Source organism: Sebastes umbrosus, chromosome 4, assembly GCF_015220745.1.
Source record: "Sebastes umbrosus isolate fSebUmb1 chromosome 4, fSebUmb1.pri, whole genome shotgun sequence".
Lineage (NCBI taxonomy): Eukaryota > Metazoa > Chordata > Actinopteri > Perciformes > Sebastidae > Sebastes > Sebastes umbrosus.
The window spans coordinates 8,800,390-8,872,157 of record NC_051272.1 but is presented as its reverse complement, the minus strand read 5'-3'; the positions used below and the strand labels follow the sequence as shown (position 1 = coordinate 8,872,157).

The 71,768-nt window shown below is 38.8% G+C and overlaps 4 protein-coding genes across 6 annotated transcripts in view; 3 read left to right on the top strand and 1 right to left on the bottom strand.

Moving 5' to 3' along the window:
• The window catches only part of LOC119486963 (ceramide kinase-like), a 16,006-nt gene extending 3,443 nt beyond the window's left edge, over positions 1 to 12,563 (top strand). Inside the window, exons 2-13 of the mRNA XM_037767538.1 lie at positions 731 to 871; positions 1,649 to 1,771; positions 1,870 to 1,995; positions 2,086 to 2,152; positions 2,397 to 2,542; positions 3,793 to 3,867; positions 4,785 to 4,937; positions 6,202 to 6,307; positions 6,965 to 7,044; positions 8,280 to 8,485; positions 8,575 to 8,789; positions 9,633 to 12,563. Of these exons, the coding sequence (XP_037623466.1) occupies positions 731 to 871; positions 1,649 to 1,771; positions 1,870 to 1,995; positions 2,086 to 2,152; positions 2,397 to 2,542; positions 3,793 to 3,867; positions 4,785 to 4,937; positions 6,202 to 6,307; positions 6,965 to 7,044; positions 8,280 to 8,485; positions 8,575 to 8,789; positions 9,633 to 9,720 (1,526 nt within the window). The 3' untranslated portion in view covers positions 9,721 to 12,563. The remainder of the gene's footprint in view (positions 1 to 730; positions 872 to 1,648; positions 1,772 to 1,869; positions 1,996 to 2,085; positions 2,153 to 2,396; positions 2,543 to 3,792; positions 3,868 to 4,784; positions 4,938 to 6,201; positions 6,308 to 6,964; positions 7,045 to 8,279; positions 8,486 to 8,574; positions 8,790 to 9,632) is intronic.
• Positions 12,564 to 24,397: 11,834 nt separating this feature from the next.
• Positions 24,398 to 36,451, top strand: cdhr5b (cadherin-related family member 5b). The gene is made up of 14 exons (XM_037766937.1): positions 24,398 to 24,482; positions 26,932 to 27,110; positions 27,675 to 27,764; positions 27,985 to 28,071; positions 28,289 to 28,390; positions 29,290 to 29,475; positions 30,888 to 30,978; positions 31,080 to 31,177; positions 31,366 to 31,569; positions 32,400 to 32,510; positions 32,598 to 32,664; positions 34,116 to 34,502; positions 35,371 to 35,540; positions 35,906 to 36,451. Exons 1-14 carry the CDS (start codon positions 24,398 to 24,400, stop codon positions 36,449 to 36,451), a joined length of 2,403 nt encoding a protein of 800 aa, XP_037622865.1.
• Positions 36,452 to 41,109: 4,658 nt separating this feature from the next.
• LOC119486965 (GRAM domain-containing protein 4-like) lies at positions 41,110 to 61,580 on the bottom strand. Its single transcript, XM_037767539.1, has 19 exons — positions 61,313 to 61,580; positions 56,892 to 57,132; positions 55,708 to 55,813; positions 54,120 to 54,240; positions 53,941 to 54,008; positions 53,480 to 53,612; positions 53,317 to 53,342; positions 53,063 to 53,154; positions 52,683 to 52,774; positions 51,741 to 51,789; positions 51,117 to 51,188; positions 50,977 to 51,020; positions 50,770 to 50,879; positions 49,613 to 49,767; positions 47,753 to 47,900; positions 46,851 to 46,944; positions 45,499 to 45,589; positions 45,112 to 45,180; positions 41,110 to 44,615 (listed from the first exon to the last, which is right to left on the bottom strand). Exons 2-19 carry the CDS (start codon positions 57,072 to 57,074, stop codon positions 44,505 to 44,507), a joined length of 1,764 nt encoding a protein of 587 aa, XP_037623467.1. The 5' UTR covers positions 57,075 to 57,132; positions 61,313 to 61,580; the 3' UTR covers positions 41,110 to 44,504.
• A 1,967-nt stretch (positions 61,581 to 63,547) lies between these two features.
• On the top strand, positions 63,548 to 68,377 carry LOC119487454 (cytosolic 5'-nucleotidase 1A). Of its 3 annotated transcripts, none has more exons than XM_037768330.1 (7): positions 63,548 to 63,647; positions 63,735 to 63,791; positions 65,672 to 65,785; positions 66,351 to 66,486; positions 66,726 to 66,848; positions 67,363 to 67,487; positions 67,626 to 68,377. In XM_037768330.1, exons 2-7 carry the CDS (start codon positions 63,756 to 63,758, stop codon positions 67,869 to 67,871), a joined length of 780 nt encoding a protein of 259 aa, XP_037624258.1. In that variant the 5' UTR covers positions 63,548 to 63,647; positions 63,735 to 63,755; the 3' UTR covers positions 67,872 to 68,377. The 3 variants fall into 3 exon arrangements, with proteins under 3 accessions (XP_037624258.1, XP_037624260.1, XP_037624259.1); XM_037768332.1 differs by having other exon boundaries at positions 63,625 to 63,647; positions 63,717 to 63,791; XM_037768331.1 differs by lacking the exon at positions 63,548 to 63,647 and having other exon boundaries at positions 63,654 to 63,791.
• Positions 68,378 to 71,768: the final 3,391 nt, after the last annotated feature.

The window sequence follows — 71,768 nt, the reverse complement described above, 5'->3', positions numbered from 1 at the left end:
CTATGACTTGCCCCAAAACTGCATGTGATTATCATAAAGTGGGCATGTCTGTAAAGGGGAGACTCGTGGGTAACCATAGAACCCATTTTCATTCACATATCTTGAGGTCAGAGGTCAAGGGACCCCTTTGAAAATGGCCACACCAGTTTTTCCTCGCCAAAATTTAGCGTAAGTTTGGAGCGTTATTTAGCCTCTTTACCGACAAGCTAGTATGACATGGATTTCTAGTTTCATATGATGCCAGTATCTTCACTCTTTTCTCTGAAATTGAGCCTGCTACAACCTCCGAAATATCGATTTTGTTAATGTCTTAAAGAAATTAGTAGAGTTAAAACAAATTTGTATTAACACGTTATTATCGCGGTAACTTTGACAGCCCTAGTTATTACAAATGTCAGTGTGATTTCGGGGGTCATTACTTCTGAAACAGAACCTGGAAGTTCTGGTTTCACTTCACCTCTCTGTAACACCCAAGGTTACAGTTTAGACATTCAAAACCAAAAACAAGTTTGAGTCAATCTACCCTGTTCTAGTTCAGGTTTCAGTTCATTTCTTTAAATAATCATGTGGAACTTGAAACTTGTTCATGTCCTGCAGAGAGGCTCCGAAATATCCGATGTACAAATGACTAACAAACTGTGTGTCTGTGTGTGTGTGTCTGTGTGTGTGTCTTTGTCTGTGCGTGTGTGTGTGTGTGTGTGTGTGTGTGTGTGTGTGTGTGTGTGTGCAGGTGTGTGCCACAGCGTGTCGGTGTCAGAGATCATCTCTGTCAGAGAGGAAGAGGAGGAGAACAGCAGCAGACGAACAGACGATGGCAGCTGGAAAAAGATCAAAGAGAGAGAAGGAAAGGACTGCAGGCAGGCCTTCACAGGTAAACACACCTGGATACACTGTAACAAAACATCTGGAAACACGCCTGTACATGCACCTGGAAACATGTTAAACACAGCTGGAAATACAGGAAACACACCTTGAAACACAGTAAAAAACAAAACATCTGGAAACACACCTGGAAACATGGAAGCACAAGAAACAGATGTTGAAACAGATGTTGAAACAGTTAAAACACCAGGAAACAGCTGGAAATACAGTAAAAAACAAAAACATCTGGAAACACACCTGGAAATACAGTAAACACCTTGAAACATAAAAAAACAAAACAATCTGGAAACACATCTGGACACGCAGCTGGAAACATAGGTGAAAACACACTTTGAAACAGTAAAAAAAAACATCTGCATACCCTCCTACACATGCACCTGAAAACACCTTAAACACATCTGGAAATACAGTAAACAAAACATCTGGAAACACACCTGGAAATACAGTAAACACCTTTAAACCAAAAAACATCAGACATGCACCTGGATACGTGAAAACACATGTTGAAACACAGTAAAAAACATCTGGAAACATACCTGGAAACCTGGAAGCACAATAAACAGATGTTGAAGCACAGTTTAAAACACCAGGAAACATCTGAAAACACATAAAACACATCTGAAAGAACAACAAATAAAGGAAACACACCTGGAAAATACCCGAATACATAACTAGCAACACTTCTAGAAAAACACTGAGAAACTCAGTAAACATCCCTGTTCAATTGTGAAATGAGGAGTTTTGACTTGTGTCTGTTGTGTGTCAGTGTTGTATGTGGAGAGGTGTCAGCAGCACCGCTGGCGGTGTGCTGAGGTCACCTTCACCTGTCCAGAGGGCACGCTGTGTCAACACTGGGTCAGCAGCATCAGAGAGCAGCTCGCAGCTATCAGTACGACTTCACACCAACACACACTGAATAACTCACAAATGATTGTTGCCAGAAACTGTCGGTAACATCGTTGTTGTTGTTGTTGTTGTCGTCTACAGCCAGCAGACCCAAACACCTGCTGGTCTACATCAACCCATACAGCGGGAAGCGACAGGGAAAACGCATCTACGAGCAGAAGGTCGCCCCGCTGTTCGCCCAGGCAGGCGTCTCCACGCACGTCATCGGTGCGTCCATTATCAATCACTTCCTGTTCTCGGGCTTCCCGTGTCAGGGATTATACATCTAACGCATATTGTGTATGTTTGTTGTCACAGTGACGGAGTATGCCAATTATGCAAGAGACCACCTGAGGACGGGGGCGGAGCTGAAGAAGTTTGACGGGTGAGAGTTTAGTTCTTTCACATAACAAAGTTTAGATCACACAAGACCTGCGATACAGCTAAAATATCTGAACCGCCAAAATAAATCACCCCAGAGAACACATCTGTCAGGCTGCTGTTTTTATTTGCGTTTTACTGCAGACTTTTTTACACTTTGAGTGATAGTAAACATACTGTTTACGCAGAGAAATTATGAAATAAAAAGCCATTGTACCCTGTAACATCTCACTTTGATCCCGGCTCAGGGTGGTGTGTGTCGGAGGGGACGGCATGTTCAGTGAGGTCATCCATGGGCTGATCTGGAGGACGCAGATCGACGGCGGCGTAGATCAAAACTGTCCGGATGAAGCACTGCTTCCCTGCTCGCTTCGCATTGGAATCATTCCTGCAGGTCAGAAACACTGATGTGACAATGTTGTTTTTTGGTTGATTAAAATGATTGCAACGTTGAAGAGGTCCTTGAGGAAGTTGTAGAGGTCCTCGAGGAGGTTGTAGGGATCCTTGAGTGAATTAATAAAGCATGCAGCATCAGTCAAGTTACTATGGTTACCTGCAGTTTAAATGTCTGGGGTCCAGGTTCACTTTGGTCCATTTTTACAGATTTTCTATGCATTCAAATTGTCCCCACATGCATGGTATTCTTTTTTTGAGACTCAGCTACTCTAGAAGGCTGACTTTCCCATTTTTTGATTAACCAAAGTGTTAAAGCTGCCAGGAACCCAAAATACAAGAAAAACGACAACACAGGCACCTATGAAAATATACAAATCTTTAATGATAATCACTCAAAATATTGTTATAGAACAGTTCAAGGTTGTAAATAATATAGTTTGACTATTTATACACACAAACAGCAGGAAAAAATGTAAGAAATAGAACTATAATACAGTATATTTGCATCTAAAGTGTAAATGGGCTTGTTTTTTTTTGGCCTTTTTATTGAGGCTATGGATGCCTGTAAATTTAATAGATACAATTTTAATAATTCACAATTTTTAAAAGTTCTATGAACATGTTTTTTATGGTTTGTCGACATAAATGAGATACTGTGTGAAAGCCCCACATCAGCACTTTCAACTGGTTTTCTCAGCTTGTCTGTAAAAAAAAAAAAAAATGTCAGTTGCGGGCACAAATGGGTTAATAAAACATGCTTACTGTATTAACTGATGAATAGACTCCAGAGGGTTGATATAGCTTGAGCTCTGATTTATAACGGAGGTTAAACTGTTTGAGGTGAACACTGATGTGATTTTAATAGACAGCTGACAGCCAATCAGAGAGCAGGAGTCTCTGTTACCGGGTATAAACGTACTGACTTTGGCCTCGTTTCTCAGTTTGTTCTGTTTCTGTTTGTGTCCTTCTGTGTTTTCTGTTGTTCTGCTTAAGTGCTCTATAAATACACTCACACACTCCGAGTCATGAGGGAGACATTAATTCTCTCTGCAGCAGTAGAGAAGAAGCAAGCTCACCTGCTTAATTAATGGCTGCTGGTGCTCGGTGCAGCAGTGTTGTTGTTGTTGTAAAATCTTTATTCAAAGAGGCAACATTTATGAAAATAATCAGAATATTTGATGCTGTCAGAACCATCAGTCCTGCTCTTCACCTCACTGGAACATTAAACTATCTGTTTGTTTGTTTCAGGCTCAACAGACTGTATCTGCTTCGCCACTGTGGGCACCAACGACCCCGTGACCTCTGCACTGCACATCATCGTGGGTCAGTCACATGGTGTCACTACACATCAACTATAACATGAATCATTTCAGCACCACACAGGTTGTTTAACATGTTATACACATAGACTGTATGGACCATAGATATATATATATATATACATAGACATCACATTGGCAGCTTTAGCCCGTTGCTGCTATACGTCATATTATCTCAAGATTATATTGTATGTTACACAAATATCACCATTTTTTTTTATCCATATCCAGTTTATCCGACAAAATAGTCACAGCAAACGTAATGAAAATCCAGTGATACACATCATTCCATGGGCTCATGCTGCCATCTAGTGTTCTTTCAGAAAATAGGCGCTGAACTATTGTACAGGACATCGGTCAGTCCACGGTTTTGGTATATGCAAATATTAAAACAAAACAAAGAGGGTTTAAAGATACAAGGATAAAAACACATAAAAGCACAAGAACAAATATAGTGCAAACAGATGAAAAAGATATGGAAGTAATATGACATCCACAGGATTAAATAACATTAATAATAAACTTTATTTATGAAGAATTTTTCAAAACCAAGTTACAAAATGCTTTACAGGGTAGAACCAGCATTAAAATATTTCGGAACTTCAGTGAGGCAAATAAAATGAATTGGGAGAATTAAAAATAATACCAAAATAAAAATGAATAATATACCCAACAATAATATAAGTTAAAAATAATAAAACAGATAACACGTTGGAAATAGAACAGTGTGCTAGAATTAATAAAAGGCTTTTTTTTTTCTTTTTTAAAGATGCATTTTAAAGTGTGTTACACATGTTTCCCTGTTACCTGGTTTACCTGGTTGCAGGTCTAGCTTTTTTAATTGAGTTTCTTAAAAACAGAGATTTGAGTGTAACGTGATAGGCGTAATTGATTGGGTGTTTTTATATTATGTGTGTTCAGGAGACTCTCAGCCAATGGACGTGTGCTCGGTTCACCACAACAACACCTTCCTGCGATACTCCGTCTCCCTGCTGGGATACGGTTTCTACGGCGACGTGCTAACTGACAGTGAGAGGAAGAGATGGATGGGACCGGCCAGATACGACCTCTCAGGTAGAAATACAACATGTTTTTAGATTAGGGCTGTCAAAGTTAACGTGATAATAACTACATCGCAAAGGAGGCTAAATAACGCTACAAACTTAACCTCAATTTTGGCAAGGAAAAACTTGCATGGCCATTTTCAAAGGGGTCCCTTGACCTCTGACCTCAAGATATGTGAATGAAAATGGGTTCTATGGGTACCCACGAGTCTCCACTTTACAGACATGCCCACTTTATGATAATCACATGCAGTTTTGGACAAGTCATAGTCAAGTCAGCACACTGACACACTGACAGCTGTTGTTGCCTGTTGGGCTGCAGTTTGCCATGTTATGATTTGAGCGTATTTCTTATGCTAAATGCAGTACCTGTGAGGGTTTCTGGACAATATTGTCATGGTTTTGTGTTAATAATTGATTTCCAGTAATAAATATTTACATACATTTGCATAAAGCAGCATATTTGCCCACTCCCATGTTGATAAGAGTATTAAATACTTACTCTTTAAGGTACATTTTGAACAGATAAAAAATGTGTGATCAATTTTAAATATTTGAATCGATTGATAGCCCTAGTTTAGATGCTTGACTTTACTCGAGTATTTCCATTTTATGCTACTTTATACTTCTACTCAACTACAATTCAGAGAGAAACATTGTACTTTTTACTTCGCTAAATTAACTTTTACTTTATTTATTTATTATTTATTTATTTTACTTTTCAAATACTGATTTTAAAAACAAAACACCAGTTTATATAATGTGATCCATTGTTACAGATTAAACTATCAAAAGTATACGATGTAGATCAAATTAGCTCCTCTGTGATCGACCAACAACATTGAAGTATTGCTTACATAATACATCAATAATAATGATCCAATAATATAATAGTTTAATAAGGTTATAAGTTAAGAACCTTTTAAGTTTATATATTTTTGCTGTATTGATGAGTATTTTTATATTGTGGTATTACTACTTTTATTTAAGTAATGATATGAATGTTTCTTCCACCATAGTCTTACAGAATATTACAGTTACACACTCTATATGGAATAACAAGAACATACAAAAACACAACCAACAGAATACAAACACAGAGCAGGACGGACTCAGCAATACAAGTACTGCATGAAAGACAGCAGATATGAATGTAGTATTAGAGCAGGTATAACTACCATGTGTTTATGAACAGACTGTGTACTGATAATGAAGACGAGAGTAATCCTTGGTCGTCCCATTTATTTACCTTGATGACGCTCTGACTCCTGCAGGTGTGAAGATGTTCCTGACTCATCATTACTATGAAGGAACAGTGTCCTACCTGCCGGCCAAAGGCATCGTGGGAACGCCACGGGACGCCGCCAGGTGTCGATCCGGGTGAGAGAGATGCTATGTAGCGAGCTAGCTAATTCCACCATGCTTTAATGCTTCACTGGTTACAGAAAATGAGCCGAACAAAGTCGTCACTCATCTACGCGATAGCACTGTGCTTTCCTCCGCTGTGACAAGAGTGTGTGGATGAAGCATTAAGCCGTTAAACTCCGCCCGCTAAAATGGTCGCAATGGTACGCATAAAAATGGCCGCCGCTCTGACCATCCGGCTACGTTGATTTGAATGGGAATGTCCGTTCTACTCCTATTCTGTTTCTATGGTTACAACACGTCCAAACGAGGTGAGGGGATGCTGGGAAGACAGGAAGTAATCTTAAGTAATCATTATCTTTTGTTAGAGAGCATCTTTGGTTCAAGTTAGCTAATGTTTAATAGCTAAAATAGTTTGTTTCAGGTAAGCTAACAGTTTCATTTAACAACCATCACTATTTGGTTCACTTCGGGTAAGCTGATGGTTCAGTTTAGTTGCCAGACAGTTCAAGTTTAGTTTAGCAGTTAAAACAGAATTCAGCGAAGGTTAGCTAATGACTCGGTTCAGCTGATTTAACGGACAAGTTTAGTAGCTAAAACAGTTGTGTTCTGCTTACATGTTGTTTTATGCCTTTTTTTTAAAATAACATTGCTGTGTCTGTAAATTTCCAGCTGTGTGGTTTGTCAGCACAACGGGCAGCTACTTTCAGAGAAAGCTGACAGGTACGAGGCGGATGAAGGATCAGACAGCGGTGAGTCCAACAAATCCTCATTCTGAGCTTCTAAAACACAGTTAGTAAGAAAATTACTGTCTTTGGATTAAGATATCCTGGTTTCATCAAAAGTGATAAAAAAATACACCTTCCAACACGTCCAAAGTTGTTTGATATACTTGTGTCTTAGAATATATTAATACTGTATTTGGAAATCAAAGTGGTCCATGAATGGAGCCCTGGGGCACGCCACGGAATCGTCCTGAAACTATAATTACCAGCGTTAACATGAAAAGCTATATAATACCTTCTTAATGCGGACAAAACAATCAACCATCCGTCCATTTAGTAGCTGTTCTGGAGCTGTCACTCATATCCCATGAACTTCATCAGCAGACAGAGTTGTCATGGAATTGCAGATGTTCAAATATCTCTTTTTTTCTTTTACGTCTTGTCCATGTTGGCTTTAAATTGAGACACCAAGTTCACTCTTGACCTTGGAACCCACAATTGACCCAGAATAATCTCACCTCAAGGTCCATTTAATTTAGCTGTTCTGGAGGTTTCGATCACATGACCAAGATCAGGAATAAACTTTGAACCTCAACTTTTTAAAGCTGCTCAGTATATTGTGTGATTATATTAAATGTTTTTTATTACAAAGCAGGTCTAGGTGCTGTATAAATACTGTGAAAGTATCAAAACGCTCAATCCACGGAGAAATACACACAACCCGTAATCAGAAACTGCGCCTTTGAAACAAGCCGTCCGTTTGTGATGTCACAAATTACCAATCTATAGACACAGTTCACAGTTTTAAACGTAAACAATCTAAATGTGTCCCAGTTTATTTTATGGTTGCAGCATATGGCTTCGTCCGAAATCACATACTATGCACAACATACTCAATATTTGTACTATCGTTCAACATACTATTGTGTGAATAAAGTAGTAGTATGCATTTTTGTTATATTCAGGCAGACAGTATGAGGAAAATAAAGTGTTTGTTCGAACATTACAGCATGTAAACATGTTCTAGTAGAAACACAACATACAAGTATGAACCTGAAAATTAGCATGATCTGGGAGCTTTAAGGTTTAAGGGTTCTTGTTCTTGTTAACTGTGGTTGAACTCCTGAAACTCTGCAGTCAATATTGTTTAAATATCAACATTTTATATAATAATAAAAGCCAAACTACCTGAAGTGATGGTGGTTCGGCAGCAGCAGCAGCAAGAAAGATCAAATCTGTCTTTTCGGGGGGTTTTGTTTTAGAAAGTGACACCGAGTGGAGGACAATCCGAGGGAAGTTCCTGGCTATAAACGCTGCCAGTATGAGCTGTGCTTGTCCTCGCAGCCCCAAAGGCCTCTCACCTGCCGCTCACCTGGCCGACGGCACCACCGACCTCATCCTGGTCCGAAAATGTTCCCGCTTCAACTTCCTCAGACACCTCTTACGACACACCAGCAAGGACGACCAGGTAATAAAACAGCATTCTGGTTTATGGTCTCTCTACATAATCACCTGTTACACCTGCTGTCTCTCACTGTCTCGTTCTGTCTCGACCAGTTTGACCTGACCTTTGTTGAGGTCCACCGAGTGCGACGTTTCCGCTTCACACCGCGTCACTGCCAGAGCGACTCAGACCTGGACCTGCGGGAGAACGGCAAACACCAGATCTTCAGTCAGATCTGCCGAGATCACCCGGCTTGCGGCTGTGCCCCCGCCTACAGCAGCTGGAACTGCGACGGCGAGATCCTGACCCACACAGCCATCGACGTCAGGTACCTCAACCCTCTGGGAGTCTCTTACTTTGCTACTGTCAAATATTGTAACTATGGCTGTCAAAGTTAATGCGATAATAACTCGTTAACGCAAATTTGTTTTAACGCAACTAATTTCTTTAACGCATTAATGCAACTTGCGATTTTTAGGTTGTAGTGGACTCAGTTTTAAAGCTAGAATGAATACTACTATCATATGAATCTAGAAAAACCTAAGGCATCCATCGGTACCAACCATGTCATACTAGCTTGTCGGGCAGGGGACTAAATAAGGCTCAAAACTTACACAAAATGTTGGCAAGGAAAACCTGACATGGTCATTTTCAAAGGGGTTGCTTGACCTCTGACCTCAAGATATGTGAATGAAAATGGGTTCTATGGGTACCCACAAGTCTCCCCTTTACAGACATGCCCACTTTATGATAATCACATGCAGTTTTGGGGCAAGTCATAGTCAAGTCAGCACACTGACACACTGACAGCTGTTGTTGCCTGTTGGGCTTGAGGTTGCCATGTTATGATTTGATCATATTCTTTATGCTAAATGCAGTACCTGTGAGGGTTTCTGGACAATATTTGTCATTGTTTTGTGTTATTAATTGATTTCCAATACCAAATATATACATACATTTGCTTAAAGCAGCATATTTTCCCACTCCCATGTTGATAAGAGTATTGCATACTTCACAAATCTCCCTTTAAGGTACATTTTGAACGGATAAAAAATGTGCGATAAATTAGCGATTAATCACGATTAACTATTTTAATCAATTGACAGCCCTAATTTTAACCCTGGTTGAATTTCTCTTTCAAAAACACCTTCTCCTTTGTTGTTGTTCCCAGAGTGCAATGCCAGTTGATCAAGCTGTTTGCACGAGGTATCGAAGAACCGACAGTGTTTGAGGATCTCACCAACCCCTGTGCAATATAGGCCCACAACCCCCATTATTCCCTGTCAGACACTGGAGTCGTCGTTCTGTTTCCAGCCTCAGCCTACTTCACTGTCGCTGCGGCCATCATGTGACACTCGCCACATCCTTCACCAGGAGACTCGACAGGATTTACCGTTTGTGCTGTCACTCAACAAAGAGCAGGAGACAACACTTTACTTTCTTGGTCAGTCCAAAATGATGTGTGATTTAGTTTCCTTAAAACACTACCAGCTTTAATTTATTCTCTGGAAACTAGCCGCTGTCTTAAAAAAGTAATCGGGAAATGATTGACATGGAGAGTAAAGCTTCACCCTCAGATTGTGCATGTGTTCTGGGTCACACTGTTGGTGTTGAATGGTTGCCGGGTGTCTGGCACCTGATTTATTTTTAGTATTGAACTCCAGTCTTCAAACTGAGCCCTGCTCTGTTTGATCACATTTGTTCCTATAATCGTCAGATCGTGACTTGATGATCTCGTTACCTTGAGGTTACAAATGTTGCCTGTAACGGTGACACAATGTACAAACAAACAACATACTTGTTTTTGCGTTGCCCAAAACGTTGCTCTGTGTGTTACTGCCTGTAGAGCAGGCTGAAGCACTCAAATCTGTGTTTGATCTCAAGTCTGGCGTCTTTTTCTGTTAACTCAGACGTGTTGGGTCACATAGATGTTTTGCCTTGGACTCATCTCCGTCTCCGTTTTGACTTGTCTGTCTTGTGGGTGTTATGACATGGACTTGTCTTGACCCGCCTTGTGTCTGCCTCATGGGTGTTTTGATGTGGACTCGTCTTGACTCTGATTTGTCTGTTTTATGGGTGTTTTGACGTGGACTTGTGTCTGCCTCGTGGGTGTCTTGTGGATGTTTTGACTTGGACATGTTTTGACATGGACTTGTCTTGACTCTGATTTGTCTGTCTTGTGGTTGTTTTGACTTAGACTTCTCTTGACTCGGACTTGTGTCTGCCTCGTGGGTGTTTTGACATGGACTTGACTTGAACTTGTGGCTGTTTTGTCTCGGTCTTATGGGGGTTCTGTCTCTGACTTGTAAAGGGTGATATGACTCTGATTTGTCTCGGTGTCGGCCACCACCTGTGACAGACTCGACGAGTCCAGATGTTTGTTTAGCATACTGGAGTCAGCTGTTGCGGGACTTGACTCGGACATGACCCCAATGGACTCGGCTTTGACTTGATCACAAAACTGCTCAGACTTGTCAAGGACTGGACAAGTGGTTTGTTGGTTAATGTCTGTATTGCTGTTTGTGATTTTATTTTGCTGAAGTACTCAAGTCCCGTCTCAGTTTAGTTTTGTTCTTTTATCTCGGACTTGTCACGGTCTCGGTGATTGTTTCATTTCTGCCTTTTCTCGGTCTTGTAGGTGTTTTGATTCAGACTTATCTTGATCCTGTCCGTCTGTTATTCTCATCTGTTACTGCGATCTCGACGTGAGCTCGACCCCTGTTAGGACTTGAAACTGAAACTGCTTTGACTTGGACTTGTCTTGGACTTGACTCAAATAGTCTGTTGACTAACGTCTAGATTGATTTTCATTTGTTATGTTTGTTATTGTATTTTTCTTTATTAATGCTGTAGTGCTCAATCTGGTCTCAAGACGTTTCTTCTGTTATCTCCAGACTTGTCTCTGTCTTGTGGATGATTTGACTCAGACTTGTCTCGAGTGCCGCCCTGCTGCCGATAAGAACAGACTGAGAGTATTTGTATTTATTCAGCTTATAAATAGATAAGAAAATTGTTACAGAAATGTTAGCTTATTTGCACTTTTAAATAGTTTGAAATGATCCTGGATTTGGAATTATCTGTTACATGTTTTAAAGATGCCAGACACCTGCCAGTCATTCCTAGGGTCATGTAATCATTCGGGGTTGAGGGATGATTCACATTCACGAAAAGTAGAAAGTAAATCTCCTGCACTTGTAGGGAAAAATAATGCCGACAGGAGATTTATTTTCCACAACTCTCCTCTCACAGTCACCGCCTATGTTCTTCAGCCGTGTGATGGTTTCTTTTACTTTCTGCTTCTCAAACTGGTCCATTAGATTTATCTCCGGTCCTCCATGTTTCAGTCTTTTCTCAGGAAAACCTGAGCTCAATCGTAACTATGAAATTGTATTTTTCCCAGCATTTTAGAAGAAAAATGTCAAATTTTAATTTTAGTCAAGAAGATTTTGTGTCAGTAAAGCTGGTCGTGGCTGAGTAAGCTGAACCGCGCTAGCATGAATGTTTTTAATCTTCCATTTCTGCTCGATATGCAAATGAACTGAGCAAACACAACACTCAAAAGTACATCATCATCTGATAAAGTACTGCTTTAACACAAATGTTTCACTCAAACTGCGCAGGTCTTCAAAATCAGCTGAAGTTGTAGCTGTAACTCCAGTTTACTCTCAGTGTGACGTGATGTTTTAAACTCGTCTGTCGGATTTATTTTGTTTTGTAAAACCTCAAGTTAATAATCCGAACCTTCCACAAATCAAACAAGATTCACACACATCAAAAGACCCATGTTCCCCTCGGGATGAATTGTAATAACTTTGGTTTTGTCTAGGTCAACATTTTTAATTTCAATTCGTCCAATAATACCTGCAAAACTAATTAAATACCCATCAGCCTCAGCTGTAGCATGCTAACACACTCTTGGGGGCTCAACATTAGCGCGTTAGCATTGCCGTTGTTAGCACTGAGCTCAAAGCACCACTGTGTGTAAATACAGCCTCACAGATTGTGAGTTGTTGGATACGTTTATGTCATAAGTAGTCATTGACTTGTTTATGGGGTTTGTTTATTGTTTGTTTATTTATTTTGCACAAATTAAGACAAAAAAGTCTCCACATAAATAGTGTTACAATTTTACAATGTTAAAGAGAACACAAGATTAATATGCAGAAATAATATAACTACATAATAGTCATGACAAAGAATTAGAACAAGATTTTATATATATATATATATATATGTATATATATATTTAATAACAATAAATATAAGCCAAAAAGGTGTGACTCACTGCAATAAAGGGCATTGGCAGGGCTCTCCAAGTACATTTGGCCATAGTTTTTAAATGTTTATTCACAAAAACAACAAATTTTCTCCATCAAATTCAAAAAGAAAACTGTTTTTGTGTATAAATGAATCCATCTCAATGTGGAACACGTAGATTATTTCACACAAAACCTGATTAGAATGAATGTTATTGTATTTGTGGAAGGTTCATATTATTGATTTTATTCTTTATGAATTCTTTTATGAGTTTTGTTGAAGGAAGCTGCACTGTAAAGTCCAGTGTTGATATTCAACCAACTGCTCACGTAAAACAATATGTTCAGTGTCACAGGGTCTTGTTCATTTTTGGATCATTGTAGGTTTTGAATTTTAAAAAACGTTCACAGCTCTGAGCATGTCGTAGCCTGATGTAGCCGCTGCTCACTGTGTCCACAGGGTTATAAACAATACAATCTACATGTAGCAGCACCATCTGTAATGTTATTTTTCCATACCCTTTAGTAATGTTATTCATAGTGAAGTTGCATTTCTTCACTAAGCCTCAGGATGGCGATGTCACCCACAGATCACAAATTGTCAGTTCTTGGCTCCACTAGAAGCTGTAAATCATCAGGATATTGTTTGCAAACATTGCAGCTTCTAGGGGACATAAATTAAATAGAAATAATATGATTATTTTCCAAAACACTGACAGAGCTCCATTTGGATTAAATGGAAATAATTTGAACTTTGACCGGACAGGAAGTCGAGTATCAGCACTGGGCTGTCAGACGGTAGATGCTTTTTCATTGCGTGTGGTTTGTTTGTTGACAAGCAATCCTGTTTCCTCTCTGCTGACGTCGAGCTGGACTCAAACTGACGGAGGAGGGAACCAGTAGCAGCTCACGGTGCTCCAAAACACCAACCAATCAGCTTTGATTCAATCCTCTGACCAAATACCAGCCAGGGTTTTAATGATGTAGCTGTCTGTATGTCTTTGACAGTTGTAACTCAGCCTAGAGGTCCTCACAGGTTCAAAATCTTGGACCCAATCAAAAAGGTACCCATGGAAAACCTACCAGAGCCCTACGTGCATGCATTCATTTTCAAGGATGTGGTGGACACCAACACTGGCAGCAGCATCATGCTTCACTAACGTGAATAGGCTACAACAGGAGCCTTAGAGATCTGATTATCTATAATGTTAGTAGGAACCAAGTGGACCTGTGAAGACCTTTATCTCAGCCGTCTGTCTCATGTTGATTTATCTCTTAACGTTGTATTGATACAATCATAGTCTGAATGTTTTTCTGTGAAACCTCCAAACAACAACAAACCAAAAGTGTTAATCATGTGCACACAGAGGTCGACTGATGACTGAGGTGGATTTTTAATTAGGAGAGGATGAAAATATTTATTTACATTTAGCGGTCTGTAATTATACATTAAATGTATTTGTTCTTTAGTAGGCTATATAGATTTAGTGTTTTTGTGATAATAGTTGGTGCTGGAGGCTTGGTGATGTGATAAATACAGTATTTGGCCAACCAGGAAGCGAGCATCGCCTCGGTTCCCTTGACAAAAAGCCAATGGGATTTTTCCATTGGGTTTTGGATTATTGCAGAAAATAAGCTCTGTGGCAAACACACGTTTATGATACTTACATGTTTTGTTCACCAAGATAATCTTCACAAATGAACACCACTTTTATGATTTTTGAAGCGTGAATGCAATCGCCAGAAGTAAAAAGCTAACATTAGGCTATAAACGACCTACATCACGGTTACATGAGCGCTAGTAGGCCTATACACAACGAGGCTGTAAAGGCGAATGAGTTGCCGTGATGACGTTTAGTAGTCTTATTTAGCCACACTATTTAGCAACTACCTTTTATAAGACACATAAAGGCTTCAGAATTCACGAGTGGGATCTTTATTGATGTATTTTATATCATAGAACAAAACGTTAAAATCTCTTAAGCTTGTGTTAACCACAGACCATATTTCAGGCATTTAACTAAAAACCCATTGACTTCCAGACGAGGGAACTGGAAGTGCTAAAATGCAAACTCATTTCTGGGTTTTAGGACTCATTCCTGTAGCTCTCTATTGGTCAGTGGCATGAATTTGCATGTCAAAGTCCACCATATGTCGAGCTGGACTGATCACTGCAATTCCACTGTAATTAATGGATTTCTCTTCATTTTAAATCCCGATGTAGCCGGGCCTTATTTACCAGCAGCTAAGTGGGAAAACCGTTCATGTCAGCCAGTTCGAGTTAATTATGAGATTCTGGGAATCACAATACGGCACTATGAAATCTCCCACTTGGTGAAAATAACTTCACCAGTTACCAAAAACATGAGGTTTTCTTGTTCACATTCTGCCGACGTGCTTTCTACTAGTTATCAGTTAGCAAGCTAGCTATGCTAACCGGACAATAACACACAGTTAATAGACAATGCTGCATGACATACAGCGGACATGATAGCCTCCTCCAGCTCTCCATTCCCTCAGAGGTCAACACTGTCAAGAGGGTTTGGATGTGATCAACAGCGCAGATTTGCATTGTTAAGTCTTCTTACAAATTCAATTCACTCCTGTTAATCCACTGATTACGGAGAAAACATTGCAATGAACAGATTTTGTCATTACATTTTGCAGATAGGCCTACTGTATATGAATGCTTTAAGGACCTTAAAACAGCCCAGGGTGAAATATGTAAAAACCTAGATTATGACTGAACAGGTATAGAGTTAACGATGTAATCATCTCTAGTGTTGTGTCAGGTGTTTTTTGCTAACAGCATGTAGAACTTGTAGAATGAAGGATTAACCACGCAAATAATTTTTATTTTTTTTAGTAAATTATATTTCTGATTAGTTATTCCTAAAATCTCAAAATTATTTCAAATGTCCATTTTACGTTCTGGGAGTCTAATTTTTCAAACTCTTGAAATGATGACATTATGTTCGGTGAAGTTTCTCCCAATTTAAACCTCTCCAACTAACAGGGAATATTTAAAACTAGTTAGATCTAGTGAGTCAGTCGACCTCGAGCTGTAATCTGAGCTGTAACTGATCTTTACCTTCTGCTGTAGCTGTTTCAATTATCAGGAATTAAAAACATATTCAACTCTTCCGTGTGCACAATTTATTAATCATCTCCACCAGATCATGCGTTCGGTCGTGTTATAATCTTGTATACTACTGAACCCATCAGCCTGATGTTTTCTGTGCTCATTTATGACTGTATGCTCAAGGGCCGTGGTTGCGGTGATACACACTTTTTGACTGTTTTATACTTTTATTGACTGCTGACTTCTTGCTCCTCTTAACCGGCCAGTAGGACAGCATCTATTTGTTGCAAGTGATCAACAGCTGCTCCTGTAGAAACAGGCATTTCCATCAATCGGCAAGGCTAAAAACAAGCCTTAGGCTACCCAGTGTGTTGGAGGCCACAGTTTGACCTTTGTCATGGCTCAGAAACTAACATCCATAGAAGATTTCAACACAGTCTCACAGCTTTTTGTGAAATAGTCAAGAAATGTAATCTATTTGATTCGTGTACATTAGGGGTGTAAGAAAATATTGAAAAAATCTAATATCACAATATGTTTTGTGATACTGTATCGCTTCTCAGAAACACTATCGATTTATAATTAAATAGTTTACAGTTAAGTCAATACTTTATTTCATTTTCAAAAAGATATACCCTCTTAAAGTAGCGCTATGATGTTGGATTTTACAGGGACTGATAAATGCAAATGCAGATTCCACTGTTAAAAAAAAAAATTGTATGCATATGGTGGTGTGTTATTTAAACTATTACAGTTTTCCTAAAATTAGATCAGTAAATTGAAATATATTGCCTTACTTACAGTATCGCAATGTATTGAATCGTAACCCCTGTATCATGATACGTATCGTATCGCCAGATTTTTGCCAATATACAACCCTAATGAACATAGACACCCCTTCCCTTTATTTTCGTGACGCTCAGCACGACTTTCAACAAGGTGACGCATGTGTCAATTTCTGCTCCAGCCTTTAAAAAATTAACCTAATTAGCTAGGTTTAGGAAAAGATCGACTTGGTAAGGATTACGCAACAATAATTAGTTAGGTTTAGGAAAATATTGCGATTTGGGTTTAAATAACATCGGAAAGTGCCGTAACTTAAGTACGGAAGTTACGTGACAAAAACTACTTAGATAGCTTTGGGAAAAGATCGCGATTTAGGTTTAAATAACACCGGAAGTGCCGTAACTTGCAGTAAGTACAGAAGTTACGTGACAAATAAATCAACTTTGACTAGAACAACTTGACACGCAGTGCTGAGCTGCATCTCAAATTAATCTTCAGGTTTCCAGCTTTCAGATGATGTACACCACTTTTATGTGACATCTACTGTTGACCTGCTATCTCCCCCTAAAGACCCCCTGTACCCCCCTAAAATAAAGACAAAAATTGGTCTATGAAAAAGAGGGGGAGTAGAAAAAGTAAAGGAGAAGTCCAAACGTCTTAAGTAAAAGTACACATGATTGAATATTGTCCCCTGTGACTCACATATGACGTTATTAATTAGTGTCAGTCACCTCTGAACAGTTGTGCACAGAGCAATCAGAAGCATAAATCAGAGTACTAAAACGATAGAAACGTGTGTTTGTGGATCAATACTGTGTATTGATGTGAGGACGATTTCATGTGAACAAACAGCAGGCAGCTCTCACAGGTGATTAGAGCTCATTAAGGAAGTCAGATCCAATAATTTCATTTAGATTTCAGGAAGTGAACAAACTGGAAAATCGGGTTCTTAACTCGATGTGTTGACTCGGTAAATAATCAGACCAATAAAATCAGAGGGAAGTCTGTCAGTAGGTCGATACCCGAGGGGGTACAAAAGAAGGCAGCTCGGACCCAACACCCAGTCTGCAGGTCTGATCCGGTTTGGTCTGGTCTCTGAGCAGGATCTGTCCAGGTGAGTCTCTTCATAACATCCACTGGAGACATTTTAGAGTTCTTTCGCTGATATAAGATTGTTTTGATCATCTTTATTAGTTTACGAGGTCATTTCTTCCCAGAAGCTCTCAGAAACCAAACCCTACCTTTGAGAAATGTTTAAAACTTGATGAATATAATAACATGGTTTTACTTTAGTTCACATGCTTTGTTTTTGTTTTTTATTTGATGCTGCAGAAGTGTCAGGCTCAAAGGCACTTTGGAGGCTTTGGATCACTTTAATTAAACATCAGTTTAGGTCACAAACTGGTGGTAATATGTTCATATTGTTAATATCTCTGCAGGGTTTTTTATTTTTGTGTAGACATGTTTTTAAATTTTGTATATTTTTGTAAACTTTAAGGTTGAAAATCAGACAGATCATTGTTAGAAATGTATTTTTTAAATTAAGAATTACTATTTTATATATACATATATACTGTATACAGTGTATATATGTTTTAAAGTATGGGGACAGCTAAACAATGCAGCTATTGGTTACAGATCCAAAACCAGTGGCATCAATCTGCTGCTATATAACCGCCTCCATGTCTTCTGGGGAAGCTTTTCACCTCATTCAGAAATATTCTATCCATTAAAAAGGTGTACTGAAAAATACAGTTTTGTAGCAGTAATCTTAGTTTTGTAAACTTGTACATAAAAGTTTGTACCTTTTTGTTTTTTGCAAGTGTGTGCATTCACTCCCAAACTTATAAGCTTACTTCACAAGCTGCAGGGCAAAAAGTTCATGTCCTATGAGATGGATGGAAGATTCCTGTGTTAATAACTTTTGGTTTAAAATACTGTGCATTGACAACATAACACCATGTCCATTCATTTTGGTGTAAATTACATTGAACGATGTTTTTTGGCTGATGTGATGCGTCCATATTTGTTTGGTTTTGAGGCACTTCACTATTATTAAGTGCCAGTGGGACACTTGTAATTTTTAAATGTACGAGCTCACAAAACTAAGATTGCAGGTACAAATCTTTATTTTCAAGCATATCTTTTTGAATTATTTAATATTCCAAAGCTGCAGGGATTTGCTCTCATTCAGCCACAAAAGCTCCAGCACTGATGTTGAGTGATCAGGTCTGGCTCACAGTCGGCGTTCCAGTTCATCCTAAAGACGTTGCATTGGGGACTTTGTGCAGACCAGTCAAGTTCTTCCACACCAAACTGGGAAAAACATTTCTTTATGGAGCTGGCCTTTATGCACGTAGGATTGTCATGTAGAAACAGGAAAGAGTAGGCAAACACAAACTGTTGCAACAAAGATGGAAGCAAACTGTTGTCTATAATTAAATGTTATGCTGCAGGATTTCCAGGACAAATAGACCCAGAACAAAAGGACATTAAAGGATGCATTTGTCTCCTCAGGAAACCATCATCCTCATCTTCTTCATCCTCATGATGCCGTCCATCAGTGTGACTCAGGTGTTCCTGCTGTTGGCCCTCCTCCACCTCACCACATCACTTCCTGTCAGGTACCATCACCTGTAGCTATAATCCTCACAGACACTGCTGAAAAACATCAAACCATCTGCCAAAGAAATCCCTCTCTGATTCCTCTAAATATGATAACGCACTCCACTTCCACATGGTCATAAGTGATTTGTATAAAACAATAACACCCATATATAACCCGTTTCCACTTGGTTTGGGATGACACTTAATATGGCGAACGCGCAAACGGAGTGGAAGTGGGTAGGGAGACGGTGGTTTGGAATTGGGCCTTTTGTGTGAGATTTCTGCTTTATATGTTTTACAGAGATATACTCCTTTCATTCTCCATTGATATTTCACTTGTATTTGCTTTAAATGTTGTCTTCCTGTCATGTGACCTCAGGGATGAAGATGAAGTGGAGAGTTTCCTGACTCAGATCAGACACCTGAACGGACCGTGGTCTCTGTCGGGGATGAACTCTGCAGATGCTCTGCTGGAAGCCAGACTCAGGTGAGTTTACACCAAAAGAGAAAAAAAAAAAAAACTTTTAAAGTTTTTAGTGAAGAAAATGAATCTGCACTTCCCTGTGGAGCTCTTATGTACAAATGCTACAGAGTCTAGGTTTAAATTGTCACTTAAAGCAGCTATAATCAATATTTTTTATAATTACAATGTTAAAGAGGTGATTCGTAAGGATGAACTTACAGAGAATCACCACCTGAATCTGCAGCTCCCTTCAGCTTTTTACAGAGCTTCATAGTGAGTTTCAGCTCATTGTTTATCTGTCCGGTCCACAACTTTACTGTTCTGGTTCACTCTCACCGCTCTCATAGCCTTGTTTTCAGAGAAAAAGCTGTAAAAAAGAGTGGCCAAAAAATCATAGACTGCAGGTTTAACTTTATTTAAATTTAGGAGAAAACATTTCTCCACTTTGTCTTTCAGTGTTCTGAATCATATTTTGAGTCATGTTGTTGCTGCTCTTCATTTTAAACTCTATGATGTAATATTCTGTACATGGTTAGTGCATGTCTAGTAGATATCCTACTGTATATTGTCTTAATGTAAAAAATACATAAAAAGCAACAAAACACAAAAGCATGATATCAAAACCATGAAAAACATCTAAATTGTGACGGCGCATGAAAAACTGTTACTGCAATTATTGATGTGATTGTGTTTCAGGCAGCTGTTGTCTGCAGGTCAGGACCGCAGGAGGCAGCTGGGAGACATCGAGTTCTCCAACAGATACGCAGAGTTCCTGCGATCTAAAGCCAAACACAGCTCCATCTGCGCCTTCCTGCGCCGCATGCAGGGCGTCAAGAAGAGGTGTGACACTTCAGAGACATTATAACAACAGTCGAACCATGAGCCGCTCTGCTTTTATTGATGTTAGAGGATTGAAAAAACAGCAGAGTAGAAACAACTGAAAAATAATCAGTGAATGAAAAACAGAGAAAGTGTTTTCAGCAGAGTGTATGATATCATTCAGAGAGGTTTGACATTACTGTTGTTGTACTGATGATATTAATGCAGTGGAAATGTACATTATACAAGACAACAGGTAAACATGGAGGACGTTGTGGAGTTTGCATCAACAGCAAATTAAACAGGAGCCGATCAGAAAACAGGGAGGCTTCTCACTAAAATATGATGAAAAGTAATTTCAAATCAGGAGAATATAAGTTTGAAACAAAGGCCTGGTTCTCCCTGCAGGTGGGGTTAACCCTCTGAGACCCACAATAGACCTGTTTTTGTCTTTTTTAGGAGGGTACAGGTTTTTTTTAGGGGGAGATAGCAGGTCAACAGTAGATGTCACATAGGAGTGGTGTACATCATCTGAAAGCTGGGAACCTGAAGATTAATTTGAGATGCAACTCAGCTCTGCGTGTCAAATTGTTCTAGTCATGAATCAGAAATAAACATGAATAAATAAATAATTAATCAATTAAAATAAATTGAGTGTATAAGGGCTAAGAACATTATGATAGAAGTATATGATGGTCATCCTCATGCTCTATTATGTCTATTAAGTTGTTGAAGCAATTTTGGGGTTGATACCATTTGTTACACAGATTTGGTGCTAAATTTAACCATTTTTAACCACTCAAGAATTGATAAAAAATACTAATAATCCCTCCAAAATACCACATTAAGACACCAAGACTTTGAGGAACACCATAGAAAAAGCCATGCTGTGATTTGGTTTCAAAAACTTCTGACATTTAGAGATTTCTGCAAGAATTGCAAATTTCTGCGATTAGATGGCAAACACTTCTGTTCTGAAAACTGCTCAGAAACCCTGTTATTGTCAATCTACCTAGGAAATACATCAATCATCTGAATGCTCTTGGTCTCTAGTTTGTGGCTGTAAAGTTTCATGAGGCTGTGATTATCCTAGAGGTCACCACAGGTCATTTTATACAGTGACGTCAAGTTTCAAAATACGGTCTCACTATTATGAAATGGCTATTATGGGGACTAACATCATCACACATGAAAACAACTGGGCTCATTGGATCCACAAGAGTCTCAGCTTTACAGTGATACCCAATTCATATAATTCAAAGACTGTTTAGGGACCCCAGTGTGCAGAAATATTCAAACACACCACTTTAGTATAGGCGAAAATAACACATTTATACTGTATGCAAATGTTTTTTTTATGCCTAAAACTGCATGTGATTATCATAAAGTGGGCATGTCTGTAAAGGGGAGACTCGTGGGTACCCATAGAACCCATTTTCATTCACATATCTTGAGGTCAGAGGTCAAGGGACCCCTTTGAAAATGGCCATGCCAGTTTTTCCTTGCCAAAATTAAGCCCAAATTTGGAGCGTTATTTAGCCTCCTACATATCATATCTGTATCTTCATTCTGGCTCTGAAACTGCCTCTGAAAGACAGTAAAACGTGTCTCAGAGGGTTAAAGAAAGTGCCCAAATCCGACACTATTTGATAATTGACGTTATAAAGAAGTTCTGTGGTCAGTTTCTCCAAAACCGAAACAGAAGCTGATAACGCCAAATTAGTTTTCTAACCACATATTAACGTTTCCTGTTACAACAAGAAAGGTTTATTCTTACTGTATGACAAGATCAGTTGGTAAGTTGTAATAAGAGAAACATGTTAAAAAATATTGTGGAAATACAATTTTAATGTTGTGATATCGAGAACTCGAGTTTCCCCTCCAGCAGAGTTTAACAGTCAATGTGTTTTTGTCCACAGCACGGTGGGAGGAGACACGGAGAGGGTGAACCTGCTGCTGAGACAGTACATGTGTCCATCCGTCTACAACAACTGGCCGACCGACCTGTAGAAGACCAAACAAAAAAAAGCTGATGTTAGAAGGACAAACATGTTACTGATGTTCTTTATATGCATCTGTAATCATATTTAATATGGAAACACAGATATCTTTGTTATTAAAATAAGTTTTATGAAGTACTTTATGTGTTCAGTGTGTTTGGTAACTGTGTGGAGCGTTTCACATTTCAGTCATCCAGGTCTTCGTATCTAGAAGTGCTGAGTCAAGACAAACTGGACTTGCTCAAGCAAGTTCTTTGTAAGATCCCGAATTGTAACCCCCTTATTCCATAAATTCACATCTTTTTCCCCAGTACCGACATATATATATTGTACGACGGAGTATAAGGGCCACATTGAGGTAAAAAGAAATCTGAGATTTTGAGAAAAAAGTCATAACTTTATGAGAAAAAAAGTTATTTCCTCTTCCTCAAAAGAGGCAATTCCCCCATCAGGTCCGTGTGGTTTTCTTTCTTCGGAATAAACGCAGTTTCTTGCACAATCATTTTAAGATCCTGATACGTATGATAATGTGGTGCTGATGTGCCAAAAGATTAAGTATTTTGTTATTTGTGAAACCTAAACTAAAGTATAACTTCACAAGATGCTCCACGTTCCTCATTTTCACAAGGGCGGCACGTTGCTTGATTTCCCCTCTAAAATAACACGACCAATTACTACTTTATAATATTATGATTTTATTCTCATAATAATACAACTTTTTTTCTCGGAAATTTCTGACTTTATTCTCATAATATTATGACTTTATTCTCGAAATCTCAGATATTTTTTTTTCCTCAATGTGGCCCTAATACTCTGTCGTAGTATTGGTACATCCTAGGGCTGTCAAAGTTAACACGATAACAATGCGTTAATGCAAATTTGTTTTAACGCCACTAATTTCATTAACGCAAGCTATCATTTGGAGGTTGTCATGGCCATTTTCAAAGGGGTCCCTTGACCTCTGACCTCAAGATATCTGAATATTTTATCCCCGATTTGAAGAATTTTATATACCTGGGAAGATTTTTCATCACAGGATGAAGTTAGAATTAGGGCTGTCAGTTGATTAAAATATTTAATCGTGGTTAATCGCAAATTAATCAAAATTTGTATCTGTTCAAAATGTACCTTAAAGGGAGATTTGTCAAGTATTTAATACTCTTATCAACATGGGAGTGGACAAATATGCTGCTTTATGCAAATGTATGTATATATTTATTATAGGAAATCAATTAACAACACAAAACAATGACAAATATTGTCCAGAAACCCTCACAGGTACTGCATTTAGCATAAAATATATGCTCAAATCATAACATGGCATCTGCAGCCCAACACACAACAACAGCTGTCAGTGTGTCAGTGTGCTGACTTGACTATGACTTGCCCCAAACTGCATGTGATTATCATAAAGTGGGCATGTCTGTAAAGGGGAGACTCGTGGGTACCCAAAAAAAACATTTTCATTCATATATCTTGAGGTCAGAGGTCAAGGGACCCCTTTGAAAATGGCCATGATTTTCCTCGCCAAAATTTAGCGTAATTTTGGGGCGTTATTTAGCCTCCTTCACAACAAGCTAGTATGACATGGTTGGTAACAATGGATTCCTTAAGTTTTTAGTAACTATGACACATGAACCGTAGATGAAGGGAGAGTGGAGAAAAGCATCATGCTTATATGTAGATATTAGTTGATAGAAAACTGAATCAAGTAATCATTAATTCTCTGCGTGATTCTTTACCGTGATGTGCCTCATGTCAAACCAATCAAGTAAAAGTCAATTTGTCACAAAAGATTTTATGACTTCCCAGCACAAACAGACGTGTTGTATGTTTTTATTACGGGGAAAAGTCCACTGCAGCCATAAAGCCGAGCAGATAAGCCGAGGACAGAGTATCAGTTCAGACAAGACGGACGGAGACATGGACGGGATTCATCCACACTTCACTGCGAGGACGTTCTTCAGCTTTCTATTTCTGATTCTGCTTCAAACGACCACCGCAAACAGTGAGTACTGACAATAACAGCGTGCTGACATGTTACATGTGGTACAGACAGACCAGTTCTAACTGGACTCACAATGTGTGAATTTAGAGACATAATATACGTGGAGTAAACCCAGAAGGACCTCAGGTGACTGAAACAGACGGAAGTTTGACATTGAAACAGCGAGGTGGAAAGTATGCGTGTGTCGGCCAGAGAAGTGAAGGGTGGAGACATTTACAATAAGTGCTGACGTTCAATTTAGGATTTTAAAGTATGTTTATCAATTTTATCAGCCTGTTGCAAAACTTCAGCTGCACATTATATCACGTTCCAACACAGTCTCACTGCAGTTTGTGAAATAGTCACGGAATTTAATCTATTTTATTTGTACATAGAAATGAATTTCCCTTTTTTTTCATGACGCTTAGAACGACTTTCAACAACGTATTGTTTGTGCTTTTTCCTACGAATGTCCATCAACACATGACCCGTGTGTCAATTTCCACTCCAGTCTTTTCAAAATATGACTACCTAGTTAGTTTAAGGAAAAGTTCGACTTTGTTAGGCTTAGGCAACAAAAATGCTTAGTTAGGTTTAGGAAAAGATCGTGGTTGTGGGTTAAAATAACATTGAAAGTGCCAAAACTTAAGTACAGAAGTTATGTGACAAATAAATCAACTTTGACTTTGGGTTTCACACGAGACACAAACGGCGGTCTCCTGGGTGAAAGTCCTGTGTTTTTTGAGAGAAAACTTCCATTTTGGAGAAATTAACACCTGAACAGTTACAAGTCTCTGTTACAAACAAACAGGTTTTGTCAGCAGTAATTCCCATTTCAAGTGAACACAGCATTAAATCACGAATGTGCCAACTCTACTGTGAAGGGTAGAAGTAACAAAAAAATAATGAGGTGATAAAAATGGATGTGATATGAAAAATGGTGTGATAAATTATCAATTGATTTGATTTAATTTAAAGCTGATAACAGAGCCATGTTTCATCATTTTCACGATCTTATATTCATCACTCACAAAACAAAATTGACATTTATCGTTTTGGGAAAGTGGCCTCAAGGGTGGAAGTAACAAAACATAACTGAAGAAAAGGGAAGTGATGAAAATGTGTGTGAATTGAAAAATAGAGCGATAAATTCTCAATTGATTTGATAAACTTGATTTTATTTGAAACAGTGTTGATCTGATAATCAAGTGTCGACCATTCGTCATTCACCACACCCAGCTGACATTTATCGTTTACAGCACGCAATTTGTGTTACTTCCACCCTATCAAAGAAAAAAAGAAAAAATGCCACGCCCACTCAGCGAACCGCTATACTCTCGTCTTTGTGCAGACAGTCGCCTGCTCTGTCGTCAGTGAGCGTGGGTTTTGATTGACATTTTGGGAGGATGTAACAAATATTGCGTGCAGTAAACGATAAATGTCAATTGGGTGTTGTGAATGATTGTCGACAGCTGATTATCAGATTAACACTGTTTCAAACAAGGCAAAAGTGAGCATGGCTCACATAACCCCGCTCACTGCTTGACCCCCTTCTGGAAATAATGGAACGAGTTCTATGGATGAAATTAAATTAAAGTGGAAAAAATCACAGTTTTTGGCCGAAATTTTGGGCACCCTGGACTTCTAACCTCCAAAAGGCACAACTTGACCACACTGTCAACCATCAAACCAAATGTGAAGTTCCTGAGTGAAATATTTTTCGAGTTGTTCTCCGGAAACAAAATTGAAGTTGAAAAAAATCTATATTTTTGGCTTCTGAGTTCTGCTCCGGAAACGAAAGTGTGACACGCGAACGGACAGACGGACGGACACGCGGAGCGCTATATACCCCCCGACTACGTTATCGCGGGGGTATCATAAAATGTCAATCAAGTCTATCAAATCAACTGAAAATGTATCACTCTTTTTTAATTCACATTCATTTTCATCACTGCCATTATTAATTCATAAGCATTTTCAACACTTCCCTTTTCTTCAGTTATTTTTTGTTACTTCCACCCTTGAGGCCATAAATGGCAGTTTTGTGTTGTGAATGACGAATGGTGAATGTAAAATGGGTAAAATGATGAAACATGGCTCTGTTTTTATCATAATCACTTGATAATTTATGGCTCCATTTTTCAATTCACATGCATCTTCATCACCTCCATTTTTATCAATTCATTTTTGCTACTTCCACCCCTCATACTCTACAACTTAGTTGTAATGTTACTGTATAAGGTGCGACCAGTTTTTACTAAGTTATAGTGTTAGTCCTCCACTCGGTCAAACTAACACTATGTTTGAACTTAAACAAGTATTTATGATGATATTTTAGTGCATGCTGGGTCTGGACCTCTACATGTATACAACTTTTAAGTTTTTCATGTTTTCCAGCTAGCACTCCGATCCTTTGTACTGGACACACAGAGATGAAACTGATATCCATTTTCTTCTTCTCTCCCAACAGTATGTTCTGCTCCTCAAATTGTGAGTTTTCAAGAAAACAACGCGGTGGGTGATGTCGTGCAGACGATCACTGTCAAACCAGGGGTGACCCTCGATTTCAAACCTCCTCCTGCTAACCCCGACAACCCGTTTAGCCTCTTAGGGAACAACCTGATAGCTGAGAGGGTGCTGGACTATGAGGTATGTGGGTCATGACTAATGGTGTCAACCAGATCCAAACCCATGTCTCAGTTTAGATACTAGTCTGTGCAAAATACCTGACTGTTGAGCATAAAGTTTGTTTTGTTTGCAGACTGATAATACTCATACAGTCGATATCACCTGCACTGAAACAGCCACAAACCTTGAGGTAAAACTGTCTTCATCCACTAAACATGTTAAACTGACATGCATTTAAACCGTACTGATTTTAACTTTTAATGTTTCACTTTATGGTGTATTCAAACTGTTAAAATGATGATTAATAATTCACTGGATGAATGAGTGTGATGTTGTCCCACAATGAAACACTCAACATAAATCAGAGAGAACGCACTTATGCACTCAAAGTAGTAAGTGTGAGCACAGAAGTACGCGGATTGGAACACACTCTTTGTGTCTTTGATCTATTTCATTTTCTTAATATCTTAGTCACATATTAGGCCTATTAGTTGTACTAAGCATGCAATAATAATTGTAAACAATAATATAAAATCAATAACAACATAAGTAGTTTAAACAAGGTTTGTGTCTCTTTGTTTCCAGTTGGGCCTCTCCATTGTTGTGGTTGTGACCAATGTAAATGATAACCCTCCAGTCTTTGATCTGAACCTCTACCGTGTCGATGCCAATGAGGTAAGAGTCTGATAAATACCTTTAAATACACAGGAACTATTGTTCATCACTGTACTTGTTTATTTATTTTTTTGCTTTACAGACCTGATCGGGTTAATTAGGTCTATTGATGATGCAAGTGTCAGAGACTTTTCAGAATAAATCATTGTTGTGGCTGCTATACTATGTAAAACTGTGTTTCATGTTAATATTTCATCACACTGACTGATTTTTGTCCCAGATGTCTCCTGTTGACATGAGCGTGGGCCGCTTCCCTGCCACAGACTTGGACTCTCCAACACTCTACTACACACTGACGTCTGAATCTGTAAGACCTCGTATTTATTTTTATTTTATCTCTCAGTAGGTCCAACATTTAGATAAAACCTCTTATTGTTTTCTTTCCCAGAGTCAGATGAGATATTAGTTTAACCTCCAGTACAGAGATGGGACCAGGACGTGTTTAGCCTAGCCTAGCAGGGGGTAAACTGCTAGCTCAAGAGGCAGATCTAAAGAGTTTTTATTGTCCTGTTTGATTTCTGCAGGACGGCTTTAAACTGAGGTCACCTATCAACCCGGTTCTCCTCGTCAAGACGCCTCTCGACTACGAGAGAGTCAAAACTGTCCAACTGATATTATCCGTTCAGGTGAGTGCTGCTCACTGCTGGTTCTGAACACTGATTTCCTTTTTCGGACTCAATGAAATCAAAGCAATTCAAATGAGCTCCACCTTTAACAGCTGCAAAATTAAGATGTTGAAGAAATGAAATATCCCAAAAATATTAGTAAAATATTAGTAAAATATACAAAAAATATTAGCAAAATTTGCCTAAAATATTAGTAAAATATCCCCAGAATATTAGTAAAATATTTCCCCAAAATATTAGTAAAATAGCAGAAAAATATTAGCAAAGCACCAGACAAAGATTTGTAAAATATCCAAAATAATATCAGTAAAATATATTAAAAAATCTGTAAAATATCCAAAATAATATCAATAAATATATTAAAAAATCTGTAAAATATCCAAAATAATATAAGTAAAATATATTAAAATATCTGTAAAATATCCAAAATAATATTAGTAAAAAATCCCCAAAATAGTAGTAAAATATTCAAAAAACATTATTAAAGTATCCACAAAAATATTTGTAAAATATCCCAAAAATATTGATGAATTATCAGACAAACATTCATAAAATATCCAAAAATAAATTAAAAATAGCTCCATATTTACAAGTTGTAACATTAAGATGATGAACCCATTAATGCATCACTAATTATAATATAATTATATTATATATATTATTCTGCATAGTAATTACTTCTACTTTTGGTACTTTAAGTTTATTTTGATGCTAATACTTTTGTACTTTTACTTAGGTAAGATTTTGAATGCAGGACTTTACTTGTAAGAGAGTATTTCTACATGTGGTATTGTTGCTTTTACTGAAGTACAAGACGTGAGTATTTTCAGACATCTGCCGACTGTAGCTACTTTGCACTGAAATAATCAGATTATCATTTCTTGTTTTTTTTTTTAAAGGACACACCATTGACACCGGCCAATAGCAGGGTTTCATACAGTGCCACCACCACCATCGTGGTCACCATTTTAGACGTTGACAACAGGCCGCCGTGGTTCCAGCCCTGCAGCAGGCATGAGATCGGGGGGGCTGTGGTCTGCCAGAGCGCCGGCTACACCGGCAGGGTCGTCTTAAACGAACAAGAGGTGCGTCACTTTATCTGGAAAACCATGCAGCTTTTTGACTGCAGTACAAATGTGTTATTTTCGCCTTTTCTAAAATAGTGTATCTGAATATTTCTGCATACTGAGGTCCCTAAACAGTCTTGAATTACATGCGTTGTGTATCACTTTAAAGCTGATATCTTGTGGATCCAATGAGCCCAACTGTATTCATGTGTGATGATGTTAGTCCCCATAGGAGCCATTTCATTGAAGTTAGACCATTTTTTTAAACTTGACCTCACTGTATAAAATGACCTGTGTTGACCTCATCACAGCCTCATGAAACTTTGCAGCCACAAACTAGAGACCTAGAGAATTCAGAGGATGGATGGCTTTAGATTGACAATAAGGGGGTTTCTGAGCAGTTTACACAACGGAAGTGCTCGCCATCCAAACCTTGCATGGCTTTTTCTATGATGTTCCTCAAGGTCTTGGTGTCTTAATGTGGTATTTTGCAGGGATTATTGATCATGTTTATCAGTTCTCGAGTGATAAAAAATTATTACATTTATCACTAAATCTGTGTAAAAAATTACTCAAACAACTTAACACACAGTGCTGAGCTGCATCTCAAATTAATCTTCAGGTTCCCAGCTTTCAGATGATGTACACCACTTCTTTGTGACACCTACTGCTGACCTGCTACCTTCCCCTAAAGACCCCCTGTAGCCCCCTAAAAAAAAAAAAAAAAAACGGGTCTATTATGGGTCTCAGAGAGTTAAAGCTGAAGTAGGCGAGATTGGAGCAAATATGATTAAAAAAAGTTATTTTTATAAAACAGTCAATATATTATGACAGTAGTGCGTGAAACAGGTAACCTGAAAAAAAAATCATGTTCCTCTGTGTCCTCCGATGCTCCTAACGGCATCTGCAAGATTTCATAGACCAGAGGAAAACAAGCAGTCAGAGCTGATCTGAGGTCTGCCGTCCATCTGCTATCTATGAGAGCCGGCTCCCAATCACTCGCGAACTCCGACCAAACGGTCAAACTAGGCAGCGCTGATCAAATATGAATCAATATTATGTTACGTTAATGCCTATTTCTCACCTCAAATGTTTCCAGAAACATCTTGTAGTGTACTGTTTAGCTGTAAAATGAGAAAGTTCGTGACCCGGCAGCTATGTTGAGATCAGTTGGGGAAATACCAAGCACCGCCCACCAGCCGGAGCACAGCCAATAGGAACGCTCTCTCTCTCTGAAATGACCTGTGATTGGCCAAAGTAGATAGTAGATTTTTTAAAGCCTGAAAACTTAGCCATGAGGAGATGCAGAAGTCTAGTTGTCTCTCACAACACTTGAATCACAATATGCTGAAAGGTTATTATGGAGTTTTTGCCCAATGATGCCACAAATATACTGCCTATACTATATCAGAGTGTTTTCTCCTCTGCAGATCGGAGTGTTACCTCTGGAACCAGGACCACTGCACGCCATCGACGGAGACTCAGGGATAGATGAGAAAATGACGTACTCGTTCCTGAACGGTAAGTAACAGCGGTTTGTTCTTCAGCCTGGCGTCTACATTCACAGATATAAGTTGATGATGATTGGCAGCTCCAATCAGCTCAGTCTGTCTGTGTTTTAGGAAATGCTGACGGTCTGTTTGAGATCAACGCGAACACGGGGAACATCACAATGCTGAAGCCGGCCGATGTGCTCGGGACGATCAGTCTGACAGTTCTGGTAAAGACAAAACGTTCAAATGACGCTGTCTTCAAACAAAAAACTAAATTTAACCTCGACGCCTAGAATTTGTTATTTATTGAAAGATTTGCTGAGTTTGGTTGGTGGGTAGTCAGAATTGGTTGGGTGGAGTTGTACTGTTGTAATTCTAAAATCCTGGTTAAGGTCCTGCTGTTTTTCTCTCCCAGGCTGCTCAGGAGATAAACAGTTATCAGTTTGCCACCACCACCGTCACAGTCAGTGTTCAGGTGAAGAGTCTCCACCATCCACAGTTTCAGAAGTCTCAGTACGAAGGCGTCATCACCGCAGTGGGCATGATGGCGATGGACCCGAAGAACATGGATGAGCCGCTGCAGATCCTTGCCACGGATGATGACTACGCTGCCACTGGGGTAAAACACTGATTCCAACACTAATACTGTGCACTTCTAGTGAATCAAAGTGTGTTTCCACCCACCTGTTTTATATGCATTTTCAATTTGTGCATTGTTACGGCCTCTCAAACAAACAAAGGCTCTGGAGAGACTGAAGCATATGAAAGGACGCCATGAGACAGTTATGTGAAAAGAAAACCATCAATTTATTATAAATCAGGACAAAAATAACTATCATTTCACTATTTATTTCTCAAATATTTAATACTCTTATCAACATGAGAGTGGACAAATATGCTGCTTTATGCAAATGTATGTATATATTCATTATTGTAAATCAATTAACAACACAAAACTATGACAGATATTGTCCAGAAACCCTCACAGGTACTGCATTCAGCATAAAAAATATGCTCAAATCATAATCCTTCTAGACAAGCTAGTATGACATGGTTGGTACCAATCGATTCTTTAGGTTTTCTAGTTTCATATGATGCCAGTATCTTCACTCTAGTTTTAAAACTGAGTCTGCCACATTCTAAAAATCATAAGTTGCGTTTATGCGTTAAAGAAATTAGTGGCGTTAAGACAAATTTGCGTTTTGACAGCCCTAAAAAAGCACGTACCAGACTACTTTGCATTAACAGTGCAGTGTTTTTGGCAAACTCTCTTAACTTCAGCTAATTCTGCTGGCTAATGCAACTTCATTGTGAACTAAAAGTGGTGGGTTACTGTTTAACTGAATATTCCTCATATCAGTTTTGAGTGTTTGAGGACTGTGGATATCTTTTGGGAGTTTTCGGTCTACTTGATCTGCAGCACTAACCTTTTAATTTCTGTTTGAACAGGGTATAAATCCCCTCATCACTTACTACGTGAATGGGAGCAGTGATTTCTCCGTCGTTGGCAGCTATTTATTCATGACAAAGGATCTCCCAGAGGGCACATTATCTCTGCAAGTGAGTTTACAAATCTAGTAAAACCTAAAGTGACTGATTGATAGGTCATTTTCTATTAAGTAATTAACTTAAACTTCGTACTTCCAGGTGGTGGCAACAGACGAATCTAACGAAGAATCAGCTACGGCTCAGCTCTCCGTGGAGGTGGCTTCAGGTAGGAAGAAATCCTTCTCAGAGGGCTCTACTAAATGTTGAAAATTAGACAACAAAACCGCTCAGGCTCTGCTTCAGGCTCAATGCAGCGTTATGCTTCAATGTTGTGCATGACCGTCAAATACATGCATGAGTGCTAGATTCACGAGCTTGTAGCTTTGTAACATGCAAACTGCAATGTTCAAATTAGCTGCTGATCACTCCAGACCAAAAGATCCTTTCATTTTTAATACATTTTGTCCACAATTTGCCCGTTTCCACCACAGTACTTTTCCAGGAACCTTTTCATGAATTCAGCAAATTTACCGGCATTTCCACCAGAGGAACCAGGGTGTAAATTTAGTACCTGGGAAGCCTCATTCGGTCTGTCTCATCAATTGCTTGGGAAAAAGAGGTTGATTCTTCATTTCTACTGCGTTTAGTTCTGTTTTTGAATTGTGTCACGTATCCACTGTGGCACAGTCCTGTGGTTGGTCTGCTCTCATGTCACCAAAAAACACAACAGAGTTCACCTCGATGTGGTCAAAGACCTTTTCGTGCAGTCTTAGTGCAGTTTTTTTGGAACACAGTGTTTGATTGGCAGTACTCTCGTCAGTTTAGTTTAGGTTTGGAAGCTCTTTTAGGGTTCAGACTGAACAGAAAGGGAATTTCAGAGGCGCCGCAGTCGTGTAAAGAAGCAAACGTATGTGACCCGAAGCTAGTTTGCAAGCAGACGTGGAGACGCATGAGTTAAACATCTTTCAAGAACTGAAGCTTTATGATTCCACTTCCTGAACATAAACGTGCAGACAAGACAAGAAAATAGAAAAACTGGGCCTCATTTATCAACCGTTTGGATACAAAGTTTTTGTGCTGAATGCTGACGTTTCCACATAGAGGATGTCATTTATCAGTCCTGAGAATGTGCACTCCTGACCATGCATATGCAGAAACCCTGGTGGTAGAAAAGGAGCATGATAGGGCGCTATAGGATTGCTGAAGGGCCGTTGGATGAGGTGTACTTCCCTCATCCTGTGTCACTTATTTCTTTATTGTGGGCTGCAATTATTTTTTTGAGAATTGCTTTAAAGTTTAACCATATCTCTTTAATGTCTGCTACAGTTCTAACTTACGGTGAAATGGCATTTATTTCATTCAATACATGCAGCCAAGCCATATCCTTTCTTCTCTGTGACAGTCCTTCCATTTTCTACACAGTTTGATAAACAAAGCCTGAGCTTCCACCAAACAAAACACAAACACAGGAACTCTGTTGGCTAGCTAGAACACATGTTGGTACCATTGGGTTGATTGGCTGTTTGTGGCTAATAAAAAAAAAAAATCAAGTCAAGTTTGTGCAAATAGACGAAGGTGAAAATTCTCTTTGCAACCAGTCTGAAGCACCTTTTAGGTTCGTAGAAAACCTGGACACGAGGTGAAACCATTAAGCTTCAAAGTGTGCTCTCCTCCCAGGTCTCACCACCACCAGTTTGCCTCTGAGCACTACAGGCAGTATAGACACAACGCCCTTAGGGGAATCCACCACCAACGGCAAGACCACAGAAGATATTGTGTCTACCACCAACCCCACTACATCAACTGACAGCAGCCTCTCAACTACCACCCCTGGCATGACCACTGAAAGCATCATTTCCACCACTAATCCCAGTATGACCAGTGAAGGCAGCGTTTCCACTACTAAACCCAGTGTGACCAGTGAAGGCAGCATTTCCACCACTAATCCCAGTATGACCAGTGAAGGCAGCATTTCCACTACTAAACCCAGTTTGACCAGTGAAGGCAGCATTTCCACCACTAATCCCAGTTTGACCAGTGATGGCACAGCTCACCCTCACACAGGTAGTCACATTTTTCTCTCAATACCTTCAGTCGTATCAAATATTTTCCCGTTGAGGGAAATTAAGCTGCATGTAAGGTGAGAGCGATTCTCACATGGTTAACAAAAAAAGTGGCAACCAAACCAGAAGACACAAGAGTCCACTTCTGAGTTCCTGTAATGGTAGGGTTCAAAATGTGTTCAAGAGCTGCCTATTTTGACAAGAAAAGGAGTCTTGTTGTTAACATGCAAAGCGACCAACCACAGAGCTCTGCTTTGTTGTGCAATGACAGCAGTCAGGTCTGAAAAAGTGCTATCAGGTTTAAACAGAATTACCTGAAACTCATCCTCCAGCTCAATGCTAAACTAGTGATAATGAACATTACAAAAGAACAAAAGCTCCAACATACACCGATCAGCCATAACATTAGGACAGCATGGACACCCTGACCGGTCTGCGGCTACGAAGCCCCATACGCAACAAACTGCGATGCACTGTGTGTTCTGACACCTTTCTATCGGAACCAGCATTAACTTTTTCAGCAATTTGTGCTACAATAGCTCTTCTATTATGCTCTGACCCAGTCGTCTAGCCATCAAAATTTGGCCCTTGTCAAAGTCACTCACATCCTTACCTTAAAAAGACTTAAAAAGTCATAGTATAGTATGTCACAAATATATTATAGTGTAGTATGTCATAAAAATATATCCAAAAATGTCATAGTATAGCAGGCATAAAAATGTGTCATATAATTGTATGTCATAACAATGTCATAGTATAGTAGGACTCAAGTATTTAGACGGTAGTCACGTTTAAGACTGACCATCATGTTGGTGTCAGAGTTAGCTGTTTTTAGTGACACCTGTATTTACTGACTTTTTTTTCTTTAGTGATCGTACCGTCAGGTGGCTATGGGCTGGTGGACATGGCAGTGCTCGGTGCAACCCTGGGTGTCCTGCTGTTAATCTGTCTGGTGGTCATCGGGGTGCTCGCCTTTTGCATTCGGAGGGGGAACGCCGACTGGAGAAAGATCTACGAAGCCAGCATGTTCCAAAGCTCTGTAAGTTCAAAATTGGTTGTTAAAGTGCAGAGTAAGGGCAAGTACACTGAGTAGAGAAACGTTTTCCAACCATCCAGACTCATCCCTGTCTCTGATTTAAGATTACTGTATACCACTTCACTAAAGTGACAAACATGCAGACGTGTTAACACATCTAGCTTTTTAGAAACTGTCCGTCCATCCAACACTTTGGCTCAGAGACAGATATCCCTAAAACTACCGGTCAGATTTCCATTAGAGTTGTGGTGGTTTATTCATGGCTCCCAGAGAATGAGTCCTGCTTTTGGTCATCAGCCTTTCCTAGGACCATCTTTAGGACACAATTTCCATTTGTGCTCATAACTGAATGTGTTGTCCTTCCACAGCTGGCTCAAGGCAGTCAGAAGGAGGGCATTCAGTACACCAATGAGGCCTTTCAAAACGATGACGATGGAGGCAGCACTGTCTCCGGCGGTCCAGTGGGGGGAAGCGTAATGGCTGGCAGAGCGGCAGTGGACTTGCCGCTCAATAAGGTCATCGCCCAGTCTTTGGGGCCGCTGCATGCCCTCCTGCATGACGACACCAGCTTGGCGGGGTCAGACAAGGCCGACAACGAGAAGGAGGTGAAACCCATCCTGACCAAGGAGAGACGAATGGACGAGGGGTACAAGTCAGTCTGGTTTAAGGAGGACATCGACCCCGACGCAAAGGAGGAGGTGGTCATAATCCCAGACAGCAGAGAGGACGACAGCGAGGAGGAAGACGAGGAACCGTCATCCAGCGGCAGAGAGGATGACGAAGACGACAACCCGCGGATAAAAACCCAGAAGGTCGTCTTTAATGATGCAGATCTGGACAGTGGACTCGGGGTGAAAATGGAGGATCCAGCTGAGGACTCAGAGGGTGACGAAGTGTTGACCGTTGATCTGTGAAAGGCGTCAACGGGTAAGACGAGTACATAGCGGGAACCACCCCTCATAAAATCTAATGGCAATGCATCAGCAGTCTTTATAACACTCTGCCTTATCAGTCCATTACAGAGGCCCAGTGGCACAGAACCAGCACTGAACACACCTCATGGAAAGATTTTTAAAAAACGTCAAGTAGTAATGAATCTAATTCATTAGCCTCGCCCTGTGTGTGAAGTTAATTGAACCTTTTAAAGCTTTTATTCTTGATGTAAATGAGGGATGCTCATTTTTAAAAATGTTCTTAACTGATAACCGACCCTCGTTAACCGATTATTAACCGTTAACCGACAAGATTTGTGCCTCCTACCAGCTGCAGGAGCACAACAGATATTCGTTGATATCTATATTAGGCTCCGCCTCTTAAGGTGGGCTGTTAAGATGGACCGGCTTTTCTCCTTAAAGAGACGAGCCGCTCCTCTGAGCCGCTCAGCTTTTGAGTTCATTATTAACATTTCTTTTAACCGTTTTAACCGATAGCGTTAATCGGTTAAAATGCTTAATGTCGGTTAACGGTTAAACGGTTAATTATGGACATCCCTGATGTAAATGCTTCATGTGTCATAATTAATGTAATGTAACTTGATTAAAGATACTATGTTCATGTATAAAGAGAGTTTGAGGTTGTTGAGATCAGTGTAGTAGAAATACAGGAATGGACACCAACGTTTCTGTGGACCCCTAGTGGTCCTTGCTAGTATTGCAGTTGTGGTCCGTGGAAGATTTTTGAACTAAACATGTGCATTTATTACGGCTGTCAAAGTTAACGCGTTAACGCAAATTTGTTTTAACGCTAAAATTTATTTAACGCATTAACGCAAATTAATAATAATTAATGATAAATATATACATACATTTGCATAAAACAGCATATTTGTCCACTCCCATGTTGATAAGAGTATTAAATACTTGACAAATCTCCCTTTAAGGTACATTTAAGCTGATAAAAAATTAGATTAATTTGCAATTAATCACAATTAACTGTGAACAATCATCAGCGATTAAATATTTGAATCGATTGACAGCCCTAATATTTATTGATTTATGCTCACTAAAATCAGTCATGTATTTTAAACTTGCTTACTTGTGTGTTAAGGCGTGCATACATACATTTATAATTAATTATTGAAGATATAATTGAAGGAGGAATCAGCTGTCACTGTAGTTAAAGTTTTGCAACACTTCTGTTTTGCACTCGAGTTACTGGTATTTTGAGTTGATTATTTACTGGTTATGTTGGTTGTTCAGTGCTGACAGATGAATACATGTCTTTTAAAACTAGAAATGCACTGAGAGAGAGACAGCAGGTGATAAAAACAGAAACATGTCTGTTACAGTCTGTGATAATAAAACCCTCCCTGCTGATACTGAAGGTTGTAAAACATGACAGAAACAAACTGAACTTCCATTAAATGACACATCCGTGATCAGAAACATGTCAGCAGATGAACTGAAAGAATTAACCCTCATGTTGAACTTGGAGCAGAGAGCTGACATAAAATGAAATGATTGAATGAATGATGAATAAAAGTCTTTCGATGTTTGGCTCAAAACAAAATTAACATATTGTATAATAATAATAATAAAACTTTAAACTGCGGAATAAGGTGTCTTATAATTTCTTCAAACATTTATGAGTCAGCTAAAAAAACAAACAAATGTTTGTAATCGTGTATGCTTTAACTAATATTTGACATTAATTAAAGTAAATATTAATTTACTGCTTTTAGTGAATACGTGGTTAATTTAGTCTCCTTATTTAATCATCAAAAAGAGAAACTTTCCTACTGAAACCACAGAGGAAGAATTCAACCTGCAGATTATTCTCTACTGACACCAACAGGCTGAAGCAACAACCGGAGACTGTTAGTTTTTGACATTCATGTCATGCTATAGTAGGCTAAAAAGAAATGTCATAGTATAGTGTCTTATAAAACGGTAATGAAAAAGTTTAAGTATAGTATGTCATAAAAATTTAGTCATATAATATGTCACAAAAAATCTCTAAAAAATGTCATACAATAGTATGTCACAAAAAATGTCAAAAACATAGTACAGTATGCCATAAAAAGTAAAAAAAAAAAAACTTCTTAGGAAAGTTATAAAAAAGTAAAGAATGTAAAATAAATAAATCATAAAAGTCATTGTATAGTTTACCATGAACATTTATAATAAAAGGTTTATAAATGTTCAGAAGAGTCAGAAAAATGTCATAGTATAGTATGTCACAACAAATGTCATAAAAGTCCAAAATATATAAAAATGTCCCCAAAAAATATAAAAAAATAAATTAAAAAAAAGTTATAGTATAGTATACCATAAAAAAATAAAAATGTCTATAAAGTTTCCAAAGAAAGTCAAAGAAATGTTATTGTATAATATGACACAGAAAAGTCACAAAGAACTGTTATAGTGTTGTATGCCATACAGCCATACAACAAGCTGAAGCAGGCTCTGCACAGAAACAACAGGAGATTGTCAGTGTTTGACGTTTGATTGATTTACTTAAATTAAAAAAAATGTACATCACATTTTAACAACAGAAATCATTTCATTTAAAAAATTACACCTATTTGTACAATGACACCATTTTATAAAAAACATTAAATCCCAAAGACACAACAGGCCAACAGAAATAAAAAGTGCACAGCGTTGACGTAAACGAGGCGGAAACGAAACCGGAGAAACACCACAAAACAAACCGAGGAAGATTAGGAGTTGAAGCGAAAGAGAGTCAGGACGCGTGTAAAACAAAAAGTCTGAATGAGGCAACATGGCGTTAACAACTGGCATCAATATTGCAAGAATTAAAAACTACAAAAGACAAACTATTTGGCAACGAAAGAGCTTCGTGAGGCCCGATCACACCAGTTAGAAAGATTTATCAAAACTGCGTATTTGAACAAACATTGATATACGTTACTGACTCGAGGAGAAAACAAACCGCTTTCATTAATGCTGGACGTTACGTGTGAAATTTAGAAACAATCATCAACAGTAATTTTACCTTTACTCCCTTTACTCTTTGGATAGTTTGTTTTTTGGTCAAATTAGTTTTCATTGAAATGGAGTGAATTTGACGTGACATAAAAGTATTAAATGCTGGTGTAACAGCCTTCAGACTGACAGTTAATACACACCGGTGGTGATCGCCAGGAACAGACACACTACTTAAAAAGGTACATAGCTGCAATTTAAGCTGGCTAACAAACACTTTATCAGGCTGCAAAAAAGAGTTGTTCCCTCATTTAGTGTCAGACTTAAAACGCCTGACAGGTGCGGAGAAAAAAAAACAACTAACATACATGTTTATGAATGTTCGGATGTCATCTACTTATCTTGGTTCAATTAAAAACTAAAAGTTTAATATCATTTTGATCCGATTGATAGCAATTTGAGCGCAACAATTATTCATTTATGTGAACAAATTAGTTTTGTTTTTTTATTCTATGACACCAGCCGGCTCCATGCAAAGTAAAAAAGAGAAGCTAAACTGAAAAGAAAAAAATTCATTGTGTTGTTTTTACTTGTTTAGCTTTAGCCAATTAGCTAGGGTTAGAAAAAAGACTTAAAATGGCAATAGACAAGTTTTCAAACTATCCCCTTCTAGCGTTTCCAAGTGGTGTTATTGTTGACGCCACTGTTGTTGCAAAATCACCGGATCGCTTTACATTTTCCTCAGAGCCTACTACTAGTGAGAAAAGCAGGAACTATATTCAAATATATTGTATTGTAATTCATTCCCAATGCTGCTCAGAGTAAATCACAATCCACGGCTCTTCTGCCAACGAGCACGGAGTCTCTCCCAACTAACAAATGAATGCATGATGACGCCATCAATATGCAAATGAGCGTATGACGTCATCTGCCGACTTTTGGCGCTAGTGCTAGCTTCTTCATTGGAAAAACAGTTTGCAACACTGCCCGGCACTGCATTTTGTTTTCCAAAGTTACTTCGGTTGTTCCGTCATCCGCTATTTCCGCTACTGGGGCTAGTAACCGCAAAGAACTTACATTAGCCGCATTTCCATTCACATATATTTTCACATTAGAAAAGCATGGCAAGATTTGATACAATTTTCTCATGTTGGAAAATTCCTGGATTATGGAAACGCCTTTGCAAAATAAATTCTTAACATTTAACTCACATGACTGATCAGCTGTTTCCGCTATCAGTGTCTTCTCGGCTATTCCCATAACGTAACCGTCTCCAGACAGCTTTAAACTTTACTGTTTACTGGAAGATCAAAGCCATGCGTAGCCCGTAGCGCCAACTTCTGACCAAACTGCACTGTAGCCGAGTTTATTTGCGCCAAATCAATTGATGGAAAAGCGCCTAATTTGCATTTCTTTTTTGGGATATTTCAATAGTTTGCTTAAACTTTGCTTGACAATTGAATGGAAACACGACTATTGATACTCTTTTCTAACTGGGGATAGCTACCGGTGAAAAGCGATATCCTCTTCCTGTTTTGGTTGCGCAATGGTTGATGCACTTCCTTTGTGCCGTAAATCAAGCCTTAATTTTCCCGGGAGATTGTACAGTAGAGTAGGGAACCAATCTAAACGCTGATGGTGTCATTATCTTATAGCCAATACATTGTGCAATCAGCAGCATAGTGATAAGTTAAAGAAAAAAAAAAATGTTTATTGCCACTTTAAACTGGAGCTAAACAGATTCTTTTAAAAAGTCAATACTTAGCTCTTTTTATCCTCTCAGCTTATTGGCTATGAAAGAAAGTTAAACCTATAAAACAACTGAACCGATTAAAAAACATTTCACGTTATTGTGTTTTTCATTGTTTAGCTTTAGCCGATTAAATTCAATCTAGGAGAAAAAGCTAAAGTTGAAACAAATTGGACGGAAAGTCAGTATTTGACATCAGCCTTCTTTTTTTTTTTGCATATTAGCTTATTGATTGTGAAAGAAAGCTAAAGCATAAGCTGAATTAACAATGATTAGACAAAACTTCAGTATTACAGGTTGTATCTGTTGAGCTAAGACAAAAAAAAAGCTACGCTGAGGTTAAATGTTTGCGAACATTCATATAGAATACAAACAGTCTGTTACCACCACATAAAAAAACAACATACTATAATATTAATTGCCTGTATTTAGCTGCTAAGTACATACAGAGTCATATAATGAAGTTTTTACAAATCCCTGAAGACACTAATGTAAATTAATGAGGTTTAAACATGTTTATCTGCTAATACTGTAAAACAACGGATTGAAATTGTTATTAAGTCCAATCGTCTTTTTTTCTTTCAGAAGTTGGTGGAATATATTCAGAAAATTGTTTTGTATTTTTTTTTTTGTAGTAGTAAACCTCCTGGTGATATAGGTATCAGTGTAAAGGCCTTTACACACCGGTGGGGCGTGACGAATAAATGACACAAAAATGCGAAATACTCGCCTGCGAATATTATACAGTATGTTTAGGGCTTTTATTGTGAAAGGTAAGAATGGTAGGAGTGGATCTGGTATGCGTTGTTTTTGCCACGGTTGAAAGAAGTAATAAAGTTTGCCGTCTTTGTTCGGACTACGGAGCCTCTGTGCAAAAATAAAAGCGCAACTCAACCCGTTCTGCACAACGTGATTGGTTGATGCCTTTATTCACGGTGCGACAGCTCAGAAAAATCAACCTTGTTACGATTTTTTCGCCACGTAATAGTCGCGTTCAGAGTGAAAGTACTCATGACAAAAACAGTTCTAAAAAATATATTGAGGTGCAAATTAATCGCACGGAAAAAAAACACTGCCGCGTGTAAAGGCCTTTACACTGCAGTAATGAAAATAAGTAAAGGTTTTATATCACTGAACTGAATATTTGGGGGTTTTGAACTATTCATCATACAAAAGAAATAATATTGATGGCGTTGCCTTGTGACAGATTTTTCACTACTTTCTCACTTCTTTTTTTTTTTCCTTTAGATGAAATTATTAATTGAGAAAATATTAGCCTTATTAGATTGAAAATAATTGTTAGTTGCAGCTCCACTTTAAAGGGACTGTATGGAACTTTTTACACGTATAAAATCGCTTTTTATTACCATTTCTGGGTTTCGTCCATCAGCCTGTAGACTGCTTTTAATGTGAAGAATTCATTAAAGGGGCCCATTTTGATGGGAAAATCCAGCGGATGTGACGTCATGCACGCTCGCGAGTGCCTTTAGAAATGGAGTCCGCTAACGGCAACAAACGACCAGCCCCCACCACAAACTCCACGGAAGCACAAAAAAAAAACATCTTTGAGAATATCAAGTGAATGTTCAGTGGAAGTTGCAGTTTGTGCAGAAATGTGTCTTGTTTCCCTGCGGATGAATGAAGTGACGGGGGTTAACGCCGGAGAGAGTAGCATTATCGACTCCGACCCAGGAGACCAAAACTACGGTGTCTCCCCTGTGTCTTCTGACCGCGGTCTGGAGGCTGAAGCAGGAAAAGTTAACACTAGGGACAACATCGATTCCATGGAGGGCGATCGTTTGGTCAGCTAACATTACTGCCAAGCATGTGAAATATAGAGTGATATTGTGCTTTTAGCTGCTAATGTTGCTAACGATAATCAACATGATGCCTGTCAATCATGTCGTGTGTGTCGCCTCACTGTTTTGACCGATGCTCTCTCACGTCTACGTAGTGCAAGCAACAGGACGCTGACTGTCGTCGACTTAACGGCCACAGGTGTCACTGTTAACAAACAATTTATGACTCTTACAGAGAGTCCCTTTAAAGTTCACTTTTGGGGTTATTGTTGACTCATATAATTTTTGGTATTACCACTGGTTGTCGCCAAAGCCAGACATTTTCAAGTCCTTCACATAAAATCTTTATTATTAAAAAGGACGATGTCCTATTATTGTTTGATATAAATGTTCTTTCATCTGTTTTTTTATATTTTTGTTTAGTATTAACAAATTCCAAGGTCTTTAAATGTCTTGTTTTGTCCGACCAACAGTGATATATTAAACAGAGAAAGCACAGCAGAAAATCCTCACATTGGAGAAGCTCCAACCAAAGAATGATTAATAAGTGACTTAAATGATTAATATATTATCAAAACTGCTAATAGAGCAGCCATCACTGAAACATTAGTGTCTTTCCGTAAACCTTCCGGTGTAATACATAGAAGTGTAATATTCCTCCAAGGAAGTAAACTGAAATCACACAAACCTGCAGCCAGTCACATGACACAGCTGACTGATGAGCTGCAGGTGACAGGTGCGTCGGTTCAGTTGACCGGCATGAACAAACTGTGACGATCGAATTCAAAATGTAGAAATGTTTCCTTTTAGATCATGAATTTTAACGGTGTCCCTGCAGATGTTTCGCATTAAAAGCCGTCCAAGTAAAGGAGGGATTGTGCCCTTGGAAGGCTTTTAATGTGAAGCATCTGTGCAGGAAGTGTTGGGCTTCATTGACTGCAGCTTAACAGGGATAAAATATATTTTTTAAAAACAGCAAAGTAGAGGCAACTGGAAACAATCAGTGAATGGGAATGTTATTAGTCTTAAACAAAGAAAATGTTTTTTAGCAGAGTGGTGAGTATGACAAAACTGTTATTGTGTGGAAATGTACTAAATTTATCAAGTGAGAGACGTTAAAGCACAGGTAACAGCAACGTCCTCAATGTTTTCACCCGGTCTCTAATTGTTTATATGCAGGCAATTATTTGAGATGCCAGCCATTGACATATGAATTTGCGGTAAATTAGCACTCAGGATTGACGTTCATTTGTCTGTTTTGTGGGAACTTTCTGTAACACAGTTTAAGAACAGTGATTGATGTTGGTTGTCGGCTGATTCTGACATGAAATCAGGGATTTGTTGGAATCGATTCAACATCAACGTCACCAGATCATTTAGTTTGATGACCGAAGAGGTGACCCTAAATCACACGAGAGCAGCTCAAACTGAAGTCAGCAGCTGTTTGAAGACGTCACAGAGTGAATACAGTTACAGTGCGTGTGTGTGTGTGTGTGTGTGTGTGTGAGATGGCAGCCATGTTGTGAAGGTGTTACAACGTCTCCGACTCGGTGGCTGTAGCCGTGGTAACGATCTTCATGTACTGGGTGAAGATGGCGTCGAAGGCCTCGTCTCTGTGGATCATCGCGCCGAACACCATCGGCTGCAACAGTACAGAAGGTAACTTTACTCATCTATAATTTCACAGTATTTTATTTTAGAGGTACTTAATTCAATTTTATGTAACTTGTATACTTCTACTTCACTACAGTTCAGAGGCAAACATTGTACTTTTTTACTCAACTACATGTATTTTACAGATGTAGTTACTCTGCACACGCACCCAGGTGTTTTCAACCACTCTCACCTCTTTGGGTGTTTTTATATTAGGTATGCTGGGAATTACGTTATGTCACCAAACTCTATATATATGCATTTCCAGACACCTGTTTTTATGCGCATTTTCATTTTATATACTTTATATATACACACATTTAGGGTACTTATATTTTGAATGCAGCACTTTTACTTGTAACAGGGTATTTTTAGACTGTTTTATTGCTACTTCTAGTTAGTTACGTCTTGGTATTTATTTTAATTTAACCCGTTTGAACTTTAACATAATATCAAGTCATAGCACCCTCTGTCTGAGCTCTTACCTTTTGGGTGGATGGCGTCGCGATGGAGATGCCCATCCCAGATCCAGGCAGCACGGACAAAACTTTGTACTGTGAGTGACAGAGAAGAAAACACCTTTAAATAAACTTTATTGTCAAGAATCAGCATCAGCTACTGCTGCAATAAAGTTTATGATACCACATTAAAAACAACAATAAGAAACCAAAACAAGAGGACAAACATAAATCAAACTCTAATTAACCCAATGATGAATAAATGATTGACAACAGGAACAAGTCATAAGGAATTTGCAGTATAAAGCAGCCATGTCTTCCTGCAGCAGACAGAGAGGCCCAGTCACAATGCGATACATAGGTGGATCGATTTTTTTTCCCACCCCTAGTGACGACACAGGTGACGTTGATTACCTTCTGGATGTCGATGATGTCGATTAGTTTGATGACTTTGTTCCTCTTGGAGGATCCAGATCTGGAGCTGGAGCTCTCGAAACACAGATGACTGAAGAAGACAGAGGAGAAAGAGGTCAGAGCTCGAGGTTTACTAGTTTTACATTATACATCAAGTTGATAAATCATTTACTATGATAACCTTTTCCCACCGAAATCAGCGCGTATATGCAGTTTTTTTTAAACACGGGCTAAAAATATGAGATAGACTCCTTTCCCATTGTGAGTAGATGAGTAGCCTTTCTGTTTTGTTTCTGGTGCGTCATGTTCGACATCACAAACGTACCGGAAAACAAGGTTAGTAAATAGTGAAAATGTTATGGTGGTTACTTCTTTTTTATGTACTTATTCTTTTTTTTTTTTTTATTTATACTTTATTTTTTTCAAGATTGTTTTCATATATGCAATTTACAGTTCACAATTACAAAAGTTTATGAACAAACTTTTAAGTAATGATTTTTTATGTACTTATTCAGGCTCTCTTTCAAACCAGAGTTGGTGATTGTTGCAACAGTGGAAAGACTAAAAAAAGACGGTTTTGATTTAGTTTCGAGTTTGAATGAAGTGTGTTTTTCGATGATCAGTGAGGTCAAATGACTGTTGTCTGACTGGAATCTGCCAGCTTTGAAGAGAGCATGTTAATTGTATGTTTTGTACGTTAATAAATTATAATAATTGTACAAATCCCTGTTGATTTTATTTATTATATATTCACTTCGAATCATGCTGGAAAAGGGGCAAAAATTAGCACCCGGGTGTCATGTTTCCATCACTGCTGATCGGAGCTGGAGCCGATTAATACCTGTGACTACTGTGACTACTACAAGTGTGGCGAGAGTTTTCACCTCTTCAGACTGTTTCCCTTCTACATGAACCTTGGAAGTAGAAGTTGTCCCTACTACTCAAAATACTACTTCTACAGCCTCTCAGAACGTAGATTGATCTCAAAACATCAATTATTTCTCTCATCTCCCTCTAGTCTCTCTCCTTCTTCCCCTCGTCTCTGTACATTTATGAAATGGATTCATAAGGCCTCAGGTTATTCACACATTTTTCGTTCAAGTTGACATATTTTAAACTCGCGCAGACACGTCTTTGCCTCACTTCACATCCAACCGCGCTCACATCGCTGTGTTGTGTCTGAAAACCCCTTTAGAAAGAGTAAAGAAGTTTACTCATTTCAATTAAATGAGTAACACCTGTAAACTAACTCCAAACCACAACATTTAAATATACAACGCTTGGATCCCACTCAGATCTTGATCTCTGTTCCCTCTGTTGTGCAGCAACAAAAATAAAACTGAAGGACTTACTTCTCAGTGACGTAGAGGAATCCGTTGCGGATGTAGTCTGTCGGTGTCTTCTTGTCTCTGTTGATGAGGCAGCAGCGCCAGCCGTTCTCACACACTGAGACAACAACACAAAGAATCACACAACAGTTCACGGCACCTGCTGCAGATAAGGTCAGGTACCTTAGTCTGGAAATTTGGGGGTTAAGCAGCCACATCACACATGGTGGTTAGTTGACTGATTCATTCCAGTGTTTTTAGACTAAGTATATTGAATTTAGACTTTTTTTTTTTTTTTTTTTTTATATCAGAATCAGTTTTATTTATTTACACAGAAATAAAATAACAACTAGGGACAAGGACAACAAAGCTGGAGAAATAAAAGGTGAGGAATAGACAGGACTGTTATGTACACGAGTAGTGAAAGAAATAGGGGTATATATATAATTATGTAAAAACATGTAAACATGTCTATACTGTATGTACAGCATGTAGGATTTATATTTATAGTGATAGATGATATGTACATATTTAAATAAAGTCTGTGCATTAAAGACTGGAAGAATTATAATTATAACAGCAGCAGTGGATATTGTTGGTGTTAGAGGGTTATTGACAGTGTATGACTGAGGGTCATAAATGAATAAGAAAGTTCAGTATTTCCCATCAGAGTTCAATTCCCGACACTGAAGACTTTGAAAAAGCATTCAGTCCTTCATGTTTGGAGATAAAACTCATAATTGAGCATTTGATTGAATAAATACTGCGTTGGGGGACTTCATTTGAAAAGATTCCTGGCTACGGTCCTGCAAAAAATTGTGTAAAAAATATATAAAATACTTTTTTTCCAGTTTGAAGTTTGAAATCTGAAGCTGAGCTGAATAAGTTTTGATTCACCCCCTTCCCTCCTGCAGTTCCTCCCTCACCTGTCAGAGGGCGCTCACTCTCCAGCAGGTTGAAGACTTCGTGAAAAGCTCCTTTCTTGGTGCTGTAGTATCGTCCTCCGTCCTCGTCCCGGCTGAAACCAAGAGGAGCTGCAGCGGCGGCGTTGCCTCGGCCGGCCGTCATGGTTGCCTGGACAGGTGGACAGAGGTGGGGGGCGGGAGGGGGCAGGTACTGGATTAGCAAATCAGAAGCAGGCAAGGTACTGCAGAGGCATCCTGAGCATCACAGTCAGAGAATGAAGCTGCAGTCGACAAGAACAACTCACCTGTCCAGGTGTGTTCACAGCTGTTTGACAGATTGACAATTTGCAAAAACACTTGGGACATTTCACTTTGTTTCTGTGTTGTTGTTGTTCTTAAAATGTGGCTAAAATCTCGACAATATCCTGATGATTTAGTGATTCTTAGAGTTTAGCCAGTAGTGGAACTAAAAAAGTAAAGATTGTCCTGAAGGTGGTGCTAGAAGAGAAGAACCAACATAAACGTTCATGGAAAAAAATACTCAAAGTGGTGGTAAAAATCCGACCCAAAACTTCACGTAAAAACAAAGGAAATGTTGCTACAAACCTTCAAATTTGGGTAAAAATATAAACATTTAAAAGCAAGAGTGAAGATAACGGCATCATATGAAACTAGAAAACCTAAGGAATCCATTGGTGCCAACCAATGTCATACTAGCTTGTCGAGAAGGAGAATAAATGAGGCTTCAAACTTGCGCTATATTTTGATGATGAAAAATTGGCATGGCCATTTTCAAAGGGGTCCCTTGACCTCTGATCTCAAGATATGTGAATGTAAATGGGTTCTATGGGTACCCATGAGTCTCCCCTTTACAGACATGCCCACTTTATGATAATCACATGCAGTTTGGGGCAAGTCATAGTCAAGTCAGCACACTGACACACTGACAGCTGTTGTTGCCTGTTGGGCTGCAGTTTGCCATGTTATGATTTGAGCATATGTTTTATGCTAAATGCAGTACCTGTGAGGGTTTCTGGACAATATCTGTCATTGATTTGTATTGTTAATGATTTCCAATAATAAATATATACATACATTAGCATAAAGCAGCATATTTGTCCACTACCATGTTAAATCTCCCTTTAAAGGTACATTTTCAACAGATAAAAAATGTGCGATTGATTTGCGATTAAACACGATTAACGATGGACAATCATGCGATTAATCGCGATTAAATATTTTAATCGCGATCAATCTTCATGAAACAGCAGAAATGCACAAATTCGGATAAGATCCAACTTGAAAATTGAGTTCAAAAATTTTAAAAAACAAATGTAAGACCAAAGCTTCAGTGACACAAAACTCGGGTTAAGACAACAAAGATTTGGATTCAACCCAGTTCAGGTAAAAACATTAAATGTTGGGTAAAACACTAAAAATTCAAGTATGATCTGATCCGAAGTTTGTCCTGAAGGGGGCGCTAGAGGAAAGGTCAGTACAATCTAAAGGGTTCGTTCTCTGGAGAGCAGGAATGAGACGTTCACTGACAATCTGACCAGTGGGTTTTGAGACAGACCATCACCTTGATTAATAGCTGATTGGTTACGTTCAGTATTGATAAAAACTACCGACGTCTACACTGCGACTGTAAATACACACAAAACACACACAAATCAGGATCCTACCTGTTCACACTCAGACAGCTGAGAGAGAAAAAACAACAACAGAGCACTGAAACCAACACAGACCAGAGATCACCTACTGGGACCAGTGAATAACCAGTTTGTACCAGGACGTATCTGAACCGGTGGCTGACTTCAGACCAGCGCTGCAGTCTGTGAACTGTATTTTTGGGGATATTTTCAAAGAGTTTGGACTGACCCGTCTGCTCAGCCCGGTGTTGCTGCGCTCCTTCAGCTGCAGGTCGGTGGGTAAGTTGGTCCAGATGATGAAGGGGGTGTCAAAGCGCTGCCTCAGCTTGGGACAACTCTTAAAGATGAAGTCGATGATGAAGAACTTTATACCTGCGTACACACCTGAGGAGGAGGAGGACACTAATCAGAGACACTCAGCAGTACTCAGTCTGTTATTCAATTTAAAGGGTAACCCCTGTATTTTTCAAACTGCACCCTATTTTATCATGTTTTTGTGTCTAACTGACTAATAGCAGCAATTTCTGAAACTGGTCCAGTACTGAGGGAGAGCGCTGTAGACAGCAGCTGCTCACAGGCTGCAATATATTGCTATTGAGGCAAGCTGGCACCGTCATTTACGTCAACTAAAAGTGCTTGTTTTTGCCATGACAGGCTTGTTACTATAAGTGTCTGATATTATGGAAAGAGTCTCGCTCAAGGAAAAGTCTTGTTCTGAAATCTGGTGAGGTGACGTGTTGCCGGAAGACAACGGTGGAATGGTGGAATACATCCATGGAGGAAACGTGAGTGTCGGGCGGGCAGAGAACAGAAAGTGTAGCTTAGTGTTCTTGAAGACTTGAAACTAGCAATTGAGACCATAAACTCATGTTAAAATGTTTACTGAGGTAATAAATCAAGTGAGAAGTAGGCTCATTTTCTCATAGACTTCTATACAATCAGACTTCTTTTTGCAACCAGAGGAGTCACCCCCTGCTGGCAATTAGAAAGAATGCATTGGCTTCACTTCTCAGAACTGGAGGTAGCCCACTGCATACAATAGATGAATTTGGAGGGCCAAAAGGAAGTTACCGGTGTGCTGCTGAGTTTTGCTAAGAGTATTAAATACTTGACAAATCTCCCTTTAAAGGTACATTTTGAACAGTTAAAAAATGTGTGATTAATTTGCGATTAACTATGGACAATCATGCGATTAAATATTTTAATCGATTGATAGCCCTAGTTATTATATTTTTCAGGAATTGGGTAATAGTTTGAATGTGTATTCCCCGGAATCCCGTTTCCAGAGATTAAACCCCAGTGATCAGTGAAGTGACTATAATAAATGTATAATGATGACAGTATGTAAGTGTATATAATACATATATATATATATATGTGTTGTACCTATGATGAATCCCAGCAGTTTGAACGGCAGCAGGCAGGATGAGATGAAGGCCAACCACAGACCAACGTACAGCTTCTGAGTCAACTCTGGCTGAACCCACATGAACAGACTGCACACACACACAGACACAGACACAGTAATAAAGATCAGTGTATGATCCATCAGTTCACTGTAACCTGGAATTAAGTGTGTGCAGACAAACTCACTTCTTTATTTTCTCCAGGATGTTTGCCATCTTCCCAAACAGATTCTGTGAAGACGAAACAAACAAACAAGTTGTTGTGAAATCTGTCGTCAGGTGTCTCACGATGACGTAGAGCCTCTGACTTCTCTGTCAACGTCTCACCTGAGCTTTCTGAGCAACATCAAGAACCAGCGTGAACTTCTCCGACACCGTCAGATCTTCTTTAGGAGGCTCCTGTTAAAAACGGAGGAGACAGTAGAGTCATAAACACCGACACTTGTCAATCACCTGTCAATCACCTGCGAACCATTGTGCTGTGGTGGAGGAAGTATTCAGATTTCTTATTTAAAAAAGGGACTGTATGTAACTTTTTACACCTACATATAAACGTGGTTTAATAATTTTTTATTGCCAATGTGTGAACAGGTTGCAACTGAACCTAAAAAAATGACACCTTTTACGACTTTCACGTGTCTTCTGACCAAAAAGATCAATATTTGCTTCTGAAATGTGGTGAAGTATAAAGTTGCATGACATAGTACCTACAAATTCTACTCAAGTACAGTACTTGAGTAACTTTCCACCCCTGCCATCATTAACACCTGATATTAAAAGGCACGATTTGTGATTGAAATGTTAATTATTCATCAATCACGTCAAGCCTCTATTTTACAGTATGTGTAATGACATCACATGTCCATCAGGTAGAGCTGTTTAACTGTCAGATTAGTTCTTCCGTCCAGGCAGGACAACAAACAAACACAGGTATTAAGAGAGATGTCTCACCACGGGCTCCGAGACTTCAGGTACGATGCTCCACTGGATCCTCCAGCCTCTGAGAGCAGTGCATCATGGGGAACACACAGGTAAATAGGTAGATCATTTCACACGCACTACATATCTGTGTGTCAAAGACTTAAATTCAAACTGCTCAGAATCATCAGGTGGTTTTAAAATACACGGAAGGCTTCCTGTGTGTGTGTGTGTGTGTGTGTGTGTGTGTGTGTGTGTGTGTGTGTGTGTGTGTGTGTGTGTGTGTGTGTGTGTGTAAAAAGCCGTTTGTGTGTCAGGACTGAAATAAAAAACATTTATCAATAAAAGCTAGGAACCTGAAGATTAATTTGAGATGCAGCTCAGCACTGTGTGTCAAGTTCTTCTACTCATAAATCAGAAATAAACATGAATTAATTAATTAAAATCAAATGTAAAAGTGTATTTACTCAAATTTAAAAAAAATGGTCTCACACTACAACCTCTGAAAGACTGAATAGCGGCACATTTTCCCTTTAATAGCTTTACAAATAGAACTAAACTTGCAGATACATATACCGGGGTCAAAGTATCCTAACGCAACCCAGAATCAAAGGCTTATTGATGAGGCGTCCGTTGGCCTGTAGGAGTTAAGACGCATACCATGCAACCAAAACGTCCCTGGTTCGTTTCCATCGTTAATTTGTGCATTTCCTGCTATGAAAAAATGTCTGCCATTAAAAAGTTCTATTCTCAGTTGTATCAGTCCCTTTATGAAGAGGGAAAGGGCTATACCAGAAGATGCATGTCAATGTGAGGAGAGTGGGGATCTAAAGTGTGTGTGACGCACTGTTAGAGAGATGTGAAAACAACACTTATTCCATCGTAATAGTAAAGAATCTGTGCTGGACCTGGTTTTTCTGATGCTGGCCGTGTGATTGGCTGACAGAGAGGGGGAGGTGCGGGGCTTTCACTGACCTGGCGATGAGGCAATTCAAGGACAGGCGGAGGATGGCGAGAAACAGGAACATGGGGACGGCCCAGCCGTGCCACGCTGCATACATGTAGACCTGTGCAGAACACACACGAAGTGAAGTGAGTTTTTGAAGCCGTGTGTAATAATAATAAAAAACATGTGAATGGACACAAACGGATGAAGGTGACTTCATTTAAGGTGGCTTTTTTTTTCACCCCTAATTTATGATTGTATGAACAATCATAAAATGTATGTCTTATTGTTTCTTCATCACATTTGTTATCGTCATAAATTCTCGCGTTTGTGTTCGTCACAGAGCTGTTTCTGGTCTGTTCATTAACATCCATCATCAGTAACCAGCTGGTTGTCTGTGTGGACTCACAATGAAGGCGATGGCCGACGTGTAGACGGAGTACCAGCTGGATAAGGCAGTAAGGTTCCTCTTGAAGTTGGTCACAGGCTTGAATCCTCGCTCTGGAAACACAACAACGGACCAGCCGACCAATCACAGACTGGGAATTTATCATGACAGAGAAACTTCTTCTGTGTTGTTTTTCAATAAACTGTTATATAAAGCATCTAAAGTACAGAAAGTGACCAAAAGTATGTTCTGAACTTTCAGAAAGAAATACTCACTGAGCCGTCTCATGTTTTCCGTCAGCCTGTGGATCAGAAACCAGATATTTATGTTAGATTTTAATACAAATACAGCTCTAGCACAAGGAAAAAAAACATACAATACATTACAGCTTCAGCTGCTTTAAGTCATTGTGTTAATAAACACATCCATCTTCCTCACCTCTTGGCACTCAGCGGCTCGTCCGGCTCCACCGTGTGCTCCTCCGGTTGGAAGCGGAAGTCCTCGATATAAACGCCAAAACGATCATAAAGCCACTTCAGGAAACTGCCGGACAAAGTGTCCTTCTGTTTGTCTGAGGACGGGAACAGAAAAGAGTCCGTTGGAGGTAACCAACATGTCCGTTAACATTTTACCACTTTTATCAAAGTTCATACTCTGAGGTTTGTACCAGACTTAGATAAGGCGGATGAAATATTAGACACATTTCAATATAATGCAGCCCAGTACAACACCAACAACAACTACGACCTTAGTAATAAACACCTCTCAGAAAGTTTTAACCAAAACTTGAACATTATAAGCTTTATAAAAGGGAGAATGTGTGGCAGAGCTATTATACTGGATTGGATTAGATTGTGTGCCTAATAAAGAGGCCATGAAGTGTTTAAAGAAAAGCTCACCTGTACTGCTGACTGCAGGTGGAGCAGGGGGCGGGGCTCTAGGTGTCTGAGAAGGGGAGTCTTCAGGTCTGTGAGGTGACAGAAACGACCAGTCAGTGTAGGCACTAAACCACAGTAAGCTGCTCCATCTGATGTCTCAAACCATCTCCTTAAATAAAGTTTTTTTTAAATATATCCACCTGGGTTTCACAACGTCGTTGATCTTCTGCTCCAGCTCGATGCACCTGCTGCGCTCCCTCTCCAGCTCCTGTCTCAGTGAATCCACGTTGAACTCCTCTTTAAGTTTCCTCAGCTCCTCCTCTGAAACAGACGATGACAGAGACAAACCGAGTACACTTTTATCGGCCATTGAGAGTCGCTCTGATGACATCTTTTGCCCTCAACTTGGTGATGTCTACCTCTGGCATACCTGTCCTTTACTGACTGCAGAGCTCATGGATCTAAAATGAAACTTCTGCTGGATCACGAGCCTCTCCTGGTGAATATACTGATACATTTTAGTTTCCTCACTTCTTAGAGAACTTCCTGTTTTATAACGTCTAACAGTGACCGAGCAGTGTGTGTGTGTGTGTGTGTGTGTCAGATGAGGTCAGCAGGGTTATTAATAGCTGTGTGTGTTACATAAAGCTGACGGACAGATATTGACGGATTACCCAGCATGCTGCTGTGCTGTTGGACGTTTGACTCCAAACTGATGGGAGAAGCCGCAACGACCCAACAGCCAATCAACACACAACTCTTCCTGCCACAGATTTAAAGGGACACTTAACGTTTACTACTTTACTTGTTTGAACGTGAAAGACAATAGTCTGACAAAATTATCTTAAAAGTTGCTCAATACGGAATGGAGCGCTGCAGGGACGACGTATTTTTGTAGGCCAACCAGGAAGTTAGCATCGCCCTGGTTCACTCCACAAAAAGCCAATGGGATTGTTCCATTGGGTTTTGGATTATTGCAGAAAATAAACTCTGTGGCAAACACGCGATTACAATATTTACACGTTGTGTTCAGTAAGACATTAACAAGACTACTACAACTAACCACGTCTGGAAGAATCTTGTAATACGATTTCAGACACCCCTAAAGTGGACCATACCATTTCTTAACCTTGACGTTAGTTCAACGTCTGCCTGCCTGAGTTGCAGAGGCTCGCATCCTTCTATACTCACGTGCGTCGTGCAAACCAGTGGAGACGCTAATGTAGGTAGCTAGCTGCTGTCTAGATAGTTTAATAAACTTTATTTCCTTACCATCAGATTATACTCTGAATTAGATTGTGTCAAGTGTCTACTGCACTGTAATGTGTTTGATTTATTATCTTCTACAGACATTACATTAAAGAAGCAAGATCCTGTGGGATTGTAAGAATTCGATTCACTGAAGCACGTGCCTTTTGAGTGCAAGCGCTACAGACAGATTTCCATCAAAAGTTAATTATTTGTTGGATAGTTAAAATAAATATTATATTATTATTACATTTATTATATATAACGTTCATAGTAAGAATCATAGTAGCATGCTTTTTGAAGGTAAAATGTATTATTTTATACTTTTCATGAATACATTGTTGCCTTTGCCAGAGATAAAAATTCATGGCCAGAAGGCACCAAATTGCTCCATTCATCACCCACTTACTTTGTTTGTAAGACACACACACGTATGAATTGTATTTAATTTCTCTTCTTAGCTTCATATCATTTACTTTATGTTTAATGAAACCAAAGACAAACCCCCACACAGAGGGCAGTTTGTGTCAGAATACTCACGTAAGAAATGTTTCTCTAACAAGGCGATTTCTAGGTGACCTTTGACCTCGTTGAGGTCCGTTCTCGAGTCGTCTTGGAGAGCTGCAGAAAATGTTCCTGGACCAGCCTGAGAGACAAACACATGGATAGAAATCGTTTTTAAACAACCCTTTTTTGTTTGTGACCTGTTAGAATAAAGCAGCGTCATGTTTCAGATGTCTTTGAGTTGTTTAATCAAAGAGACATTTTCACTCTAAACTTCACACATTGTTCATTTAAATAACTGTTTGAGGCCCAAAGAGGTGAGATTATCCAATATTTCACAATATTGTGTTTTATTTTTTCTTCTTTCCTGTCCCATTTATCATTTCACGACCCTTCAGATTTATCTTCTGACCCTTTGGAGTGGCCCAACCCCTAGGTTGGGAACCACTGGATTAAACTAGCTAAGTGTATATAAAGTAGTTCAAAGTGTAACATGCTGCTCTAACACTGATGTTAATGTCACATAGAACAATTTATCAGTCACATATTATTGCAGAATGAGTACTTTAACTTTTGACATTTTAAGTACATTTAGCTGATGAAACTAGTGTACTTTAACTTAAGAACGATTATAAATGCAGGTGTTGTAATGGAGTATTTGTGTATTGTTCATAACAAGGGCTGTCATAGTTAACGCGATAATAACACATTAACGCAAATTCATTTTAACGCCACTAATTTCTTTAACGCAACTTGCAATTTTTCAATTGTAGCAGGCTCAGTTTTAAAACTAGAGTGAAGATCCTGGCATCACATGAATCTAAAAAAACCTAAGGAATCCATTGGTCCCAACCATTTTGAACAAATGAAAAATGTGCGAATAATCGCGATTAACTATGGACAATCATGCAATTAATCGCGTATAAATATTTTAATCGATTGACAGCCCTGTTCACAACAGAGTCCTGCAGCAACACGAGTCTTGAGACAACCAGCAGGTTGGTAAGAAACCTGCAGTTTTAACTCAATTATGAATTACAATTATTAGAACAGAAGAAAGTGAACACACTGAAAGAATCTGTTGAAATCTTAGCAGTGTTCAGGCTCGGTCAAAGCGGTCAAAACAGCATTTATGACAGAATTTTGTTGATTTTAAAGATCAGGATCAGGAAAACATGTTTCTTTTTGGTTGATATGTTTTCTCAGGTGTGTTCGTGTACCTGAGCGTCACTCTGCTGCTCTCCCTCGGCCTCCCTCTCCTCCGAATCTCTGGTGGAGAGTCGAGGTCTAATCACGACCTCCTCTGTGCATTCTGTATCGGACGTGTTGGGCGAATCGGCCAGATCCAGGAACTCGTCCCGTCTCTGGCCCCGGAACCGGATCCTGTCCAGATGCTTCCGCATGGTGGGCGCCGTGGAGCCGGTCTCTAACTGGACATGGCTGCCGGCGGCGCTGCAGACTCTAGAAGAAGAGAGGAACCACAAAACAGTTAATAATAAACCTGATTTCAATAAACTTCCACTTGTGACTGAATAGACTTTAGTTCCCCGTCGGAAAGATCTGTCTCACAGCAGGTGGGCTTTTCCTTTAGGTGGCTAAAATACATTTTGCTGCTGCCCCCCGTCCACAGCAGTACATTGCTTTGCTCCCGTGCTGGTACTCCTGTCTGTTTCTCCAAACTCGGGGCGTGCCGACCACCATAAACTGAAGGTTATACACTGACTATGGATAAGTACCTCATACAACCCCACTTCAAAACACTCAAACTATCCCAGGATACATTTTGACATACTTGCAATATTAATATTCATCTGATGTAATTCAATTTACAAGAATTCAATTGAACAGAATCAACGTTAAAGCTGCTGTTCATTTACATCCTGTGAGATAATTCAACACATTAACCGACAGCAGAAATCTCCACTGAACCTGAAACTACAGTTGGATGAAAAGCAGAAACAATATAGAAAACAAAAACTTCGGCTCCTAACGCGTCTTCTGACTGACCTGAATGTGAGGCTCCTTCAAGTGATTATAAAGCTTTATTTACACAGGGAGAGTCGCCAATCAACGCGTCTCCCATAAAGCCTCATACAAACAGCTGAAGCAGCCAATCAGACGCTCCACTCATCATCCTGTTTGTTCAGGGAGGTGGATGTGTTTCATACTCTGCTTAATGTTCCCCTGTTAATGGTTCATCCTCTGCTTTCAAACAGGGACCATAAAACATGACTGTAGGAGTCTGTGTGGTCTCCAAACCAGCTCACCTAAAACCTGGTTTATCACTGATCAACATGTCTGTCAGATACTGGTTCTTATTTGGTCAAAGAGGCTGAGGTGGGACAAGTGAGCTGCAACCAATACAACACTGTGCGATTGGTCGAGACACCTGTCAATCAACACAAACAGCTCCTTCTTTAAAGGAAGAGTTCGACATTTTTTGGCAGTACTCTTATTTACTTTCTGGCGGAGAGTTAGATGTAAAGAAGGTTGATACCACTCACATCTGTCTGTTAAGAAGCCAACAGCTGGTTAGTGTAGCTTAGCATAAAGAGTAGAAACAGGGGGAAACAGCTAGCCTGGCTCCGTCCAAACGTAATAAAATCTACCTACCAGCCCCTCTAAAGCTCACCAATTTACACGCTGCATCTTGTTTGTTTAATCTATACAAACAACAACTTGCCATTTTACGTGGTTTAAGAGACAGACTATTTCTTGCCTGGAACAAGTAACTTCCTGGAGTCTCCGCTGGTTGCCTGGCAACTGCTAGTCAGGCACATAAACACTGTAAAATGTGAAATTGGCATTTTTAGTTTATTTTTAGTATGGATTAAACAAAGGATATGTTGTGTTAATTAGTGATTTTTAAAAGGTGGATTTTGTTATCTTTACGCCTCTTTCTGACATACAGCGACCGAGCAAACTCTGGTGAATGGAGCGCGTAAAATTGTCCAGATATACTGCGAGCGATGTCATTCTCTATTACATAGTGATGGTGGTATTGATTAACTGTCAGTTACTGTCAGCGTTGATGTTGACCAGTGAAAATAGGTTGGAGGTGCACAAAACTCTGCATAAATAGAGCCAGGGTGAGCGTTTTTTCAAACAGGCAACGCGTCGCGAAGCCTGACGCACGAAGCAGGATATCTTCATTGGGAAAAACTGAAACAATCTGATGTTTGCTCGCTCGCTTGTTTGCATCGCGTCCAGGAAGAGGTGTTAGACAGAGCCAGGTTAGCTACTTTCCCCTGTTTCCAGTCTTTATGCCGAGCTAACAGTGGCGAACTCGGCCTGTCTGAGGGGCAGGGGCGAGGAAAAAAAGGGGCACCAGCAGGCAGAAAGTTTTCTAGTATGTTGGGTAGCCTATATGGCACTGTATCATGTTTTCTAAAGTTTGTATGCTAAGCTAAGATAAACGGCTGCTGGCTTTAGCCTGCAAGACTGTGTGTTCAGTTTGAGGATGGGTGAGCTGCATGTCTGACTGGTCTGACTAATCCTCATGATTACTGTCTAATAATATATCTGCACGAGCCCAACACCTGTAATACCTGTACATGTAGGACTGACTGACTAATGACATTATGTTTAAACACACACGATATACTGACTGACTGACAGAGAGACAAAGAGACTGACTTGTCTGACTGCTTCTAATGATTACAATCTCATCTTTTACCTGGATCACACTTCAGCACTGTACAGACGAGACTGACTGACTGCTTAATGATTTAACAACTGAGTATATACACTGACTGAATTGATTTAAAGTGACTGAGAGAGTGGTTGAAGAGGTATTCAGATCCTTTACTTAAGTAAAAGTACTGATACCACACTGTAAAAATACTCCACTACAAGTAAAAGTCCTGCATTCAAAACAAAATGTATGAAAAGTAAAAGTACTCATTGTGCAGTAAAATGTTCCCCGTCAGTGTTTTACTATTATATGTGATGTTTCTGGATAAACTTGCACTTGCGCACAGAGCAGCAAATGCATGACGAAATGTAAAAACAAATGTATGAATAAATGTGTAAAGAAAAGAATACAGAGATAAATACGTTTGGGGAAATATATAGGGGGTGAAATGCGAAGGGAAAGTCATGCATAAATAACAAAATAAATAAATGCTTAAACACATAAAGAAAATACATAGATTTAAAAATAAATATTAAATAAATAATACAATTTAAAAATGCAAAAATAAATAAATTAAAAAATTCATATAAATACATAAATAAATAAAAGCGGTAATTAAACAGGGGACTAAATAAATTAATACAAAAGTAAATAAGGTAAATAGGGGGTGAAAAGCGAAGGGAAAGTCACGAATAAATAAATAAATGCTTAAACACATAAAAAAATACATAGATTTCAAAAATAAATATTAAATAATACAATTTAAAAAGTAAAAATAAATGCAAAAATAAATACATTTTTAAATTCATATAAATATATAAATAAATAAATAAAAGCGGCAATTAAACAGGAGACTAAATAAATAAGGGAATTAATACAAAAGGTAAATAAATAAAAACAAAAATATAAATTTATTTTGTTGGCATGTATTCAAAACTGTAATTTGTGAAGTAACTAAAGCTGTCAGACAAACGTAGTGGAGTAAAATGTATGAATAAATGTGTAAAGAAAAGAATACAGAGATAAATACGTTTGAGGAAATATATAGGGGGTGAAATGCGAAGGGAAAGTCATGCATATATATCTAAATAAATAAATGCTTAAACACATAAATAAATACATAGATTTAAAAATAAATATTAAATAAATAATATCAATTTATGTCATGTATTCAAAACTGTAATTTGTGAAGTAACTAAAGCAGTCAGACAAATGTAGTGGAGTAAAATGTACAATATTTACCTCAGAGTGGAGAAGTTGCATGCCCATGTTGTCCATGTATCTGTTTTTATGTTTCTCATGTTGTTTGAAGAGGTCTTTATAGATATTTAAATCAATATCCTCCTCACAAACACTAACCATACACTTCCATGTAACCCACACATTTGTCTTTTTTTTATATATATATTTACTGTATTGTTATTGTTGTTATTATATATATATATTTATCTTGTCCTAATTGTTTTTTATCACTATTATGTAATCATATTATTGCTTTATATTAATCTTGTCTCTAGGTGGAGGCTTCAGATAAGCCCAGTGGGTTTGTTGCCTCTTCCTGCACTGTATATTATTCATTTACTTTTTTGTGTTGTGTTGTATAGTCTTAAATTGTGCAAAACAAATAAACAATGAACAAGTAAAGTACAAGTTGAATGTGTGCTTGTGTTCTTGTACAGTAGGCCTACTTGAGTGAAAGTACTTAGTTTTATTCCACCACTGCTTACAGACAGACAGACTGAATGACTAACATTCACCTTTAAGTGACTGACTGACAGTTAACAGACTGTTTGACTGATCTGAGTCTCAATCTGAGTCTGTTCACCACCTGAACACAGTCAGCTATTCACCTGCTGCTCACCTGCCGACCTCACAAGAGGCTCAACAGAGAAGCCGAACCAGCGCCCAGTGGTCCGGACACACCTGGACACCCAAGAGGGCTCTAGGTGACGAGAGTAGGAGGTGAGGAAGTAAGGAAAAGAGGGGAACAAATGAAGGTTTTCTCACCGTGAACCGAAGCAAACTTTCCCTCCTTCTCTCTCTCTCAAAGCCCCTCCAGAAACCGGCTGAGAAACCGGGTCAAATCCGCTCCAAACCGAACCAGGCTCCTCTCAGACCCGCTCCAGATCACCCTCCCTCATCTGCCCCAAACAGTTAGTCCAGATGTGGGTGTTTTTAGGGGGTAAAGACAGGTAAACCGGGCCGAGCTCTCTCTCCACCTGGCAACAATAATCACTGCTGTGGGCGGGGTCGCCAGCGGCAGACAAACACGGAAGTGACGCCATCACGTTGCGCTCTTAAAGCGAACGTCAGGCGGAAGTAGGTGGAACCTGGGTTCCTGCACACATGTAGGGGTGGAAGGAAATGAGCATGCAGATATAATGGCCAAACAATCATTAAAACGACACTTAATTAACATACAAATACCGTTAAGTAAAGCAGAGGTTAAAACTATCATTAAGGACTACATGCACAAAACCTGGCAAGAATACTAGGACTTAAGTTTCAAGACATTAAGACATTTTTAAAAAACACCTCAAACACCACCTGCTCATCAAGGCCTATGATCTCAGCTGACTCTTCCTACACATCACTCTTTTAATTACTTAGCTATAGTTTCTCCTCTGTGTTATTTATTAGTATGATTTTGTGTGCCCCTTTGTAAAGCGTCCTTGGGTTTCTGAAAGGCGCTATATCAGTAAAATTTATTATTATTATTATTATTATTAAGTGACACAGAGAGACATCTGTACAGTATTCAGAAACATGTAGGAGCTGGTGGAATACGGAGCGGGAGCCCCATGGAAGAGATGGTTATTACCCGTCTGAAAATAGGACATACAGGATTAAACCAAACACTCCATAGAATAGGCAAGCACCCAACTGGACTATGCACGCACTGTAATAAACCGTGTGAAGCATGTTCTTATAGAGTGCAACAAATATGACAAAGAAACTGGTTGCTATGATTACAGTGACAAAGACACTAATGCATTTTTTCTTATTAATATAACTTTAATTCTCACGAAGTTCCACATTCACAGGTATAAATTTACCAAAACAAAGCCTAATTTCTTTGTATTTATGAAAGAAATGGATCTATATCTGTCAACAATTCCTTCCTCACAAAACAAAAAAGCAATGAAAACAATGAATGTATGCAATATCTTTAAAGTTTTTAAGTGAAATTATTGTTATACTCTCCCGTGGTCTTTTTCTATTATTATCTATTTATTTATTTATTTTATGTTGGTTTTGTTTCATTTCTGTTGTCATTTTATGTTTGGCACAGCTCTTTTTTTTTTTTTTTCGCTATGCTCCTTCTGTATGTAGATGTTTTTAATGTTTTCTGCTGTTACTATGTATACTGTCATTTTGAAATACTAATAAAAAAAAAAAAATTTAAAAAAAAAAATATGACAAAGAAAGAAGGGAATTGCTCTCAGGAGTAGATGATGGAAATATTACAATGGGGAATCTGCTAGGAAAGACATCTAAGAAAGTACACAATATTCTAATTTATTACTTAAGGGCAACAGGAATAATATTATATTCCATTATAGTAATATTTACAATGGAATTAAACTTTGGGTACTTACATTCAAAATACATCATGCCATCTTTAACAAGTGTGTCCAACATTTTAAATTAAATTAGTAAAATAGATGAGTAAGTAATTATGTTAATTTACATAATTGACATCAATATTGGCATTCCATAAAATAAAAGTAGTTCTGTATATGTTATGCAGGATTTTAAAATCTTAACAAATTTAATAGTAGCATTATTGGGTATGTTGAATTTGTAATGTGCCAATTTCTAAATACCATGAATCTATTTTAGATATTTATTAATTGGTTCAAGTTTTCACTTTATCGGTACTGAAGTTGTTAGCAAAACATACTTCCGTGCCTCATTCTTGAAAGAGTCTTATTCTGAAAATAGGACATACAGGAAAGACATCTAAGAAAGTACACAATCTTCTAATTTATTACTTAAGGGCAACAGGAATAAGGGAGGGAATTTTATTATTATTAGTATTATTGTTATTGTTATAATAATAATTATAAGTATAATTATAATTATTATTATTATAATTATTATTAATATTATTAATATTATTTTATTTATTTATTTTTAGTTATTTATTTTGTTATTATTATTTTGTTTTTATTTTTATTTTTTTCCTGCCAATCTCCTGCTCCACACTCCAGTAGTCCAATAGGTGGCGGTAATGCACCTATAAGCTAGTTTGCCAACCGCCAATAAACACCAAAGAAGAAGGAGAAGTATGCGGAACCCTTGACAAAGACAGTTCTTCTGTTTCTGCAGGAACTTTGGAGTAAGTTCTAGTTTAGTTGTAGTTCCTGTGTTGTGACATGTTAACAGGTGTGTAGATTCACCTGTTAAGACTCTTTATAACCTGCAGGGTTTCATCTGAGAGGCGGACATGATCTCCACGGTCCAGAACACCGACGTGAAGCAGGTAAGACTCACTGTATTGTTATGCTATTTCTCCACCAGATTACATTAAAAAAATCAGTTATTTCAATATAATCTTCCTTATTTTCAAGGGAACATCTTTAAATCGTATAACTCGACATGTCAGTGTCTTCTGGCAAATTCGGCTCATAAATAATTCACCATACAGCCCATTAGTGCCCTTTAAAACGTCTGTCAGTGGTAGAAAATGTATTTTAAGAGTTAAAATTATATGGAAAAATGGGTATATTAGTGTATGTTATGTATGCCGATTTGATGAGCGAGAACTAATGATTTAAAATACACCATGATTATTTTTTTTAACTGTGTTTTACCTTCACTAGTTAATAGCTCAATGCTAAAATTGCATATTTTGTAATGGGGTTTCGGACCAGAGAATATGAGGCTGAAATTAGGGCAAATGCATGACAAAATGTAAAAACAAATGTATGAATAAGATGTGTAAAGAAACGATTTGAGAGATAAATACGTTTGGGGAAATATATAGGGTGTGAAATGTGAAGGGAAAGTCATGCAGAAATAACTAAATAAATAAATGCTTAAACACATAAATAGATACATACATTTAAAAATAAATATTAAATAAATAATACAATTTAAAAAGTGAAAATAAATGCAAAAATAAATCAATTTAAAAATTCATATAAATACATAAATAAATAAATAAAAGCGGTAATTAAACAGGAGACTAAATAAATAAGGGGAATTAATACAAAGGAAAATAAATAAAAACAGAAATATCAATTTATGTTGTGTATTCAAAACTGTAATTTGTGAAGTAACTTAAGCTGTCAGACAAATGTAGTGGGGTGAAATGTACAATAAAATTTATATGGGGGTGAAATGCGAAGGGAAAGTCATGCATAAATAACTAAATAAATAAATAAATGCTTAAACACATAAAAAAAATACATAGATTTAAAAATAAATATTAAATAAATAATAAAATTTTTTAAAAAGTAAAAATAAACAAAGTAACTAAAGCCGTCAGACAAATGTAGTGGAGTTAAATGTATGAATAAATGTGTAAAGAAAATAATACAGAGATAAATATGTTTGGGGAAATATATAGGGGGTGAAATGCGAAGGGAAAGTCATGCATAAATAAATAAATGCTTGAACACATAAATAAATACATAAATATTTTTTTTAAATAAATAATACAATTAAAAAGTAAAAATAAATGCAAAAATAAATACATTTAAAAATTAATATAAACACATAAATAAATAAAAGCGGTAATTAAACAGGAGACTAAATAAATAAGGGAATTAATACAAAGGCAAATAAATAAAAACAGAAATATCAATTTATGTTGTGTATTCAAAACTGTAATTTGTGAAGCAACTAAAGCCGTCAGACAAATGTAGTGGAGTAAAATGTACAATATTTACCTCTGAGATGTAGTGGAGTAGTTGCATGAAATGGAAATGCTCAAGTAAAGTACAAGTACCTTGAATGTGTACTTGTGTACTTGTACAGTAGGCCTACTTGAGTAAAAGTACTTAGTTTTATTCCTTCACAGTTTACAGACAGACTGAATGACGGACTAACATTTGCAAGAGATGCTTACTGCACAGAACAAGCAAAACTATTCTTTAAGACAGTGAGGAATTGTACAATAGCATAGTGTTTTCTGACATACAAAAAATATGTGTAAGAATACGTTAGTTAAATGTCTGTATGAGCTCATAGGCCAGGTTTCACTTCAAATTCTGTTATTTTGTTACTCACACTGTAAGTAGTGATCCATGTTGGTTCTGTGTCGGTTTTCTGCTGATTTCATATAGATTCTATGTTGGTTCTGTGTGTGTTGAGTATTGTTAGTTGGATGAAGATGCAGGTTGTTTGTCTCCTCTGCAGAAGGATGCTGATCGTGCAGTGGTGGTCGCGGTAACGTCTCGTGCAGTGTTTGAATCTGGAGCTGGTGATGGTGACGAGGTGTACGGAATGGGCGTGGCTTTCCCGCTGCTGCAGGTCAGAATTAAACAGCTGACATCAAATTTAAAACGTTTAACTGTTGTTTTTGTGTGTGTAGAGAAATTATTACCCATTTTAGATGCCCGTATGTAAGAATTGTATTATTTATTCTCTCATATACCTTCTTCCTCAGCTCTATATTTGTCCAAAAACTATTAAAAACACCTCAATGAGCCTCACTATTGCACTGGGCGACATGTTCCTTCATTACCATAAACACACACACTGTAGTTTTATTTTGACTCAGTCCCAGATACACCGCCCCGCTGCCCCAAATACTCACTAGAGCACCAAATTTGGATTAATATGCAGATGAAAATAGTCCCCAACAAATGCACTCCTCCTGTTTGAGTAACGTTTGATTAAAAACTACACTGACCACCTGGAAATTACTGAGCCTTTTTTTTTTTTTATAAAACATATAGATATACTTGTGAGCTGTTTCTAAAGATAAAGTCTTCAGTAGGAACTAATGGGTTCGGGTTAAAAAGCATTGAGATATTAACTTTGTTGACAGTAACAAAAATATAGAATAATATTTTTTATTTGATTCATATTTCAGGCGCTGCAGAAAGTGAACGAACGTCTGCTGGAAGAAAATCCTGCTGAGTCGCTGTTGTTTGATGTCGTTCTGATCACCACCGACAGCGAGCAACAGCAGCAGAGCTCCCGCATCATCAACAGTACCAGACATTACGGTAATCTAACTTTAACCATCAACAGCAGCACCACACATTATGGTAATCTAACCATCATCTCTAGCACCAGACATTACGGTAAACTAACTTTAACCATCAACAGTAGCACCAGACATTACGGTAATCAAACTTTAACCCTCAGCAGACAGATTACAGTCAGCAGCTGATCAGAGTTGTAGTTTTTGTAGTCTTGTTGGTGACTTCCTGGCTGTCATGACATCATCGCCGCTCTGTTGCAGGTCTTGAAGTCAGCAGGTTCTGTTTTTCCAGCGAGGAGGATTTCATCGAGAGTTTGCTGAAAAATAATGTGCATCTCTTCCTGTCGACGGACAGAAACGAGGCGCCACAGGCATCACAGAAAGGTCAGGAAGTTTCTTCTTCTCTGGTATTTATTACAGCTGATGTGTGATGGATATGAGGAGGAGTTTTTACCGCTGATCACGGTCTCTGTCAGATCTTGGAGCCTGAAAATCCTGACTTGGTTAAAGGAACAGTGAGTAACATTTAGGGGGATCTATCGGCAGAAATGGAATATCAAATTAATAAGTATGTTTTCTTTAGTGTTTAATCGCCTGAAAATAAGAATCGTTGTGTTTTCGTTACTTTAGAATGAACCGTTTATATCTACATAGGGAGCGGGTCCTCTTCTCGGAGCCGACCACCATGTTTCAACAGTAGCCCAGAACAGACAAACCAAACTCTGTTAACTTTTCCTGCCTTGGCCGGAGTCGAAAACATTACTAGCTCCAGTCGCCGCCGCTCTCTCTCTCTTGCTTCACCATTCACTTCTCACGTACACACACACTCTACGTACTGGTACAGTATAGGTGAGTGTGATGTCAGAAGGTGAATCATCCTCCTTTGTCATTGGTCCAGGTGTTCTCTCGGTGCTGCTGGACCGGCAGGTAGCTCCGTCAGAGCAGCTCAGAGTATTGTTCTGCGGGGACGCCGTCGTCCGGCCTGACACTGGACCAATGCCGGCGAGCCGACAGGCCGCTCAGGTACTCGCAGCAACATCCTGCTGATACACCATCTTTATTTTTTAATTCATGCAGAAGTTTTTTTTTTTCCAAAGCTGACTTAAAGATATTCGTTGTTTGAGCGATTTTTAAAGGATAATTCACATCCTTGCTCCGCAGAGTTTCTCGGCTCAGCTTGGCGAGATGCGGCAGAGGTTCGGCATGTTGGACAGCCCTCTCAGCATCGTCCTGGTGACGTCACGCGGCGGCAGGGAAAGCTGCAGCGGCGCCCTGAGGACGCTGCGATCCCGCGGCGTCAGCGTAGACGAGGCGTACTGTCTGGCCGGGGCCCCGCGGAGCCCCATCCTGTCCCTGCTCCGACCTCACTTCCTGCTCAGCGACGGCTTCAGTGGCCTGGAGGACTGATGACATCATGAGGGGGGGATGTACTGTTACATGACCTCACAAAAAACTCCACTGTGTCTTTGAAACAAGCTGCCAAACCCTCAGATTGAACTCAAAGTTAAACACCTGTTGGAATAAATCGTTTCAGCTCATTGAGCCTTAAAGAGCCAATCAGTGATCCTGATGTAAAGCTAAGCCCCGCCCACCACCAACACTCAAACAACAGGATTGGACACTGTCACACAGCAGTAAACCGATTTTATATATTTTGTTGACAAACATGTATTTTTTTATTTTAGTTCTGTAATTGGATGCTCTAAATAAACGTGAATGAAACAGCATGTGTGTAACTGTATTAGTCCAGTAGAGAGCAGTCTAACTGCAAACAGTGAGATATTATGGAGACGTCGATGTGCTGAAAGATAGTATTTTTTGTATCTTGTATCTTCTCATGAATGGGTCTGCCCCGATGGTCTTGACAGATGGATATGGATGATATCCACATATTAAATATTAAAAAGAAAAAGGGAATTGCAGTCGTTGTGGTATGTTTTTGTTGCTGTGATGTTTAAAAATGACCAGCAGGTAGCAGCAGAGAACTTCACTAAAACTGAACTTTAGTCAGTAAAAACTGCAGAGTTTAAGACACAAAGAGGCAGTTAATATAAAACAATAGGCTGCTTCATTATATTTCTACCGTCTGTGTATTTAACTAGGGTTCCAAGGTCCTTGAAGAGACAGCAGAGGTCCTTGATCAGGTACCAGGGGTTCTTAATTGGGTCCCCCAGTAGTGCTGAATGCTACAGCAGTCCTTGAGGGGGTTATGGAAGAGACTCCAGGAATCTTTGGGGAGTTTTCAGATGTCCTTGAAGAGGCACCAATGGTCCTTAGGGAGGCCCCTGTTGTCTTTGAGGAGTTTCCACGGGTTGTTCAGGAAGTTGTCGAGTTTCTGTTGTCCCATGTTGGTGAAACTGTTCGGGAAATTAATTAACTGATGACTAACAAAAAATAATAAATGTAACAAAACTAGGGCTGTCAAAGTTAACGCGACAATAACACGTTAACACAAATTAGTTTTAACGCCACCAATTTCTTTAATGCATTAACGCAATCATTCTTTTGGAGGTTGTAGCGTTGGTTGTAACCTGTGAGGGTTTCTGGACAATATTTGTCATTGTTTTGTGTTGTTAATTGATTTACAATAATAAATGTATACATACATTTGCATAAAGCAGCATATTTGCCCACTCCCATGTTGATAAGAGTATTAAATACTTGACAAATCTCTCTTTAAGGTACATTTTGAACGGATAAATGTGTGATTAATTTACGATTAATCCCGATTTTAATGGATTGACGGCCCTAAACAAAACACAATAAGTTCCTGTACTTAACAAACATATTTGTACCAAAATAAAAGTCCTGATGAGAGCAGCATGCCCAATGCTGGATGCACACACACGCGCTTACGTACAGACTACATGACACAACACTGTCAAGCTATACTGGTCATGAAGCTCCCGCCTGTGGAAAATGTCTTTGTCAAAAAGTGGAAACAGTGTCGGGTTTTCTAAGAAAAAAGGACGAGTTACTCATTCTTCAAAGAGGTAAATGGGTAGCCAGTGTGCTTGGCGTGTTCACAGCACCTTTCAGTGCTCAAAGAATATAATATTTGGTGCCACTATCTGACTCCGAAAACACAAGAAGTTGCCAGGAAAAGTGAGAACAGGGAGGATAAATGAACTGTTGGAAGGTTTGAGGTTGTTTTTAGTCATAGCCGAGAGATCAGCGAGACATCTCAGGATGTTCATTATCTCTTATGTAAATGGATATTTCATTAATTGTGAACATTTTCAGAATGCATTTGTACTTCTTTACACTAAAAGAAAGGAAAAATATGGAGGTGTTGTTATTTATAGGTTACTATGCAATGGTTTTACTGGTCCGGCCCACTTGGGACAACAAATTGGACTGTATGTGGCCCATGAACTAAAATGACCCCTGAGTTAAATTAAATATGAAACAGATCAAACCACATTATAGAAAAATAAAGGATCACAATGCTACAGTGGAGCCGGTTTGCGTCGGCCGCAGGGGGGAACCTCAGAGTCCAGATAGAAAATCAATGACAACATCAGGTCCACTTCTGCCAAACAACCTCTGACTGTCACTCTCCTTCAAAACAGAACAATCAAAAATGAAGTCCTGCTGTCGTTTCTTTGTAACGACGCGTTTCTGAAACGTCCCGATTTGTAAAATAAAGTGGAAACACAAGACGAAAATCGTATTAAAGGTTCTTTAAAGTTCAGGTTCTGGGAAGAAAAGTGAACAATGACGCTCATGCTGCAGATGTTTACGTTGTTTAAAAGGAAAGCTTATCATGAGACTAACAGCAATGATCCTCCCTCCTCTTTTCTTTTCTCTGGTCCTTCTGCTCTCAGCCACAGGCAGGAGGGTCGGGATGGAGGGATGAAGAGGAGGAGGAGGAGGAAGAGGAGGATGTTGAAGCATCTGTTGGATCCTGAAGCAGACTGGAGTGCAGCAGCAGTATGAAAATGATGTGAAAATACTGTCTAACTGAGCAACCCTGTGAAGGAAACTGTAATTTAGTTGTTTTACGAACAGAAAACTGTCATTTACGACTATTTCATCAAATGTTTTATTCATAAAAAGAATAAAAAATTTAAATCACATCAAAGTTTCCTTCACAGCACTGCTCTGATTTTAGAAACGCTGACGTCATGAGTCTAAATATCTCCACCCCACTTGCATAAGACATTCGTGACCAACCAGACTTTTGCACATGGCACTAAATTACCTTTTTCTGGTCATGTTAAAGCATGATGAGTAAAGGTGGGGGGCCCATACAAAGAGTAGCCTATAGGGGCCGCTGACCACTTTAATCCGCCATGACAGTGTGTAATAATGTAGAATTAAACAGGTTAAAAATGACCTCTGCACCAAGACAGTGTCACCTGGAAACAGGTGAGGTCATGTGACTGCATCACGTCGTTTGATCTCAGCTCGTGTTTCCTGAGAAGCGGACTGATGTTCAGTCTGAGCGGCGGCGGCGATTTCTGACTGACTGAGTAAAAACAGCAGCTGAGCTCTGACGTCCCGACAAACCCTCTGAATCTGGATCATATAGACTCGTTTACACCCGTTCATACGTCGGATTAACATAAACCACAGAGAGGAGGAGACCGGCAGCCCCGTCTGCCTGATCAGTACAGTTTCCCTCAGGGACTCGGCGTGACCTCCGTCACTCTGAGGACTATTTTTAGCCTCCTGATAGACAACTGGAGGACTCTTTTTTTGTAAACTGCCAAATATGTGAACCTCAGATTGATTAAAGTTTTTAATATTTCTATTTGTAGTGAACGAACCCCAAATGTTTCTGGAGCATTGCCACTGTTTTATTCTCTGATGCTAACGCTAGAAACACCACAGTAACCACATGCTAACACCCAAGCAATCAGTTAGCAACCATCTGATAACAACGTTGCAACCATAGATATGTAGATACCACATTGAACGCTTCAGCCCGTATGTAGTGGCCATTTGTCGGAAAAATCAAAATCAAACTTAAATCAAAGGGCCACTGATGCACCATGGGTATGTGGTTTACGCAAGCAATAGTATCCAATGTCCATGCAAAATGTATGTGTTTCTGATGATTAATTTATCCAAAAACAAGCAAACGAAGCAGAAAGAAAACATGGATGTCGCACCCTCTCTTGTTCTGGTTAAAAACTATAAGCCCACTCAGGTGCATGCTGGTCCAACTTGTAAAACACTATCAAAAATCGAAATAAGGTAAACATCTAGATCAAACAGAACTTATTTTCAGTAAAACAACAAGTAAATACTAACAACAAATAAATAGCTCCTACACCGTTGCGATACGTCAGCATCGCT

Bases quoted from the DNA above. Each gene is read 5' to 3' on its own strand.
- LOC119486965 (XM_037767539.1), bottom strand. From the start codon at position 57,074: ATGCGGAAGCATCTGGACAGGATCCGGTTCCGGGGCCAGAGACGGGAC. The intron at 52,775-53,062 runs GTGAGTCCACAC...TGTTCTGCACAG, and splicing joins CGTCGGCCATCGCCTTCATT to GTCTACATGTATGCAGCGTG. The intron at 51,021-51,116 runs GTGAGACGTTGA...TCGTCTTCACAG, and splicing joins ATGTTGCTCAGAAAGCTCAG to AATCTGTTTGGGAAGATGGC.
- LOC119487454 (XM_037768330.1), top strand. From the start codon at position 63,756: ATGATCTCCACGGTCCAGAACACCGACGTGAAGCAG. The intron at 66,487-66,725 runs GTAATCTAACTT...GCTCTGTTGCAG, and splicing joins CAACAGTACCAGACATTACG to GTCTTGAAGTCAGCAGGTTC. The intron at 67,488-67,625 runs GTACTCGCAGCA...CTTGCTCCGCAG, and splicing joins CGAGCCGACAGGCCGCTCAG to AGTTTCTCGGCTCAGCTTGG.
- cdhr5b (XM_037766937.1), top strand. From the start codon at position 24,398: ATGGACGGGATTCATCCACACTTCACTGCGAGGACGTTCTTCAGCTTT. The intron at 28,072-28,288 runs GTAAGACCTCGT...TGATTTCTGCAG, and splicing joins ACACACTGACGTCTGAATCT to GACGGCTTTAAACTGAGGTC. The intron at 31,570-32,399 runs GTAAAACACTGA...CTGTTTGAACAG, and splicing joins ATGACTACGCTGCCACTGGG to GGTATAAATCCCCTCATCAC.